Source organism: Nicotiana tomentosiformis, chromosome 6 (assembly GCF_000390325.3).
Source record: "Nicotiana tomentosiformis chromosome 6, ASM39032v3, whole genome shotgun sequence".
In the NCBI taxonomy this organism is placed as follows: Eukaryota; Viridiplantae; Streptophyta; class Magnoliopsida; order Solanales; family Solanaceae; genus Nicotiana; species Nicotiana tomentosiformis.
Genome location: NC_090817.1, coordinates 77,951,312 through 78,022,620, shown reverse-complemented (window position 1 = coordinate 78,022,620; position 71,309 = coordinate 77,951,312). Strand labels below are relative to the sequence as shown.

At 37.4% G+C, this 71,309-nt stretch overlaps 7 protein-coding genes across 8 annotated transcripts; 6 read left to right on the top strand and 1 right to left on the bottom strand.

The window, feature by feature from the left end:
* Window positions 1–6,119: 6,119 nt before the first annotated feature.
* Window positions 6,120–8,184, top strand: LOC104088869 (large ribosomal subunit protein eL34-like). The gene is made up of 4 exons (XM_009593614.4): window positions 6,120–6,280; window positions 6,496–6,575; window positions 7,718–7,827; window positions 7,921–8,184. Exons 1-4 carry the CDS (start codon window positions 6,202–6,204, stop codon window positions 8,012–8,014), a joined length of 363 nt encoding a protein of 120 aa, XP_009591909.1. The 5' UTR covers window positions 6,120–6,201; the 3' UTR covers window positions 8,015–8,184.
* A 661-nt stretch (window positions 8,185–8,845) lies between these two features.
* LOC104088870 (glutathione S-transferase U9-like) lies at window positions 8,846–9,432 on the bottom strand. The gene is made up of 2 exons (XM_070178937.1): window positions 9,160–9,432; window positions 8,846–9,088 (listed from the first exon to the last, which is right to left on the bottom strand). The coding sequence occupies exons 1-2, from the start codon at window positions 9,430–9,432 to the stop codon at window positions 8,846–8,848; spliced, it is 516 nt and encodes a 171-aa protein (XP_070035038.1).
* A 1,190-nt stretch (window positions 9,433–10,622) lies between these two features.
* On the top strand, window positions 10,623–17,033 carry LOC104088867 (probable methyltransferase PMT2). Its single transcript, XM_009593611.4, has 7 exons — window positions 10,623–10,834; window positions 11,740–12,397; window positions 12,704–12,914; window positions 13,507–13,795; window positions 14,395–14,784; window positions 15,842–15,919; window positions 16,405–17,033. The coding sequence occupies exons 2-7, from the start codon at window positions 11,747–11,749 to the stop codon at window positions 16,637–16,639; spliced, it is 1,854 nt and encodes a 617-aa protein (XP_009591906.1). The 5' UTR covers window positions 10,623–10,834; window positions 11,740–11,746; the 3' UTR covers window positions 16,640–17,033.
* An 852-nt stretch (window positions 17,034–17,885) lies between these two features.
* LOC104088866 (protein PHYTOCHROME KINASE SUBSTRATE 3-like) lies at window positions 17,886–19,881 on the top strand. The gene has a single exon (XM_009593610.4). It carries the CDS (start codon window positions 18,343–18,345, stop codon window positions 19,714–19,716), a length of 1,374 nt encoding a protein of 457 aa, XP_009591905.1. The 5' UTR covers window positions 17,886–18,342; the 3' UTR covers window positions 19,717–19,881.
* Window positions 19,882–26,796: 6,915 nt separating this feature from the next.
* LOC138894254 (tropomyosin-like) lies at window positions 26,797–27,489 on the top strand. The gene has a single exon (XM_070178936.1). The coding sequence runs from the start codon at window positions 26,797–26,799 to the stop codon at window positions 27,487–27,489; it is 693 nt and encodes a 230-aa protein (XP_070035037.1).
* Window positions 27,490–46,502: 19,013 nt separating this feature from the next.
* Window positions 46,503–52,296, top strand: LOC104091025 (NAP1-related protein 2-like). The gene is made up of 10 exons (XM_009596269.4): window positions 46,503–46,737; window positions 48,115–48,237; window positions 48,328–48,378; window positions 48,569–48,640; window positions 48,753–48,866; window positions 48,951–49,012; window positions 49,835–49,919; window positions 50,054–50,110; window positions 50,213–50,245; window positions 52,074–52,296. Exons 1-10 carry the CDS (start codon window positions 46,621–46,623, stop codon window positions 52,143–52,145), a joined length of 786 nt encoding a protein of 261 aa, XP_009594564.1. The 5' UTR covers window positions 46,503–46,620; the 3' UTR covers window positions 52,146–52,296.
* A 547-nt stretch (window positions 52,297–52,843) lies between these two features.
* LOC104091026 (protein DOWNY MILDEW RESISTANCE 6-like) lies at window positions 52,844–55,450 on the top strand. 2 transcript variants are annotated; one of them, XM_033654748.2, is made up of 3 exons: window positions 52,844–53,071; window positions 53,326–53,713; window positions 54,535–55,450. In XM_033654748.2, exons 2-3 carry the CDS (start codon window positions 53,355–53,357, stop codon window positions 54,692–54,694), a joined length of 519 nt encoding a protein of 172 aa, XP_033510639.1. In that variant the 5' UTR covers window positions 52,844–53,071; window positions 53,326–53,354; the 3' UTR covers window positions 54,695–55,450. The 2 variants fall into 2 exon arrangements, with proteins under 2 accessions (XP_033510639.1, XP_033510638.1); XM_033654747.2 differs by having other exon boundaries at window positions 52,848–53,713.
* The last annotated feature ends 15,859 nt before the right edge of the window (window positions 55,451–71,309 follow it).

Below are 71,309 nucleotides of genomic sequence, written 5' to 3'. Positions count from 1 at the left end.
TTTACTAGATTACGGAGGCTGCAACAACAAAATTTTCACAAGGCAAAAGCACAAAACACGTTTGAACATAAAATTGAGAAGACATTGAAAAGAAGTTTTTCTATTATATATTGATAAAAAAGGGTATGTACAAGAGATCGATCAAGGTCTTACAAAAAAAGAAACTAAGTCCTAACTACGGTCGGTTTTGACATCTTCTTCGGGAGCAACTTCTCCTTCAGGCCCCTCATCGGATCCACCTCGACTGCCTTCTTCATCATCGTCTTCGTCGTCAAAGGAGGCAAGCTGCCTGGCTTCAGCCTCAAGCACCTTGGCTTGGGCTATCTCCTCGGAAAGGTCAAAACCTTGAGTATGGATTTCCTCGAGGGTTTCCCTCCGGGATTGACACTTTGCCTTGTCAATGATCCATTGCTCTCGGTCAGAAGCCTCCCTTATCTGCATTTGAGTAGCCTCAACATCGGCCTGGTACATGGCAATGGACTTGTCCGCCATGACTTTTGTCTTCTCGATCTCTGCCTTGGCCTGAGCAAGCCCAGTTTCGAGCTCCTTGATCCTCTTGGCTTGGGCCGAACTTTTCTCTTTGACGCCCCGAAGTTGAACCCCTGCCGATGACAGTTTGGCCAAGGTAGTTTCTTTTTCTGCAGCCAGGCGGTCCATATTCTCCTTCCACCGATCACAATCGACCTTGACCTGATCGACTTCTCCCCGAAGTAACTCGATCCTTTCAACCTTTTGCTGCAACTGAGATAGTGAAGTATTAGCCTCCACAGTTGGGTCGAGTCCATACTTTATCAAAAGGATGCTCACCTGCTTATCTAGCTCGGCCTCTTCCTCACGAGCCTTGGCCAAATCCGATTGAAGATCCTTTATAGTTTCATCTTTTTGGCCGCAAAGAAGCTCCAGAACATTTCTCTCATCCGAGACCTTTTGGAGCTCAGTTTCACACTGGCTGAGGTCAGCTCGAAATTTGGCGGAGGCCTACACAAAAAGGGAAAACACAAGTCAGATTTAGAAAAGAAAAGAAAAAAAAGAGTAAAGAAAAGAAGTGCAGTAAACAGATTCTTACCCGAGATAAGAGACGTTGGGCCTCTTCTAAAAGAATAGAAGCGTCACTAATATCAGAGGCATCATCGACTCTGGTAAAGCAATCCCGAAAGGGATCCCCTACACTATAACCTCCACCTATATCAGGAGTTTTCAACTCTCTAGCTTCCCTTAGTGCCTCCTCAGAAAACGTCAGAAGAAAAGGCAAGTGGCCTGCTATCATGGTCCCAAGCAAGTCGCTCGGGATGCTCTGATCGATCTTCTGGGTCCCAGAATCGTCCCCGTCCGGTGTAGCTGCAGATGACCGAGAAACTATCTCAACCTCTAGTAATTCAGGACCCTAACCCGATTTCGTTTTGGTAGCCTCCTCAATAAGAGGCTTGATGTTAGCAGCTGCCGTCGGCTCAGAAGGTTTGGTGACCTTGACGACTTTCCTAGTTCGGACCGTTAGTGCCGAGGCATTTTCCTCTTCTTCGTCTCTCAAGTTTTGGACTGAGTCCATCGTGAGAGCGATTACTTTCCTCCTCACCCTTCGAAGTTTGGGCTTGGGATCCTCAAACTGCGAGGCAGTTTTCCTCTTCTTGTCTTCCCCAGGCTTCGGAATCGGGGACTTGGTTTCTTCCTCGTCACTTAGAGGCCTCAAAGTGGCATCCTTGGTCAGGCATGTATGAAAGAAAATTAGTGACGAATGAAGTATAAAAAGTGTTTCAGAACATGAAAAAGGAGATCTTTACCGTGGTTCTTGGCCTCCCATCTGCCCTTTGCCAAATCATGCCATGCGCGTTCAGCATAAGTGGAAGCTGAGGCTAACTTACGAACCCAATCTTCAAGGTCGGGTACTGCTTGAGGCATCCAAGGAATAACTGCATGTCGACAGGGGATATCAGGCGAAATTGAGGAAGGTACGAAGAACAAATTTTAGAAAATCACTTACGGTAAGTTCCATTCCTCAGGGAACAATATCTTCTCTTCCGGGATAATATCACGGACCTCACCCGTATAAAACGGCTCATCCAACCCCGATCCTTGTCCTCGTCGATGCTCGAGATCAAGGCTTTCGTTACCCGGCATTGGATCCTGATTAGTCCTCGATAGATTCGGGGCCGGTACAATCGCATTAGGTGATTTAGAGTAAACTCTAGCCCCTCAGCCTTGCTAGAGAAGAAGCGCAACATGATTACTATGCGCCATAGAGAGGGGTGGATTGGCCGAGGGTGACCTTTTATCTTTTATAGAGATCAATAATCACTGGGTTGAGGGGACCCAATATAAATGGGTAAGTGTAAACACTTAGGAACCCCTCCACATAAGCGGTGATGCTCTCTTCGCGAGCAGGAATTTGCACCACGACCTCGGGACCCCAGTTGCAGTCTATCTTCATGACCTCGAGGTGGCTCTTCGTTATCGAGCATATGTACATCGACACATGCTCACATCGGCTCGGGATCGATGAAGGGTTTTCGACCTTGAAGTTGGATTTTAGAGTACACGGGACGGGAACATACTCGTGGGGAAGCGGTTCCGCCGGCGTCTTGCCGCCGGACGGCCGGGAAGAGGAGCAAGAAACTTTCTCCTTCTGCAGTATGGTCTTTGAGGTTTTTGACATTTGTATAAGTAAACAAGAGCGAATGAAGATGAAAAACTGGTAGTTTCAGCGGTAACGGAGGTGGCTCTACAGACGGTGAAAAGGAGGAGACGAAAAGAGTGAGAAGACTTAGAGGTTTGATTAGAGCAAAAGTAAAGTTTGATTCAATGATGAAACGTGTATTTATAGGCTCACGACGATGGTTCGGTGGCGCTAGTGGTCGACCGCTAACTGACAGGCATTAAATATTTGGGGAACTGAACCGACGGGACATTTCGATCACATCCGTCACTTACGTCATGAGAACGACATCATGATCGAGGTTTTGAAAAATCAAGGTTCAAACCGTTTCTTATCATTTTATTCCAAGAAATGCGGGGATTATCTGTATACAGTCGAAATCTGGCATGTCAGATATCATAAGCACGAGGAGCTGCCCCGAGAGTAAGCTCGTAATAAACCAGGATCGAGCTCAATGGCAAAGTACGGAGCACGAAGATCGAAGTGCTCGCTGAAGATCGAGACCGAGCATGACCGACTTCGAGTAAGGTATAATAACGGAATGGCGAGATATTAGCAACCGACCGAAAAACTTGGCGGAAATCCCGGAACAGATCAAATCAAGTAGTTATTGACTTCAATCATGGGAATTATTTTCGTTATTAGAATTGTACCTTATTTAGGATTCTTCTACTATATAAAGAGGGACCCCATTCATTTGTAAGGGTATTGATTCACTGAAAAGATATACAAAAACGTTGCTCTCTATTTTACTTACTATCCATTACTGTTCATCATTGTTTATCTTCTGTTCTTTACTGTTCTTCTTACCCAACCTCGAGACCATCTCGAATCGAGGTCGAAAGCGCTGCTAGAATACTGGTTTGATTTATTTTACTATTCAGATTATCTATTTAATTTCTTGTTTGTCAATTGGTATTGGATTAAATCACGTATCCTTAAAACCACTAAATAAGTTTAATTGTTACTCGAATTTTAGGGTATACAAGGAGATTTTTACATTCTTATACACTATTTGAAACTTTATTACCATCCCTACTCAAGTTTCAATTTAATTACATCATATATATAAATTTACCAATTACATACACTTTAGGAATTAAATGAGTATCTCTTTATATTAGGAATCAATTATTTCTCATCCTTATTCTCTCTCTCTCTCTCTCTCTCTCTCTCTCTCTCTCTCTCTCTCTCTTTCGTTCTCTCTCTCTCTCTCTCTCTCTCTCTTTCTACGTCTCTCTCTATCTCTCAATCCCTAATTCGAGTAATATAGAGCAAAGGAAAAGAGAGTAGCAATTCCACCATTGACAACCAATAAAAACTTTTAAAGCTTTGAATTAGAATTTGAGTTTTCAGAAACCATTATTTGTTTGGGTTGGGTGTTGTTGCTAGGTAAAGAAGGATCATATAATGATACAAAAAAAAAGCAGATTAGGATCATACCATAACTCTAGTTGTCGTCTTTTCTTGAACACAGACAAGCAAATATAAAAATGTGTATTAGCACTTTAGTTAGATACTTATAAGGGGAAGCAGAAAGAATAACGGTAAATAATTACCATCGTGTTTATACCAATTTAATTCAATTTATTATAATTAATTTATATAATAAATTGAAGATATATATTATTTAATTATGATTAAGTGATAAATTGAAGGAAAAGAGAGCAACAATTCCACCATTGACAGCCGTTAAAAAGTTTTGAAGCTTTGAATTCGAATTTGGGTTTTCAAAAATCATTATTTGTTTGGATTGGGTGTTGTTGCAAATATTTGGGAATATTATTTGGAGTTTATATCTCAATTTCGAGGGTATTTTGGTGAAAATTAGACTTGATTTGGGCTGAATTTCAGATTAAAACTCGAAGAAGAAGAAGACATGACATATATTATACTTACGAAATTGTAGTAAAGTTATAGTAAAATTGTAGAAAAATTATATTCTATTGTTTATATATATATTTTTATTTAAATATTGTATGAAAGTTGAACAATATTTGTTTAAAAATTATATTTAATTTGTATGATATTGTAGTTGTATATAAATTGGTAGAAATAATGTATGAAAGTTGTAGATAAGTTATAGATAAGTTGTATAATATATAATTAGTTGTATAAAATTTATTTTTACTATGTATAAATCAGATACAAAATATACAAAAGACATATGTATAAAAATTGTATTTAAGTGGTATGATATTGTAGTTGTATATAAATGGGTAGAAATAATGTATGAAAGTTGTAGATAAGTTACAGATAAGTTGTATAATATATAATTAGTTGTATGAAATTTATTTTTACTATGTATAAATCAGATACAAAATATACAAAAGACATATTGTATAAAATTTGTATAAAAATTATATTTAAGCTGTATGATATTGTAGTTGTATATAACTGGTAGAAATAATGTATAAAAATTGTAGATAAGTTGTATAATATATAATTATTATGTATATATTATACTTTTATTTTTTTCATTAACTTCAACCAAATATTGTCCAAATGCCTAGTCAAATTACCTCATCTAAAGTGAAACAGAGGAGCAACTTTTAACACTTCCATAAAACAACAACACCTCTTTTCCACATTGTACATATAATTTTTAAGCGGTGTTTATATTCGCTACTACTTGTTGAAGCAGATCATTCTGTTAAAACTACACTGAAGAAATGACTCAAGATGAAGATTTTAAGCTCCTAAAAATCCAGGTATATTTCTCTATCTCAAGACCATGTTCTACTAGTGTACCATAAAGTTGACTTGTGATTTTTCTTCTGTAAATTATTATTTTGGTTCTATGTTTGCTTCCCTTGTCTCTTCTCCACCTTTTTAATGTTCATCTTTCGTTAATTCCCTTTTTGCAGACCTGTGCTTTTCGAGTGAACATACATTGTAATGGGTGCAAGCAGAAAGTGAAGAAGCTTCTTCAAAAAATTGAAGGTTGAAAGCTAAAAAAAACCTAGGCGGATCTCGTTCTTGTATGGCTTCTGAGCATGTGAAGGCGAGGGAATCAGCGGTGGAGAAAAAAGGAAAAGAGTGTAACTAAATCTCTTGATTGAAGGCACAAATAATGGATTTGGGAGCCTTTTAAGGTGTATTGTATATATTTTGTAACTAAAATATATTTAGGTCGGGTAAATACCAAAATATGAACATTTTTCGTAATAAGATTTCAAATAGTATATATGAATGAAAAAATCGCTAAAAAAAAAGAGTTCAGCCAGTTGCGCTTGGGCGCGGGCTTACCCCACTAGTAAACAAAAGAAAACCCAACAATGAAAAAAGCCCAAGCAGCCAGTGGGTTTTGGATTGGATTTGAAGCCCAAAAAAGCAAAGTTTGGATTGAAGACCCAACGAGCAAAGTTTGCCCAAATCACTGTCAATCTTAACCGTCCAAGCATATTTCTTAGTGGCCGTCAGATCTAGGGCAAATTCCCGACTAGGTTTTTGCCTTTTAACTTGTTATCTCAAAACCTTCTTCACTTCCTCTTCTGTTCGAGCCTCAAGAGAGAGAGAGAGAGAGAGAGAGAGAGAGAGGGGTTCCGAAGATGGTGCAGCGACTCACTTACCGGAAGCGCCACAGCTATGCCACCAAATCCAACCAGCACCGTGTCGTCAAAACCCCTGGTACAACAAAAACCATCATTAATATTAATGTCTTTAATTTGATTCTTGTTGATTCATTCAATTTTAAGTATGAATTAGTATTTCAATGAATTGAACCGATCAGGAAAAAAGAAATGGGCCGATTTGAGCGGAATGGATATAGACTTTATAAAGAGTCGATTATAACTAATTGGGGATTGGGACGTAGTTGATTGATTGATTGATTTATTGTACAGGTGGGAAGCTGATTTACCAGAGTACCAAGAAGCGGGCTAGTGGTCCTAAGTGTCCTGTAACTGGAAAGAGGATTCAGGGGGTAATGTCATCTTTTTTTTTGTCTCATACTCTTATTCTGCATTTCTATATGCGTTACCGGAGAGCTAAATCTGTGCTATTTATATCTAAATTCGTAAGATATATATTTTCCAGAGTTGTGCTTTGCATATATCATGTTTGTTTAAGTCGTTGATACCTCTAGGAATAGAATTGCCTTCTGCTACATATTGTTCACCATGTATTTCTTGTTCTGCAGCTCTACCATTATGTGCTTCACAGCAATCAATTTGGTCATGTTTCTGTGATTGGAGCTTCATTTACAATTTTGTTAGAAATTAGTGTTGGTTCTGATTTGTAGTGTACATGATCCACTTTGCATTATCTGATATCCTAGATGTTGATCTTAAACGTTTCTGAAATACCTGATTATGGCTAGTCTTTTTTCTTTTTGAGAAAAATTATGGTTAGCCATATTCAATATGGTCTTTTTTGTGTTTACCGTTTCTTACTCAGAGTGAAGCATCTCTTGGTATTGCATAAGCATATGCTGATTCATTTTTTCATTTTTACCATTATTAAAATAGTGGAGGTGAAGTTTTTAAAATAAGTAAATAATTTTATTACTGTTGGTAGTAAATCTTGTATACAAGGTGAACTCTAGATACTGATTCCACAGTCAGATTATCTTAGTTATGTTGTATATTGAGATAGCTATCTTTAAACTGTGCTATTGGAGTGAGTAGAGTCAGCTTGTATTATTTGAATTCTCCCATCTCTGACTAAAATCCTCTTCATTAAGCCATAGACAAGATTGCTTCTTCTAGTTTCTAGAATTAGGAAAGAAGAATCAGGCTTTGACATTTTAAATATATCTCTTATTTGAATTTTTATTATATTCTCCTTTACAGATCCCCTTTAGTAGAAACTGAAGCATCATAAGAATTGCTAATGCCAACTTTAGCTTTTCTGGTGCTTCTTTGAATGAATAATTGTAATGATGTTGGGTATTACCTAGATATTTTTTAGCCCTGCTGATGGTTATAATACTCTTTCCCTTTTATTTGGTGTGTAAACTCTTATTGTCATGTAATTCATTGGTCTCAGTGTTTTATTGATTTATCTTAGTTAATTAATTGAAGCATTTGGTGCAATCTAATAACCTCAAATCTTGCTGTCCTGCAGATTCCTCACTTGAGACCAGCCGAGTATAAGAGATCCAGATTATCTAGGAACAGGAGGACTGTGAACCGTCCCTATGGTGGAGTATTGTCTGGAAGTGCAGTAAGGGAGAGGTTTGTTCTCTTAGTGTTTGTTGGCTTGTCCCTTTCCATTATTTGTCTAATTCATGCTCCTTTGTCTTATAACTGTGTAATGCTGGTTTGCAGGATTATTCGAGCTTTCTTGGTGGAAGAGCAGAAAATTGTGAAGAAGGTTTTGAAGATCCAAAAAGCCAAAGAAAAGCTGGCGGCCAAGAGCTAAGCTGAGAGTTTAGAGGGACTTTATTTTAAGTTTTGGTGAAATTTTGACATTCAAGTGTTTACTAATTGTGCACTACAAATTGATCTGATTGCTGCAACTTTTGAGGAGCATTTTGCTTTAGTTGATTATATCCGACTTCATTCCCCATTCTATATAAATTGAGTTGTCAATCTTGTCTTAATTTACCTAATATATCACACAACGGTTTCATCTTGCTAGTTGAGTCATTGTTATGAGCAGCTCAGTTGATGGTGAAAGAAATGTGCCAAAAGCAAGTAGTAGTGTAAGCATTGTCTGAATATTGGGAGGTCATTGTGCTTGCTTCTCGGTTGATGGCGGTCTATCTCTTGTTTGATTGTTGTTATTCATGAAGCTGCAACTAGGGCCAGTATGTATGCATTGCTTTAGTGATCCTAGTTGCAAGTGAATCCAAAACTGGGTTTATTGATATTGTGAGGATAAACATTGCATGCTGTTGTAATACTCTGATTAAGTTAAAGGATTTAAGGTACAATGCTCTGATTCAGAAGGGTAAATTTGTAGAGGCCATGGATTAAATACAAAGGTGGCAACCATATGGTGATTTTGTGATTGACCTGATACACATTTATAATGGTCCATCCAAATATCTAGGTCCTGGACTTTTCTTCTAAAGTATACCATCTAGAGCAGTGAAATTAGAGACATTGATGTTTGTTCGGCAACTTAATTAATTGGCTTGCTGTATCTGAAAACTATACTGTGCTTAATTACTTGGCACTTCGACTATGCTTTCCCTAAAAAACTTGATAAATGAAAGCAAGTTATCATGGGGAGGGATAACTTGTTTCACTATAGTTTGTCACCCAGGTATATATGAGTAGGGACTCTTTTCTGGTGCAGAATCTTCAGGCCAAGGACCTTTTCTTGAGCCTTGAAAGCAAAGCATATAGTGTTGCAACCTACAACACCTCGATCTTCCCCATGGATTTCGTGAAGATAATTCCCATTCCTTCTTCCAGCACGACTAATCTTTCTCACACGCTTTCTCCTGGGTAACCATGATCTTGGATATGCTGTCAAACAACTGAAAATCTGGAGAGCACAAATGAACAAAATCTACAAGGGAAAGATCTTGTAAAACCACAACCAGTCAGGAAACGAACTCTGGCTCTTTCATTGGGATCTTCTGTCAAGAATTTTGGTTCTTGCTTCCAAGTTTGGTCAATATATTCAATGATGACAAGTGATTCCAGAGTAGCTCTACTGGGTTGTGAATCGCGGGTACTCTTTTGAGAACTGGGTTGTGTTGGAGAAGCAATGGACTCTTGTTGCTCAAGCTCGAAAGGTACGCCTTTGATCTTGAGAGCAAGTTCAACTCTCTTTGAATAGGGGATGCTATCATTTCCTAGAAGAATTAGCTTGTTCGCCTCTTGCATTTTCTCTTAATCTGAGTTGTGACGGTTGTTGCTCGGATGCTGGCAGTGACAGGGGAACCCCTATATAATATAGGTACTTATACTTTCAACCAATTCCGCGATTAACCTTTTCTAATAGCGAAGGCCTAATGAGCCACTCTAGTCATTAGTCAAACGTTTTACACATTATATATAGTCTATTGACGGGGAAAACTATCAAAGGCCAATGAAACTTGCAGGATTTTGGAGCAACTTTGTGTTTTCAAGCAATACTACTCCACTATTATAAGTATTTATAACTTATGTGGACTGTCAGCGCACTGTTATCCAAATGGTCTAATTTGTAGTTTTTTTTTTTTAAACCTCTCCCAAGTTAGGAGGATCGATAGTGTTTTCACACTTCACTTCCAGCGTGACTCGAACCCAGGACCTAACGGTCGTGGGTGGAAGTGCTTTTACCATCTGAGCAAGTCTCACTTGTCTAATTTGTAGTTTAATTTGCAATGTGAGAGTTTTTCTTATCTATACTTCATTTATCACTGCAAACACATGATATCAACACCTTAAGCAGGTTGTACTAGCTATTACAACGCCATGTTGTTACTCCTGTGTGTAACTAATAAAATGAAATACCTGTGTTTCTAAAAATAAAGACTTTGGGGAGGCGGGAGTGACACGAGGTAGAAGAAATGAGAAGAGAGGGACTTGAATTTTATAATAGTAATTAATAATAGAAGTTAGCATAAATTTTTCACTATAAAGGAGGTATAATTAAAATATACCCCACCTGATGCTACTTGAGAAGTCAAATAGTTTTTTTCTGTCGCAATTTCAAAAATATTTTCAAAAAGTTTTATTATAAGATATTATGATCTTGATTATTTTAATGCAGTTTCTAAAATATTTTTATTTTCAATAATTTAAAGAATTTGAATTCCGAATGAAAATTAGATTATTTAACATTCACCCTCTCATTTGGGGACACAAAGAAATTATATTAGTACCAAGGGTTATAAATTACCTAGATTTAATTAAGAAAAAAATAAGTCGAAGATATAATCGGTTGAGATGAAAACATGAATTCCCTGGTTCGCGGGAAATTTGTTTTTTTTTCCTTCTTTAATAATCGACACGACAATTAGTTTATGGACGACAAAAATCACTCCCCATCATTGGAAACATCGGATTTGGTTTTGTCCAATTGTCCAATTGTCCAAACTCCAATTGGTGACTCCTCAGAATCCGACGTAAAAGAACTAAGTGTTATCTTTCCCCTTCCTACCCCTCTCTGCCCTTAACCAAATTCAAAACAAAGAACAACCTTAACGTTATTCATTTTTTGACAAAGAGCTTGGTTTTTATATTCGTTGATACAATGATTTAATCAAATTGGAACTGCAACATTGCTGCTTTTTGGAGATTCGTAAGATATTTTTGTTATGCAAATGCATTTATATGCGGATTACGTGCACCTACGTATTTGCATAGGAAATTTAAAGTTTTTTTTTCTTTTTTAAAAGTATATTAAAGGTGCAACATTATAATGATTTGTGCTTCCTACTAACTTTCTTCTCCTTGGATTACTTTCTTTTTTGTGTGTGTGTTATCTATTGGTGACAATAGGAGATATAGTGCTTATTTGTGAAGTTTGATGGGTATGTACTGAGTGAATATTTGTTGGTTCCTGTATTCAGATTCGTGTATTATTAATTCAATTAGCCTCCGATTTTATGCCTTTGTTTGATGTGATTCAATTTCTTTGTCTTGTTGAGATCTTGAAGTTGAGAAGTCAAAACAACAATTCCAATTTTGTCTGGATTCATCTACTATGTTGCCCCAAAGGAAAATAGCCAGAAGAAGAACGTGGTAGCAATTAATATACTACTGGGGATGGAAAGCATGTGCTTTTCTCCTTTTATCCATTGGAAAGTCACTTTTAAATGAACTTACTTGGATAATTTTCTGTTTCGACACAACATAGCATCTAGATTTTGGCATTATATCCCCATTTAGGATGACCTACAAAAATTATTGAGGGTAGATGAGAAATTTAATTATGTATAATGTCCTACCATCATAGAGATGGGTATACGCAAGCTTCTCTGTGCCATTGTACACAATAAGTGTGAGCAGGAAACTTTTAATTGCCTGATCATATTTGTCATGGAAAAATATTTTCATTAATAGTAGGGAATAGTCAACTTTATGCCTCTTGCTTCTTCTATATCATTAATGATTTTTTTCCATTTAAGTATACTTCATTGAGCATCATTTGATATGCTTCAGTGTTACTTCCAAATTAGTCTGAAATCTGAATATCAATCCCAGGTGGACCATGGCAACAAAAGGAAATCCAGGGGATAACAGAAGTAGAAGCCCTTTATCATCATTATTTATTGTAGCTGGACTTTGTTGTTTTTTCTATCTTCTAGGAGTGTGGCAAAGAAGCGGTTTCGGGAAGGGAGATAGCATAGCTCTTGAGATAACAAAGAAGGCAGAGGACTGCGGCATCCTCCCCAATTTGGAGTATGAAACACACCATGGGAATCAAAGCAGCTCATTCGATGATCCTAACCAAGAAATCAAGCAGATTGAGCCATGTGCTGAGCAATATGTTGATTACACACCATGTCACGATCAAATGCGAGCAATGACATTTCCTCGAGAAAATATGAACTATAGGGAGAGACACTGTCCTCCGGAGGAAGAGAAGCTGCATTGTCTCATTCCAGCCCCAAAAGGATATGTGACTCCTTTTCAGTGGCCAAAGAGTCGTGACTATGTACCTTTTGCAAATGCACCATATAAAAGCTTAACAGTTGAGAAAGCAGTGCAAAATTGGGTCCAATATGAAGGCAATGTATTTAGATTTCCAGGTGGTGGTACACAGTTCCCTAATGGAGCAGATGCATATATTGATCAACTTGCTTCTGTGATCCCAATAGACAATGGTACAGTACGAACTGCATTGGATACCGGATGTGGGGTGAGTCAAAGCTTTCCACAATATTCTGCATTAACTTTTATCATGCTTTAATGTTTTGAAGTTCCAGATATCATTCATTACGGATAGTAATTTGCTTCATATATTCCATTGCTTTATCTAGTTTCACTCCATGAATTCCTTACTTTTTTATACAAGTTAAAGTTCATGACTACGAGTGGTACTTTGTATAGTTTAATTTTTTTTTCTTTTTCTTTTTAACGTTGTTGCTGTTTTCCATCAAGCTGGTGTTTGATTGTATACCAGTTTGAAATTTGTAATGTTTGTAAATGGTACATGGCATCATAGGTTGCAAGTTGGGGTGCATACCTTTTCAAGAAGAATGTTCTAACCATGTCGTTCGCACCAAGAGACTCACATGAATCTCAAGTTCAATTTGCTTTGGAAAGAGGTGTTCCAGCAGTTATTGGTGTGCTTGGAACCATAAAATTGCCATATCCATCTAGAGCTTTTGATATGGCTCACTGCTCACGTTGTTTGATTCCGTGGGGTGCAAATGGTAAGGATCAGTACCTCTGCAGACTTTCCTTATTGTGCCTTGTACTGCTTGTATTAATGTATGGCTCCTTCTCTTGCACTAGTCACCAAAATGCAGGATAACATCACCGGCTCACTGTTCATTACATCCTGTATTGAATATCATCTTTTTCAAAAGTTTCGCTAATCTTGAAAAACCAAAGTTACCTTGTGTCCATAATATTCTTCCTTTTAATCAATATTTAATTCTCATTTTGGTAATGGTAACTCTAACAAGCAAATTGAACGTGGAGTATCTGTACCGGTGTTCATATCGATGTGATGTTTTGTTTGGGGTTCTTTTGGGTGGAGAAAGGACTTCATTAATAAGAAAGAGTTAGTACACAAGCTATGATTCAGGATTTAATTTAAAAGGTTAAAGGTTTTAAGTTCTTTGAAAATATGGGTCAAGAACTGGACAATTGACATGTGCAAGGAATCTTGGGGCAGCTATCTTCTCAGGAAGGAGTCAAGGACATATGACTGGGTGCTTGTATTTTGGGGATTTCTTATAGTGATAAAGTTTCGCTTCAGTTTGTTTCTTTGTTTCCTAACAAAATTCCACTTTTTTGCAGATGGACAGTACATGATGGAAGTCGACCGAGTGCTCAGACCAGGGGGCTACTGGGTACTTTCAGGTCCTCCAATTAACTGGCGGAATAATTATCAAGCGTGGCAGCGTCCCAAAGAGGAGTTGGAGGAGGAACAGAGAAAGATTGAAGAAATAGCTGAACTTCTCTGCTGGGAAAAGAAGCATGAGAAAGGTGAGATTGCCATATGGAGAAAAAGAGTAAACAATGAGTACTGCAGGGAACGAGATTCTCGTGTAACTCTATGTGAATCCTCGAATGCAGAAAATGTCTGGTAAATTCTTGCACCTTATAATATATTATTCTATAAATATCTCCGATTTTCAAATAGCCAAAGTGATGGAGATTGTCTTCTTTCTTCCTCCTTGTTCAGTCAATGCATATTAGATAAAGTCTCAAGTACTTGCTTTAAGATTCTAGTCACTTTCTTTAAGTCACAATTGACTTTGAGTTGTACAGCAATGTGATTACATTGTGGTAGATTTAGTTTTCAGTAATATATGTATGTGAATGTTGCTTCTCGTTGCCATGTTCTATGTCTTGTAATCGTTATGTCCAAGCAAGTTGAATACCTGCAAGGACTTGCTAATTTTGGTCTGAATTTTCCATGTCAAAAAATGGTTTTATGTTCCGCTTCAGTAATTGTAGAGTAATTAATTAAATGAAGGATTTTGAAACCACAAAGATATCCGGTGAATGATTGTTCTATGGAAAACAGAAACTTTTTATAACACTGAAGTGCGTAACATTTTGGATATCCACCAACAATTTGAGGTTTATGTTTGAATAAGTTGATTTAGTGATACATTTGATCGTTTGGTTGTTGATTGCCTTCTAAATACTCGATATTAAACCAATATTCGGGGGCTTTAGGTATAAGAAGATGGAGGCATGTGTAACTCCTTATCCTCAGACAACTAATTCAGACGAAGTTGCTGGTGGGGAACTTAAGCCGTTCCCACAGAGACTTAATACTGTTCCTCCGAGAATAGCAAGTGGATCTGTCCCTGGATTATCTGTTGAGTCATTCCAGGAGGACAACAAGTTATGGAAAAAGCATGTGAATTCTTATAAGAGAGTTAATAAAATCCTCGACAGTGGGAGGTATCGAAATATACTGGATATGAATGCTGGCCTAGGAAGTTTTGCTGCAGCACTTGAATCACCCAAGTTATGGGTCATGAATGTTGTTCCAAATATAGCTGAACAAGACACTCTTGGAGTTATATATGAACAAGGCTTGATTGGAATATATCATGATTGGTAAACTTTCTGAAGCTCTCTTTTTTCTCATTGAACTCTAGCATCATTGCCACCTTTTTTTTATTTGTCTTTTTTATGGTGGATTGTGGAAAGCGAACATGTGAAAAGTTTGATAATTCATTCTGGCTGTTAGCTATATTTCATACGAAAGATTGTTTCCTTTACTTCTTCATTTTGCTTGGATTGCATTAGAACACTCAGCATGGAACTTTTAGAAATTATTGTCCAATTAAGCAGCTACCACATCATCATCTATATCTGTGATTATCCCAAGGTTAAAGTTTTTAATTCAATCAGTCAAAGAATTCCTCACTACCAAACTAGTTGGGTCGGCTGTTTGAATCTTCTATTCCGTTTCTCTCTTCGAATCTTCCACTCCGATACTGATAAATAAATTGCCTTCGGATCTTTCTCATTACATTCTTTCCCACCAGTTAATTGTCATGCCATCAGATTTCCACTATTTTGTCACTAAGGAGTTGCTGCTTCCCTGGTCCTATATGACTGCTTCCCTACAATGATTATTGAAAGTCCTCAGCCAGCATAAGGTTGAACATGTTACTGATAACAGCATTCTGTGTATACCTTCATACAGAAGTGGAATTTCGATTTCCCTGCGAAGGAAAGACTTGCACCAACCATTCTGTCATCTACTTGTGGAGTTAGCTTTTACGACTCTCGCAATAACTAGGTCCTTTAGTGTGCTTTTGACCTTTAATGCTGCTGGATACAATTATAATACCCTTTCGTATAAACATCGAAGATAGTATTCCCAGTCACCAGCTTGCATGTATCAGCATTCTCTTTTGTCTTTTAGAACATGACTGGCCTACATCTTCTCTTGAACTCTATATAGTAGCTTAAGTTTTGACTTCTAACATATGGAGATTTTGCATCACATCTTGAGTTTGTGATTGCTAAAACTGCAAATTTATAAACTAAACCTTCTCTCCCCCCTTCTAGTATCTGAGTTTACTTTTCTCTTTTCTGACATTGCCTTCCCCTAGAAGTATCTATTATATATCTTAGTTAACCTTCTTTCCAACCTTGGATTCAGGTGTGAAGCCTTCTCTACATATCCTCGGACATATGACCTTATTCATGCAAATGGAGTTTTCAGCTTATACAAGGACAAGTAAGTTCCTTATACTAATTCATATATGAACAAGGTATAACTTATGAATAGGTCAGTTTTGCCAATCCGGCAAGACTAGTATACCAACATTATGCCCCGAAGCTATTTGTTCTTAAATTTCTTAAATGGGAATAAAATTTAAACAGTGGTGCGAAATGATTCTATTTGTGCAGATCACCTTAGTGTAACGTAACGTGAAGCTAGATCTTTTTCATTTAATTTCTGGAGAAAATAGTCTTCAGGGGAGCCAACTTCCTGCGATAATGGGGTGAGGAGGAACATCTATATAGAAAGGAGATGTTTGCCATATTTTTATGTTTCATCTGAAAATTTGAAAGCAAGGGGGAAAACAATTAGTCAATGTCCACCCATACCTGTCACTGCGAATAGTTTCAGCGATGATAATTCAATAAAGAACACCCAACCAATAAGTGCTTCAAGTTAGATCTTCTTAAACTTTCTAATTATGCCACATGTCAATGCAGATGTAATGCTGAAGACATTTTACTAGAGATGGATAGGATTCTTAGACCAGAAGGTGCAGTCATATTGCGAGACCATGTAGATGTCCTCACTCAAGTGAAAAGAATTGCGTCCGGTATGAGGTGGAACATAAAAATGGTGGATCACGAGGATGGTCCTCTGATCCCTGAAAAGGTGCTATTTGGTGTTAAAAAATACTGGGTTGCAGGGGATAACAACTCAACTGTCTCAGAGTGAATAGCATTGGCTTAGCAGCATTTTTGGCAGATAATAGCAGAGCAGCTAATGCTGCAGTATTTGGTTCATTGCCAGAGTTAATATTATTCTTTTACCACTGGAGTTCAGATTGATGAATGAAGCAGAGAACTCTGATAATTGTCATGGTAACCATTTCTCATTTTCCATTTTGACAGTTGCAGAATAGAAAATGAGTAGGTTACTCATGGCTAGTTTTATTTTCTTACAAGGCTTCCTTTTTATTGTTGCTTATTATCATTAACATTATTGTTATTAATTCTTTAGTTCATTCATGGGTTGTATCATATCTTTTCAGCAATTTTCCTGTGATTCCAGCCAAGTAAATTGAACTTTTATGGTAAAAGATCAAGTTCTCTCTTTTGATGTTATGAAATTTTTAGATATTCTCAAATTCATCTTTTCTTTATCGGATACTATGATGCCAAGACGCGCTTTGGGATAACAAAATATAAAAGCGCATGAGATTTAGTCAATCGAATCCTTACTGTCGCTGCCTAGAGGGAGAGCCTTGACGCAACGGTAAGATTTACTACCATGTCACCAGTAAGTCACGGGATCAAGCCATTGCAAGGTAAGACTGCGTACAATAGTTTCAATATAGTCTAGCCTTTTCCGACGGAATTTAGTGGCTCGGCTTCTCTTTATTAAACATTGGTGCAGATAATTTAATGGCGTATTGAGTGTTCAAAATCAATTCAACTCAGTAAAGGAATACAGATGCAAGCACTTGCTCCAATATTTTCTTCCATTGTTTGTTGCTGTACTTTCTTAGCCAACTTGGCATAAATCTAACAGAACAGACAAGAAAACATTAATGTACAATCAACCTGTAATCTTGATACAGCCAAAGAGCAACCAAATGATTGAACTACCTAAATCATGAAGGTAGTAGATATAGTATTAGGAAATAGAATTTCAAGGTATCAGAATTTATTATGATGCTAATGCTGGTGTCCTACTTTGGGGCTCACTTGAGTGAGTGGTGGAATTTTATTTTTGTTTTTCTGAGTTTTCTTTGGAGCCACTTCTTTATCTGCAGCCAATTTCTAGACCCCATTAACATTTATTACATATTTTACTTGGATCCATATCCATACTTTCTTGTTGATATACTGACCATTTAAACTGCAATTTGTTAATGTCAATAGATGGAAGATCTTATCATTAGTCAAAAACATCAGAGGTACTGTAAAATCAGATATTATATGTCGTGTGAGAATTTCGAATGAAGTGACAAGACTCTCAATATTATGCTTCTCCAAACATGTAGGATCCACCATCTTAAAGCTATACAACCCCATAGGCTCCAAGAAAGAGCCAAGTTATATAGGGCTACTTGTAAAGAAACCAAGTGAAAAACAAAAGCTTCTCTCAAATCACTGAATCAGGATTTTGATCTATAGCATTCACAACCTTTTTCCTTTTGCTATTTGATGCAAGTCTATGATCTCCTTTCGATTTTACATTAGCTTATGATCTTTCCAATCTTTGCTGTCTTTCATCGTTTGTTTGTCGGTAAGCTACTTTTTTTGTGAGTCAAATTTGTTGTGTTGCTTCCTGTCTCAAAGCTTGTCATAAAACTCTTTCCACACTTATAAGAGCAATTGTTGCTTCTGGTCTGGCTCTCGAACTCTCTTTAAAATTTTCATCAGACAAAAAGAAACCTGAAGCATTTTGTTTCCATGGAAACCAATGATAATTCAACCAGCCTTCGTGTAGAATCATTTTCTTGTTACCTCAGCAACCCTGAAGATCAGAGCTTTATACACAAACTAGGGGGCGCTTATGAAGATCCTTATCCCGAGACCGCCTTTTCTGTGAGTTCAGAAAGAGCTACTATTAAACCACCCTCAAATAACAGTACTCGAGATAACCTTGCCAATCTTCGCGTTGATTCTTTTTCTTCTTATCTCAAAGCTGAAGAAGATAATAACTTTGCGTTTAAGACCATAGGCCCCCCTGTTCAAGATGCTACTATTGCATTTGTTTTTCCTCAACAGGCTTCTGTGACTGTGGGTACTCCAAAATACCAAGAAAGGACCAAGTCCAAAGATGGGGAACTTAACATATTCGGAGCTGATAAGTACTTCAACATGAAACTGGATTATGGAGCTGTCCCTACAACTGTGGTGAAGTATGGGGGGCAGATGAACAAAGGGATGGTTGATCTGCCCTACCTGAAACCCAGTTGCCGGACAGGAACTCAAAGTATTTGTTCTGAAGCAAGTAGTTTTAATAGCCAAAGTGCACTGTTACAAAATCTTCAGACAAGTAAATCTCAAACAAAGCAGAAAAAGATGACAGGAAGGAGATTTTTATCTAGCTTCGGTTGCCAAGGACCTTGTTTGGACAAAAAAGCAGTCTATGTGGATGAAACCATAGGACATGGAAAAGTAAGTAAGTTGGCATTAAGTTCTGGCCCTTCCATGAGAGACAAGTTGAGCATAGTCAAAAATCAAGATCCAAGCATCGAAGAGCAAAGAAAATCACTTGAAGTGTTTGGCTCTGATAAAATGCGAAAAGGAGAGATAGCAGGGAATTTAGAAAGGAAACTCTCCATGTTAACTTGGGATGCCATTCCTAAAGTTCAAGACATCCCTATTACAACCATTGGAAGCGGCACAGTTGGCGATGACATGGCTAGCGATGCTAGTTCTGATTTATTCGAGATTGAGAATATATCCAGTAGTGGATATGGCCACATGAATTCACAAACTAGGGGTGATAATTATGTGCCAACTGGCTGCATCTCACCAATTACAACTCAGTATGCACCAAGTGAGGCCAGTATTGAGTGGAGTGTTATCACATCAAGTGCTGCTGATTACTCATCAGTTATCTCTGATTATGGTGAAAAGTGGATTAGCATTGCTGCTAATACTACTTCAAGGATTAATGCAGCCAATAAAAACACCAATACCAAGTATGCAGTTGGGAAAGAAGGTCAAAAAACCCGTCCAGGTGGGCTTTTAGGTTGCAAGAGCAACAAAGCAGTTAGTGTGGTTGAAACTGTATACAAAACTGGTGAGAAGGCTAAGCATCACCAGCGCGGTTAATGGTTAATTCCACCCTAATAAATGTTAAGGCTAAGCAGTTAGTGGTAATTCACTTGCCAGTGTAGTACTTTCATGTTAAATAAGAGAATTGAAATAAATGGTAAGCTTTAGAAGTTTGTACTATGTAATATCTTAGTAATGAATTGCTATTTTCTTCTTTCTCTAGTGAAGGAATTATTTTGATTATTTTAACTGCTACTCAGCTCCTACTTATCTTGTTATACTTTATATAAGTATCTATTTTGCCAAGAAAAGACACAGCAGCCACAATACATGAAAGCCCCAGTTTAGATTATAGAATTTTAAAAACTGTGACCTGAGGCCATCCTTGTCTAAAAGGAAAAGGTATTTTGGTTGTTTTATGTTTTTCTTTCCTTTGTGTCACCTGATACTGTAGTTGGTGTTCATCCTATTTGACCATCAAATGGAAATAAAGCTACTTTTTTCCAGACAGGTTTGCCTTGTTTAAAAGTCAGTAAATCCAAATCCTTTAGTTGGCATGCACCCATGTCAAACACTAGGAGGCCATAGGCCCTACCTAAACAGAATCTTGCTTCAAAATGAGATACACCTCTGGACTTTTAACTGATGATGCTTTCTCTTTTTTCCATAACCAACTTTTAGGTTTGAGACTTTGCAATTCTGTACTTTGTCTCAATGACCAATGTCAAATAATTGACAAAGTTGGTTGGGCACGTGCAGTACCATGCAACTCGAAGAATCCCATAGTGTCTACGTAGAATATGTAGCAGGTGAGAGGTAGTAGGTATACACAGCAGAAAAATCGAGTGAGCGATTGGTTCGGACAGTAACGGTATAAAAGAAAACAGGCTTATACAGGGCACTCCCATTTTGCTCTCAGCTAAACAATGGTTCTACCGTTTGGATACTGGATTTACTAAAGAAGATTGACTCAACCAACATATTAGACAAAACAAATAGAATAAGGTAAGAGTTGACAAAGCATCTTGAGACATTAAACTTGTTTTAGAGTTTCAATTGTCCTATTTGAAAGCACATCCATAGAAAATTCCATAGGTTCTCGACAGGGTTGGTAAGGAATAAAGTTAGAACGTGTTCGTCTGTTAACGAATCCAAACTGTAGAAGCAGGTGAGATTTGATGTAAGGGGTGCGAGGCGGAGGCAGGATTTTCACAAGGAGAATTTAAAAAATAAAAAATGATAAAACTGGGGATTCAATATCTCATATATAAAAAAATTGATCTTATACACACAATGTAATTAATAGCTCCGCACTTGGTGGGAAGGGAAGCTTTTAAGTAGAGTTGTATATATTATAGAAGAAAGAGTTTTATAAATAATTGGAAGATGAAAAGGTAATGCCTCCGAGTGACAAAACCACATGACAGTCATGCGGCCTAAATGTGCTTGGATAAGTTAGATACCAACATTCAATTTTGTAGCAATCTAACAACTAAGACAGGGTTGTCTAAGTCCTCTTCTCTCGTTTTCACCAAACAGTCGTCTATGCTGAAAATATGGTTGCAATAAATCAAGCAAACCAAGAGATCCTTGTGTTTCGTGTGCAAACAAAAAGTAAGTAAAAAAAAAAAAAAAAGTTACATGTGACATGTTAGAGATACTTTTAATTGTGTGAAACTTTTTGAAAAATCTTGTGTATTCTTGATCTAAAAAAAAAACAGATCACACAATGTTGAGAGTGCCTTTGGACTGACTGAATCTAATAACTGATATTAAAGCTAATGATTCGACTTAACAAATATAGAGATGGTGAAAAATAACTTTTTATGCTACGGTCTTTGCCTTTAGTTTGGAAACGTAGACGTAAGAAGAAGCCTATGGCCGGTTGTAGGCCATAAATACTCATATGATAATGGTGACACATAGTGAATTTTCTGATAAGTCCATAAATCTTTATGACAGACAATATAATACTTAGTTTGAGATGAAGATTGTTGAGTCATGAAAAAAGTATCACACCCAAGGGTGTGACCTAGTGGTCAATGAAGTAGGTGAGAACCTTAAGGTCTTAGGTTCAAATCTCAGCGGAGGCAAATACTAGGTGATTTCTTCCCATCTATCCAAGCCTTGGTGGATAGAGTTACCTGGTACATGTTGCTGGTAGGAGGTGGCAGGTATCCCGTGGAATTAGTCGAGGTGCGCGCAAGCTGGCCCGAACACCACGGTTATCAAAAAAAAAAAGGTATAACAATTCGACCTTAATAAGGTAAATAAGCTACATATAGAGGGTAAAGATAAGGAGGAAAACTGTGCGAAATTTAATTTGGCTAAAAACGGCCAATATCATGTAAATGTTATGGTGGTTAATTCCTGGGTGACTTACCCTTTCAACTTGTGCTTTCCTGGTAACATAATCTATAAACACTTACCTAATCTGGAGGTTTGGACGTTCTCAGTTTCCAATATGAATTACGCTAAAGAAAGAAACTACAGGTCAAGTAAATATCAGTCGCAGCCATGAGGGTTATTGTCAACAAAGTTATAAAGAAGATAGTGAAAGTGCTAGGGCCTTAATTGCAGGAAGAAGACATGAAACTAAATATTTAATCACAAAAGAGTCAGTGGATTTTTCTTGTGCAAGTGCGACTAGGGCTGTGCATAGTTTGGTAAATACCGAATTACCATATCGAAACCGAAAATTTTGGTATTCGGTATGGTATTTGGTTTAAGTTTTAAAAAAGAATTGGTACTAGGTATGGTATTTGATATTTTAAAATGAAATACCGAAATACCGATATCGTACCGAAATATATATTATATTACACAATACATATTTTATTAATTATAATTTAAATATAAGAAATCTAAAATTTTACTTTCCTTTATTCTCTAGATTCATCAATTAACCCTAAGCAAGTAACAAGATATTTCTCTAAGTTTTCTCTTGCTAGGTTGGTATTTGCTGGGTTTGGACAAAACTTTGTCAACAAACATTTTTAGTTTTGTACTTTTGAGTATATTACCGTTTATGACTCTATGCACTAGTTAGTATTCAAACCGAATAAACCAAAGTTACCGAACCGAATAAATCGAAACCGAAAGGAGAAAAACCGAACCATACCAAATTTTATTAGGTACGGTATTGGTATAGTATTTTACGAAATCGAATACCGAAAATATCGAACCGAAATATCTAAATATCATATTATACCGACCGACGAACACCCCTAAATGAATCTACTGAATGTATGTGGAATTTGCTCAAGGTGTCAATTAGTGTTGAGCATTGAAAATCTGGCCAAGAGTACTACACCTGTGACTGTAAAATAGTGTCGATTGTATCTGGCACTGAAGTTGAGTGTAGAGGTAGCATTAATGAAGTTGTAGGCCTAGCTATGGGAATGTTTTGTACAAAGGACCAGTAGGAGTTGGATATCAATGTCGTAGTTAAAGGTTTGAGGACGACTCAAGTACTAGTTCATTCGGACAATCTTTTAATCCCTGGTTCCCTTGCTTTAAATGAATGTCTTATCAGTTCACTGTTTTACTTTTTAAACTTAGATTGACTTATATATATTGACATCTAATCGGGTCAAATTGGACTACATGAATTACATGCAACTGTCTATAGTTAGTTCACTATGGTAACTTAAAACATTAGGGGTCATTTAATCCGGAACAAGTTATCTCGGGATTATAATGGCGTGGTTATAATTTAGCAATGAAATAATAACATGATACTTAGAGGATATACTTTTATTGGCAAATATTTGGTTTATTGACTAAAATAGAATATACAAGGTAAAATATAAAATATATATTTGATTTAAATTAGATAAATTGAGATAACTTTCATTTTTAATTTTAACCTTGTCTTTCTTAGAAAACTTTGAAAGAAAAGCTATCTATATAGAAGGGAAAATATGTTATTTTGTTATTTTTATTCGGGAACTAGTGATCTCGAAATTGTTATCCCACATTATTTACCCTTAAAAATGGATAGTAATTGAATTTATATGTGGGTTTAAGGATATGTGGATTAATTCAATACAAGTGATTAATAGCGTTAGATTAAACAAATAAAAAATATAATAGATGACCAAACCAATGATAACGGTGATTCCGGGCTCGGTTGATGGCTCGATGAAGAACCTGCCCTCCATTCCAAACTTAAACTTATGAAGAATTTAAGAACAAGAATAAGAATTTTGAACAACAAAGAGAATTGAAATAAATTGCCTTGATATGCGTGTTACAATGTGTGTTCTGAATAATAAGCTTTCCCATTTATATAGTAGGAGAGTTTTACCCTAAGTACAATTCTAAAAAGGGTAAAAATCTTCTGTTTCGTTAATCATTGATTTTCAGCCGATATGGGCTAAGATTCATGTCGTGATATCCGGCTAGGCACGGACATCACGGCCCTTTGTTAGTCGTGCGCAGCTGTTTGGTAATACTCTTCGAAGTCTCAATCCTCAAATCGGACCCGGAGGATATGGTCCTGATATCCCCGAGGGCAGGTGTTTTGACCGAGCCCCGATACGAGGGGCTCCTCGCTCTAACTCTGATCCATTACGGTCACGTTCCTGCTCTGTTTAGCTCACCGGGAAGTCGAGTCATGCAGTGGGCTCGGTTTTACCCGTATATAGATAGTCCCCTCGTTTCTCAGAGAGTAGGCTTGCCGAAATGATGGAATACGACAAATGACTCCGGTTCCTTCCTTCGTACGTTACGACGGGGAGCCAAAACGTCCCATAAATCGCGTTGTTCTGACTGTCACCGGCAGGTTGCCTCCGAATGAGAAGCGTCGGTTGTTTCCCAATAAAAGCCTCATTCCTTTGTTTTTTTTCTTCTTTCCGATCAAACCGCTATCTTCGAGCTTTCCAACCATTATCAAAACCTTCTTCAAATCTTCATATCTTCATCCTTGTTCTTCAATCTCTATAGCAATCTCCAGGTTTCTATCCTAAATTTCTTCAAATCTTCATACTCTGTTCTTCATCTTCCAGACCTGTTTTTCTGAAACTTTGCATTTTTTTCTCAAATTTTCAAACACTACCTCAGATGACAATGGCCAAAACATCGAAAACCGTTCCTTAACAAGTTGCCTCTTCATTACCGCTGGTACTGAAGCGGTCACACCTGAGGTGGTTGCCCTCGAAACGGCCTACCCCGTTGTGGCTGCTAATGAACCGGTCGCCAAGCCCCCCTTATCGGCGTTTATTCCCGAGGGATGTTCTATTGTAGATGACTTCAAGGTTGATAAGCCTTCACGCTTACAGGATCGGGGCGAAGGAGTCTCGAGATATATATGTTCTGTGACCGAAGACGTTATTCCCATAGTTCGTAAGGACTGCAATTGTGAAGGCAAGAACATAGTAGTTCCTGGGCCCGAGGACGCCGTTACTACCCATGTGGAGGGGTAATTAAGTGTTTACACTTATCCCTTCACGTTGGGCCCGATGGATTCGATCGTTCTAGATTTTTGCAAGAGGTACTAGGTGTGCCTAGGGCAAATCCACCCATCATTGTGGAGGATCGTGACCCTTCTCCGTTACTTCGTGAACAAGACCGAATCTCGTCGGTTCACGATCGACCACCTGCTTCGATTATACAGTCCCTGGATATTACGAGAGGGACTGATCAAGCTTACACGCCAGGCCAGTAAGGCCCATCAATGAAGATCGAGACCGGGGCTGGCAGGGACGCTTTGTTCAAGTGAAGACCGAGAATTTGATCCCCCCGGAATACATGTCATTCTCTGAGAAATGGAATGCGTCTCGTAAGTGCAACTCCTTCTTTCAACATCAAAATTTCCTCTTCTTTCATTTCCATCTTCTCAAACATGTTTGTGGTTGTACAGCTATTGCACGGGTTCCGAATATGGTCCCCCGGTTAAAGGAGTGGATCAAATGCATCTGTACTCAGATGTCCTACTTCGAGCGCACATGGCGCGGACTCTCGAAGGGCCGATGGGAGGCCCATTCTCATGGTAAGGTCTCTTTCCGAGTAGCCAACACTATATCTACACCTTTCATTTTGCTAACTCCTATTCCTTCTTTGTTGTTGCAGGTTTGCCTAAGACCACTGAACTTAGGCCTTCGAAAGGGGATGAAGATGTGCCCCTGTCCATTGATCCCTCTATTTCTGCCACGGAGGGAAAAAAGAAGAGGAAAAGAAAGCCCCCGGGCTCCCCGAGCTCTGAGATGAAGAAAATGAAGAAGCGGGTGCTCCGCAAGCCTATGAGGGGCTCCGGTTCTCGAGCGTCGGCCTCCAACTCCCTCTTCTGGCTTAGGGACGAGCCGGAAGATGAATCTATCTTCGTAACCTACGGGATGACCTATCCTGGGGTTTGGGATGCATCCGAGGGGGAGACTCATTAGATTGACCCCCCTCAAACTCAAAAACCCGACGTGGATACCCGGGGGTGAAACTTCCCAGGATGCCGGTTCTGCTCCAAAGGAAGTGCCCGGTGTAATTGAGATCTCGGGGACGCCCTCCTACACGGAGTCTATGCTCGAGGAGGCCCAAGCGAGGAAGGAGAAATCCAACGAGGGAGGCCAGTGTGCGGAAGATCCCATTTATGCTTTTTTTGACGGTGTGGACTCGTCTGCTTTGGAAGACTTCTCCAGGCTGGGTGACTTGGAAGTTCCAAAGAAATACACTTCCTCGGAGGCTGGCGGGCCAAGCTCGAGCCCGAAATAAGTCAATCAGTTCCCCGCCCCGAGCGTGGACCCTGGCTACAAGAGGTCGATTATACTCACCGTACTAGAGGATGCTCGGGTTTTGTCCATTCCTGTGGGGGTAGCTAGCTATCTCGGATGCTTGGTGACCGAGGAGGACCAGACGAAAATGAATGCAGCGAACGTGCCATGCCTTTTAAATAAGGCGCAACAAGCGCTGAACCGGGTAAGGGCATCATTCCCTTTTATCTATCCATAGTTATTTGTGTTTGTCGTTTCTTACATTTTCTTTGCCTTTTTGCAGGCCTCGATTCTTCACCACGAGAGTTTCCTCCGATATCGGGTTAAAGTCAATCAACTCGAGCTCGAGATCAAGGAGCTTTCCCAGAAAAGGGACATGTACAAGCTCCTTAGCGAGCAGCAGAAGGGGGTCACCAAGAACCTCTAGGCCGAGATGGATGCGACTCAGAAGGAGCATGCTGACTTGGTGGAAAAGCTAAAGGTTTTCGAAGTTAGAAACGAAGGTCCGGTCGCAGAGGCTAACATCAATACTTCACAGGTCCAGCAGAAGATCGACCAGATCGACCAACTCTACAAGGAGATAAATGAGATCCAAGTGATGGACGACGGGTGGAAAAACAAGATGGACCTGCTGGCCTCAGAGAAAGAAACTGCCCAGGCCAAGCTGCCTTCGGTGGAAGTTCAGCTTCGAGTGGCGAAGGAGAAGGTTGATGCACGGGCTCGACAAAATGAGGACCTCCAAGCTCAACTGGGCTCGGCCATTGCTGAATGGGATGCCCTTGGTAAGGAGCTCGAAATAATGAGGTCCAAGTTAGAAGCAACCTCGGTTGATGCTGACGAGATGGTGGCCCAGTACAGGGCCGATGTTGAAGCAGTTGAGTCCCGCATGAAGACTACCACTGAGTATGTGAGACGGCTTTCCCGATGGGAGACCCTCGAGGAAATACATGCCCGAGACTTCGACCTATCTGCCGAGATCAAAGAGGCAAAAAGACTTGAGGTCGAGGCCAAGGGGCTAGCCGAACCCCTAGGTAAAGAAGGCTCCGAGGGCTTTGAAGAATCCGAAGGCCCCGATGATTCTGGTGATGAGTCGGGTTCCGGTGAAGACCATACGGAGATGCCTTAGGACTTTTTATTTTTTTGTATCTTGTACATTTATTTTGTTGAGGCCGTTTTTATTGGCCTTTGTAAAGATATTACGAAAAGTATAAAGTTTTTTCTTTCTTTCGAAAATTTTCAAGTCTATTATCTTCAGCATCTTTTTGCAATTGTAAACATTTCTAATGCCTTAGCATAGAATCAAACATAGTAATAAGTCATTTTTCGGAGGTCCGAACAAGACTTGTCCTCGATACAACTTTTGCTCAAACTTATTGAAGCTTGGAGTGACCGGGAGCTTTCCCCAAGATGCTTATTTAAATGTTTTTAGACTATATCTTTGCCGAGGGTAACCTTTGAACAGGTTTGAAATTTTATTAAAGGCCTTATGTTTTGATTACGGGCTTCGGACGTCTCCGTACCATTTTTAGGGTGGCCGTAGCTTTTTAAGTTTGGGAACTACCTAATAGGTTTTGTGCCTCTGGGTTTCGATAACCCGAGCCGCCCAAAGTTTTCTCAGACGACAGTCCCCGAGAGGGGGTAGCACTTTAGGCTTGGATAAGGGTGGCCCTTGGGCTCGATAGTTCCTGGGTAGGAATAGCCCTTAGGCTCGATACTTTGAAGGAACAAAAAAAAAATGTTTGTTAGCAAAGTAGAAACTTTCTTTCATTTATGTGTGTAACGTACAAGATTGTAAGCGTGTAAAAGCTCGTATTATGGTTGAGGTAGCCTATGAGGGCACGGTTCATTTGACCGTTTGGCCCTTACAATAAATCCTATCCACCGAGTCTAGTCTATTCAAGTACAAAGTTTCTTCCCTTGCTAAAAATCTTGACTCGAGGGTGACGGCCCCCAATATTCTAGGTCGATCTTCGAGAGGGCTCGGATACTATTGGTGTGACCATTGGCTCCGATTTAAAACTAGTCTTCGATTCTAAGTTAGCACGATTTACTGTTGCCTCGTTAAAAACCTTGCCGGAAAACCCATTTGGGACAAAACCTGTTCAAGGGAAAAAGAGTGCACCGTGTACTTTCAGACCTAACATCTACATTCTCCTTTGGCTGTTGCCTGCAAGTGTTAGCCCAATTCATAATGAAAAAAAATAAAAATAAAAAGTGAATGAGGTCGTACCTTAGCAGTAGTATCGTTTTAAGTGGGTCACATTCTAGTTGTTTGGTAGTTGTACGCCGTTTCCTACTTCAAGTTTATACGAACCTTTACCGGTAATCTCGATGATTCGATTTGGACCTTCCCAATTCTGTCCTAGCTTCCCTTCATTCGGGTTCCGGGTGTTCTGTGTTACTCTTCTTAACACCAAGTACCCGATATTGAAGTGTCGGAGGTTGGATCTTTGGTTGTAATATCTTTCTATCCGTGGCTTTTGGGCGGCCAGAGCAACCTCGTACCTCTCATCCAGTAGTTTTAGGCTCATACTCATGGCCTTATCGTTTGATTCTTCGATTGCATATCGGAACTTGAAGCTCGGTTCTCCCCCCTCAAACGGTATTAGTGCTTCGGCACCGAAGAACAACGAAAACGGAGTGGCCCCGATACTGGATTTTGAGGTTGTGCGGTATGCCCACAAGACTTTGGGCATGATTTCCTTCCATTTTCCTTTGGCACCGGTCAACATTTTCTTAAGGTTTTGAAGGACGATTTTTTTGTCGACTCCGCATGTCCGTTACCGCTAGGGTGATAGGTTGTTGACAGGATCTTTTTAATCTTATAGTCTTTGAAATATTTGCTTACCTTACTGCCGATGAACTACTTCCCCTTATCACACAATATCTCGGCCAGTATACCGAACTGGTATATTATGTGGTCCCAAATAAAGTCGATGACTTCTTTTTCGCGGACCTTCTCAAACGCTTGAGATTCGACCCATTTAGAGAAATAATCAGTCATAAATATTATAAATTGAGCTTTACCGGGTGCCCATGGTAGGGGGACCGACGATGTCCATTCCCCATTTCATGAACCGCTAAGGCGACATGACCGAATGTAGTAGCTCCCCGGGTTGATGGATCATTGGTGCATGCTTCTGACAGTCGTCGCATCTCCGCACAAAGTCCTTCGCATCTTTCTACATGTCGATCCAGTAATAGCCGGCTCTAATTATCTTACGAACCAAAGATTCTGCCCCCGAATGGTTTTCGCATGTGCCTTCATGAACTTCCCTTAAAACATATCCGGTGTCCCCTGGCCCCAAGCATATAGCGAGTGGACCATCGATCGTTATTCTGAACAGAGTACCTTCGGACAGGCTAAACTTGGCTACGTTCGTGCGCAGAGCTCTTGATTCTTTAGGATCCGAGGGCAACTTCCCAGTCTTCAAGTAATATATAAACTTGTTTCTCTAGTCCCAAGTTAAACTCGTTGAGTTTATCTCGACATGGCCTTCTTCCACTACTGATTTCATGAGTTGCACGACTGTTTCCGAGCTGAATTCATCATCATCAACTGATGACCCCAAGTTGTCCAGAGCATCGGCTTCGCTATTTTGATCTCGGGACACGTGTTGTAGGGTCTATTCCTTGAATAGATGTAGCGTTACCTGTAGTTTATCCAAGTATCTTTGCATTCGTTCCTCTTTCACTTCGAATGTCCCGCTGAATTGATTTACCACAAAGAATCGCATTTAGCTTCGATCACTTCGTCCCCCAGGCTTTTAGCCAATTCGAGACCTGTAATCATGGCCTCATACTCAGTCTCATTCTTAGTCAATTTCACAGTTCTAATATATTTCCTTACTACGTTGCCCGTAGGCATCTTCAACACGTCTTCAACATATTTTTGCATCAAGTCTTTCGATACCTTGTTTAGCAAGTATGGTGTTACTCACAAAGTCACGACTCCTTATCACCCACAAGCTAGTAGGCAAGTGGAAGTTTCCAACCGAGAGATAAAGAGTATCTTGTCCAAAATGGTGAATGTTAATCGGGCGGATTGGTCCAAGAAGCTTGATGATACATTATGGACTTATCATATGGCTTACAAAACATTTATCAGAATGTCGCCATACCGGTTGATGTTCGGAAAAGTTTGTCATCTTCCGATAGAACTAGAGCACAAGGCCATGTTGGCTCTAAAGAAGTTAAATCTTGATTAGGATGTAGCCGCTAACTTGAGGGTTGCACATTTAAATGAATTGGATGAGTTCCGGTACCATGCTTATGCAAGTTCGTCCTTGTACAAAGAGAAGATGAAATATCTTCATGACAAATACATTTGGAACAAAGAGTTCAAGGTGGGAGATCTTGTATTATTGTTTAACTCGAGGTTGAGGATGTTTCCCGGGAAGCTAAAGTCTAAATGGAATGGTCCTTTTGAAATTGTGGGTGTGACACCTTTTGATGCATTAGACATGAAGAACAAAAACAATAAAATATTTCGAGTGAATGGTCACCGGGTGAAGCACTATTTGGGAAAGGTTGGAGATATCCATGTCATGGCGGTCATTCACTTCAATTGATGGTATTCTGCGTCGTGCCGCGACGTTAAATCAGGCGCTTCTTGGGAGGCAGCCCATGTTTCTTTCTTTTTTTCTTTGGTATTAAGTGTTATTTTTGTGCTAACTTGATTTTAAATGTGTTACAAGGATGAGTGTGACTTACAGTAATTGTGAACAGAAATCTGGCTAAGTGTTGCAAGAATTACGGACCGCAGTTGATTTGTGCGGACCGCTATGGTTGTTGCAGCAAAAGTGCAATGCGGTCGCACAATTATCTTGTGAACCGCACAAATAAAAGGTTGAAAATATCAACTCTCTGAAGTTTAGTCTGTCAGAGAAAAGCTCGATGTGCGATCGCAAAAGGAAATCTGCGGCCGCAACATGAAATGTACAGCCGCACACAAAATTGTGCGAACCGCAGATGAGATGCTGAGTTAAGGTCACCAGGTAATAGAGTGCAGACCGCACATGAAATTGTGCGACCGCACTTGCTCCTCTTTTCCTTAGCCAACCAACTAGTATAAATAGAGGAACATGGGCATTTGTTACGTTTTTCACTCTTTGAGCATAGAAATAGTTCCCACTTGAATATTGCTTGGTGATTTCATTTGTCCACACACACAACATCCTTGATCAGTCACTCATTACACTCATTCATCTGATATGCTTCAATTTCTTATTAATCTTTTTCTTTTAATTTGTAGATTTTTAGTTATTTTTAGACCTTTTGTCATTAGAACTCAATTGTGTATCCATGTGGGGGTAAATCTGTAATGGGTTAAATAATACATGCTCTATGGGGACTGGGTTAACATATTTTCATGCTTCTATGATGTTGCCATGTCAAATTGTGCACGAAATTGAAAAACCTAGAATGAAACAACTGAACTATTCGTAATTTTTGAATTCTGCGACCGCACCTGAATTTGTGCGGTCCGCAGAAATTGAATTTAGGGCAGTATTAGTGAAGAAGGGATCTGCAGCCACAAGGTAAAATGTGTGGACCGCAGAATTCCCATTGCAGCCGTAGAAATGCACTTTTACTGTCATCAGAGAGTCCCTACTTTGAGACTCCAATGTGCGACTTCAAGTTTAATTATGTGGACCGCAGAAATCGTGTTGCAGCCGCACATCAGCTAATTCTTTGTCATCATAGAGTTGGAATTTGTAGGGTCTCAAAGGTGCAGCCGCAAGTGGAATTATGCAGACCACACTCGACTTTTGCGGCCACAAAATAAAATTATGCGGTCCGTAAGTCATTATCTGTGGTCGTAAGAAAATTGTGTGGACCGCAGATCTGGTTTCCTGCTAGCATGCGTTGACTGTGTACCCTCACTATGTTTTCTGGTTTATATCTTACTTGCATGTCTCCTGGGTATGTTTGAACATTGATGTGCAACTAACAATTGCCTTTGCTTGATACAGATAATGGTTCGATCTAGGGGACGAGGCGACACATCTAAAAGGAGAGTTGAACCTTCTTGGGGCCGAGGCAAGAGTGCCTTGCCTCTTGGCCAACAAAAGACAATTACAAAGAAAGCTACAGCCGGCAGGGGGAGAGGTGCAGATCTCTCCGACACAAGCTCATATGTCCCGTCTAGAGAAGCATCACAGGGAAACTCAGCCTCTGTTCAGGAGCAGTCGACCGTACAGTCAATGCCACCAGGGAGATACCAACTCAGGAACGAGCCGTCCTCATCTCGTAGCACTTTCGAGGAATCGGAGAGTACTATTTAAGCTTCTGAGCCATCGGCTACACCTGTCCCTAAGGCACATGATACACCAGTTTAGAATACCTCCGATGATGGCAGAGGGGGAGATTCTACAGCATGTTGTCTTGAAAGATCAGCCTGGCTGCTTTCACCAGCTCTCGTACATGGTGGCAAGTGAGGTCGCTAACTCTTGAGCGACAGTTTCAGTTGAAAGATCTGGAGAGGTACAACCCAGTAATATTGAGACAGTTCAAGGAACGCAAGGGGTGGATATGGTTCACTCAAAGTGGTAAACGCCAAAGAGTACACGGTCCGTGAATTCTATGCCAATGTGGCTCACATAAAAAAAATGGACAAAAGTGACTAAAATACGTAACCTAAAAGTGAGATTTGATCAGCATACACTCAACACGTACTTAGGCTTTGAAGATGTTGAGCCAAAGGAATATTTGGAGAAGTATGCATTGGGAGACACAACCCAACCTTGATTAGCGGAGATTCTAGAAGCACCAAGGCCACCACAACCATGGATTGCCGATGGAATTCCTACCACTAGAGCACTATGAGTTTCGAGGAGAAGGGGTGGAAAACCTTTGTCTGCAGCAGACTAGACCCGAGCCAGAATGAGACTTACCTTCCGATTCCTCGGGCAGTTTTGTTGCTTCTATTATGGTCGGGTACCCTATCAATGTGGGTGTTGTGATGTCGGCCAATATCTCAGTGATTGCTCGGCAAGATGACTCGTCCTACCCGTATCCCAACACTATTATAAAATATCTCACGGATGCAAGGGTAGAGCCGAGGGATTATGAAACAATGGCGAAGCCGAAGAAGCCTTTTACTTGGTATTCACTGATGGATGCAAACAATCTCAAGAATAAAGTTCAGCTTCTTACCACCGCGAGCCAGTCTGATGAGCCAACTATGGTGGCTGCTGAGAAAGTTGATGTTCCATCCACTTTGGTTGAACCTTCCTCCAGTGCCGTAGCTATGCCTCCGCCATCATCCACAACCCCTACTGCAGTTCCTGCCACAGGTCCTCGACTTTGAAGCCAGTGCCTATCCCTGTTGTCCCACTTTCTGCACTGCGAACTTCCCAGACATTGGCGAGCCTCAACAACTGGATGCAGACTGCCAATGCAAAACTGTCTAACTTATTCATTACTGTTGCAGCATAGTCTTCTGTTCAGGCACCTCAGTTTCCCCCGACAGCTGAAGAGACATTGAAGAAGCTCCTAGAGAACCAGAACACTATTGTGGCTACCTTGGTACAATATGGGTCAGTGATCGAAGAGCTGAGAAAAGAAGTATAGAAGATTAGAAAGTCCCAGGCCAGCAAGAAGTCAGTGGACAAGCTCCGGAGATATGTGACCAGGCTTGCTACAGTCGGAGATCTCCCCTTTGACATGTTGTTTGAACCAGACCATTCTGTCCCAGATCCTACAACATCATTTGCACCGGTGGCACCAGCTGGCCAGTCTGAAGAGCCAGACCTTGCTGTCGATACTGCTGAGGTAGTGCATCAGATGTTTACCAACCCAACCACACCCAGAGTTGAGGATGATGAGATTCAGTTGTCTCAGCCTGAGGGCAATGACATTGTTGGGGACACAGAGATGTCCAAGGAGCCATAGAGAGTTTTCTTCACCGTTTTCTCTCTTTTACTCTTATTTTGTTAAGCATTGGGGACAATGCTTATCTTTATTCGAGGGTGGAGTTTATTTATTATATTTGATACATTCTGAGATATTTGGCCTGTAATAACTTGATATCATTCTCTCTTTTCTTATTATGTATATATATTCTCTCTCTTTCTCTCATTATGTATATTGATTCTATCTTCAGTAGTTTTTGCTTATTAGCTTTTTTATTTTTGTTTCTTTATTAGTTCTTTATTTGATTTAGTAGCTTCTTTTTATGTTTTAGTAGATAAAAGAACTGTGTGACCGCAGTCCAGAAATGTGTGGCCGCAGAACTCACCTTCCTGCCAACTGAAGAAATCTGCGGACCGCACATAGAATTGTGCGGTCGTAGAACCTCCCGAGGGGCATTTTTATCTGCGATTTTTTGGCCCTGTCTAAATTGACGAGTTTCACAAAATTAGGTCAAGTTTGAACATAAAAAGTTGCTGCAACCGTTTCTCTTTGCTATTTTAGGAAGTTTTAGCTTATTTGAGTATTTTAACATTAGATTTCATCATTTTAATCTTCAATTATGAGTTTAATTAGCTTTTCATCTTTATTTTCTTCAAATCCCATTATGAGTAGCTAGATTTTTACTAGGGTTGTGACCCAACCCTAGTGTGTAAATCTTATGGGTGATTAATTTTATGATTGTTTATGATTGGGTGTTGATTATTTAGCTTAGTTCATGCTTCAATTTTAGAATTAATGGCTGCAAACATTGATTCATGCCTATTTGACTTAGTCTCTACTTGAGAAAGAGGGACCTAGTCTAGGATAACTTAGCTAACAAGGAATTGGGTTAATTGAGAGAATGTTTAACCTGATTAAACGGTTCAAACTAGAGATAGTAAGAATCCGACTTGAGCTTTTATCAACTGTTTTGGTTGATACCCATTTGGACTTGAGAAAGCCAAATTGGGCAAAATCACTCTCTGACCGAGAGGTTTGAGTGGGTAACGTGGAGTTGAGAGCTATAATATACCACAATCAACAAAATAAGTATAAACATCTTTATCCCATTAGGCAAACACCTAGGTTATGGTCACAGCCCTAAGTCTTTAATCCAATAGGAAAAACCTCAAAAATATTTATCTATAATCTATTTTCTTTAGCTTACATTCATTAGAGTTGTCACACCTCCTTTTTTCCGAGGGATAGAGGATATGGAGTTTTTCCAATTAAAGTGACATTATCCGAAATGAGATTATTTATTTATTCAAAGTCACCACTTGGAATATGGTGTCCCAAGTCACCGGTTTATTATAAAATTCCAAATCGAGAAAATTGACTCTATTCATGGTCTGCGAACACAGAAGACCGGGTAAGAAATTTTGTTAACCCAGGAGAAGATGTGGGGCACTCCTGTGTTCTGTGGTTTTAGCACGGTCGCTCAACTATTAATAATTGGCCTAGTTATCTGATTTAATACATGTTTTAGACCTATTGTGCATTTTACTTTCTAACCGCTTTTAATTATTTGATCGCTTTTAGTATTTATGGGATTTGTTTGAACAAGTCGCGATGTCCCGCACTCGTTTGTTTTTGTACACATTACGAATCGTGCCACGTGAAACACACCCGCGATTTACAACATGTTAATTTTTATTATTATTTGAAGTTCTGGTCGAGTCACGTGAAACGCACACTCGAATTGGGATTTACGTATCGTGATCATGCCGCGGGAACCGTACCCATAGCCACGATGATTATTATTAATCGCACCTAAAGCACACTACGAGTGTTTATAAGTTAATTAATTTTCCCTAAAGTTTGAGATTGAGTATGAAAGGTCCATGGAGTTACTTGTGGATAAGGTGAATACAAAATTGCCGGTTTAAATACATGGGCTTTGACAGGCAGATTTGGAATTTGCTTAAAAGACTAGCTATTGAGATGCATGAGCATGGAAATAAAACTGATGAAACAGTAGTGAACAAACAAATTTTTCTCAAACTCATTTTATCAATACTTATCTAAAACTCAAAAATACTACAAACTAAAAGTGAAGAGAAACCAATTCATTCGTTAAAGGAAGTAACGAAGCACGTTCAAGAATTTTACACGATCTTCTATTAACATTCAAACACAAAGTAATATATTAATGAATAATAGCTATTTATTTCATAACAATATCTAGGGAAACACATAGCAAAACACTGATGAAATAAAAAGAGAACTGAAAATAAACCTTCAAAATAGCTTTCCTCATTAAATGCTCCTTTGGCAAAACTTTTACAGCAGCAGTTATTTGATGCGAACAGAGACCGGAATCGACGCCGGAAAACTCGAAGACAACCTCGACTATTTAGGAGATGAAGATCGGAAGTGGCTACCGTTTTTCTTCTCAAAAATCGGAGTGAGTGAGTGATGAGAGCCCCTGTTTTTCCCTTCACCTGCTTTCCCGTTCTTTTCCTCTCTCTTTCAGGTGAGGTCGGTCATGGTTAGAGAGTGAGGGGATTCTGCCATTCTTCTAAGGAAATGAGGGTGAGAGGGCTGGAGTTCAAGTCTTAAAATGAGGGTCAGAGTTTTAGCTTGTTCTCTTTCAATCTTGCTTTAGCTTGTTCTCTTTCAATATTTAAAGATGGAGTCCAAAAATGGAGGAATTAGTTAGGGTTATCGGCTGAGACTGAAAAAAATAATTCAGAGAGCAAGTGCGTCTGACTCTTTTCTCATCGTGAGTGTTGGGTGGTAGGTATAGGGATTAATTGGTGGCCAAGAAAAAAGAGTGTGTATGGACATGTGAGTTTGTTACGAAAGATAAGGAAGAATCTTGCCACATGAAAATGACTCATTAGCTCTTGCCTTAATTAATATTTTTTCTTTTGTAAAATAAAAATACTAGCTAAATATTTTAAAATTAATTTTTTTTTGTGATTTTTAATTTTCTTAAATAAAACCTACTAAAAATGAAGTAAAGGTTAAAATATGTAGATTAAACTTAAAATTATTTACATACTAAAAAGTGTTGAAAAATCCCAAGTATGGTAAAAAATTAGGTGCTCATAAGAGTAACAGTAGAAATAAAAAACAAAACCTTGTTATGGCAATGTAATTTTAGATAACTCATTTGCTTGCTTCAAATATATACTTCTAACACCCCTCATAACTCCTAGTGGATTCGATCCCGACTCATAGTTGGGTAATTATTATTACATACGACTGTATCATATCTCCTATAGAGGTGTGTTGTGGACGTCATCAGCAAGTGTTCGATCAATATGACTTGTTCTAGCTCCTCGACCATTGACTTGGTGGCATCAAAATCGTTAGGGGCGATGAACGACCTAGGAAATCCGTAATCATCATCGTTGCCTGCCTTTTGCTTATCCTTTTCAATCGGGGCTGGTGTCTGTGATTGCTATTTAGTTTCTTCCTTCCCAATAGACTTCGGGTACTTTGATGTCGATAGGGCGGATATCAGGATCACCTCATCGACCGTGATCATTTCTTTTGCGGCCGGCTATTCTCTGTAAACTGTTTTGATCCCTCCCGGTGTGGGAAACTTCAATGCCTGGTGCAGTTTCGAGGGTATTGCCCTCATGTTATGAATCCATGGTCTTCCGAATAGAGCGTTGTACCTTATATCCCCCTTGATGACGTAGAAATTTGTTTCCTGAATGGTTCCGACGGTGTTCACTGGCTGGGTTATCTCCCCTTTAGTAGTTTCACATGCCATGTTGAATTCGTTTAATACCCGGACCGCAGGCACTATTTGGTCTTGTAGACCTAGTTGCTCTACGACTCTCGATCTGATGATATTGGCTGAGCTACCTGGATCAATCAACACCCGCTTAACTCGAGATTTATTTATGAGTATAAAAATTACCAGGGCATCGTTATGCGATTGCACGATGCCTTCAGCGTTTTCATCATTGAAAGAGATGGTCCCCTCCGGCACGTAATCTCGGGTTCACTTTTCTCTTGTAATGGACACCTTAATGCGCTTCATCATTAGCCCCTGGGGAATGTCGACTCCACCTATGATCATATTGATGATGTGCTGAGGTTCCTTTTGCTCGGTTTGCTTGTTGGAGTCCCTATTCCTGAAGTAATTTCTGGCTCGATCACTCAAAAACTTGCGGAGGTGTCTGTTATTGAATAACCGAGCCATTTCTTCTCTTAGTTGTCGGCAGTCTTCGGTCTTGTGACCGTGGGTGCCATGATACTTACACATCAGGCTGGGGTCTCTTTGGGCAGGATCAGACTGCAATGGCCGATGCCACTTGGTATCTTTGATGCGTTCGATGGTTAATACTATACCGACATCATCGACGTTGAAGTTATACTCCGATAACCTCGGTGCCTCTTTGGCCCTGATTGGCCTGTCAAAATCGTTTTTGCTCACGAGTCCCCGATTATTATGGCCTCGATCGCTTCTTTTTTCATTCTTTGCCGGGTTGCGTCCGGATCCAATGCCCCTTCGATCTCCGTTATACGGTTGGTATCGATATCTGCTCGATCTTGGTTCACGATCAACGTCTCTTTTAGACATGTCATTAGTTCTGATTGGATACATGGACCCAGAGGGGGTCCCGAGCTGATCATCTTCCACTCTGATTTTCTATTGGTACCTATTATGGACGTCAACCCAAGTTACCGTCGGGTACTCTATCTAATTCTATTTAAGTTGTTGTGAAGCCAAAGAGCTTTGTGGGTTGAGTCCATGAGTGAATGCTTGAACAACCCAATCATCTGCAACCAGGGGCAAATCCATCCTTTCCATTTGAAACCTCAACACGAACTCCCTGAGCATTTCGTTATCTCTTTGCTGGACTTTAAAGAGGTCTAATTTTCTGGTCTCGACTTTGATGGCCCTGTCATGAGCTTTTACGAAGGCATCTGCAAGCATGGCAAATGAATCAATGGAATTAGGGGGCATGTTGTGATACTATATCATTCCTCCTTTAGACAGGATTTTCCCGAACTTTTTCAGGAGAAGCGACTCAATTTCGTCATCTTCCAAGTCATTTCCCTTGATGGCACACGTGTAGGAGGTCATGTGTTCATTCGGATCTATGGTCCCATTATACTTTAGAATTTCGGGCATACGGAACTTCTTTGGGATCGGTTTTAGAGCTGCGCTTGGAGGGAAAGGTTTTTGGACGAACTTCTTGGAATCCAAGCCTTTCAATATCGGGGGTGCTCCTGGGATTTGATCAACTCTGTAGTTGTAGGTCTCCACCTTTTGTCGTTGGCTTCGATTTTCTTTTCTCCTGATTTCACCCGTTTTGTCAGTTTCTTAAGCATTTTTATTATCTCGGGGTTGGTCCCCAGGTTCAACTTCACCCAGCCTTTCTGTGGCCAGTTCATTTCTATGAGTGTTTTCCCGGGATGGTTCGGGCTCAACTCTGCTGGGAGTGCGGCTTTCATTCTGCAACCGGGCTATCGCTGTCTGTTGAGCCTATAACAATTCGAAGATCACCCGCAAATTGATCCTATCATATTCTCCTTCATGTGTACTCCGGGCCATCGATTGGGCTCTCCCGCGAACGCTGTTTTTGGGGTCGGTAGGAAAGTTTGCTTCGATAGCTACATGTGAGTTAGCATCGATCGGGTCCGCAACTGGAACTCCGTTGGGGTCAATAGGGGGCACCTCGTTGCTAGGCACTACATTGTTGTTCTCGCCATGGTGGCCAGACTCAGCATCAATGCTCAAATGAGTAGATTTAGAGTTCGGAATTTTTAATTTGACCTGAGATTAAGATCTCAAAGAACAAGTGTAAAATAGAGTGCGTTATGAAAATTCGTATCAAATTACCACTATTATCCCTAGCCCCACGGTGGGCACCAAACTGTTTACCCTTAAAAACGGATAACAATTGAATTTATATGTGTTTTTAAGAATATGTTGATTAATTCAATACAAGTGATTAATAGCGTTAGATTAAACAAATGAAAAATATAATAGATGACCAAACCAATGATAACGGTAATTCCGGGCTCGGTTGATGGCTCGATGAAGAACCTGCCCTCGATTCCAAGCTTATACTTATGAAGAACTTAAGAACAAGAATAAGAACTTTGAACAACAAAGAGAATTGAAATAAATTGCCTTGATATGCGTGTTACAATATATGTTCTGAATAATAAGCTTTCCTCTTTATATAGTAGGGGAGTTTTACCCTAAGTACAATTCTAAAAAGGATAAAAATCTTTCGTTTCGCTAATCACTGATTTTCTGCCGATATGGGCCGAGATTCATGCCGTGATATCCGGTTAGGCACGGGCATCACGACCCTTTGTTAGTCGTGTGCAGCTGTTTGGTAATGCTTTCCGAAGTCTCAATCCTCAAATCGAACCCGGAGGATATGGCCCTGATATCCGTGAGGGCACCTGTTTTGACCGAACCCCGATACGAGGAGTTCCTCGCTCTGACTCCAATCCATTACGGTCACGTTCCTGCTCCGTTTAGCTCACCGAGAAGTCGAGTCATACAGTGAGCTCGGTTTTACCAGTATACACATATAAAATGTGGTTTAAAAATAATATTACAATTATAGTATAAACAATGTCGGAAATTAAAATTATACCAAACATGAGATATAATCGTTCCATAATTTATTCCGGAATAATAAACTCTTATTCCAGTAACCAAATGACCCTTTAAGTAACTAACTTGTCATAATCAGTTAATGTAAACAAAAGAGTAAAAGATATCAAGTTAAACAAAGAAGTTACGGATATCTGAACTCATGAGTCATGATATTGTAGGAAAAATTACGCGACACATTAAATATTTACACTATATTTATTATTTGTAACTATACTTTCAACAAATTTACCATTCATAGCTATATTTGAATCTTATAGCAAATCCATGAAATAAGAGATTAATTGTTTTGAATTGAAACAAAACAACAATAAGCTCTTGAGTTTAGTTGGTTAGAGCGCTTGTTTAGTTAGCAAAGGTCTTGAGTTCTACTCTCAACAAGAATATTTTATTTTTTTGTATTTCTGCATTTCGCCTTAGTTGTATTCGTTGCGCGAAGAAATACAATCGATATATATTATATCCATTGTATACACCCATGTATTTCACATTGGTTTATATATTATATCCATTGTATACACCCATGTATTTCACATTGGTTATAGTTGATAGATATTGTATTCGTTGCACAGATGAATACAATTGTGCGAATGAATACAGTTGATATTGTATTTGTTCCGCAAACGAATACATTTGACACAAACTATATTTGATCCACGTTTGAATACAAGTGAACAATTAAATAATAGTTACAAATAGTAATTAAATAAATTATAGTCACTAGACTCTAAATTACAGTAGTTTATAAAAAATTCTCTAAAATTAGTTATGACATCTTGACTATCACGCAATAAATGTTAGACTCAATTCATCTCCGTGAATAATGATCAGCCTCCTTGTCATGAAAGGACAAAAAGAGAAGGATCTTAATTGGTCTCTCTCCCATCAAAGTTAAAAAAACTGCAATTTTCAGTCGACAAAATTTTAAACTTATTTACTTAATTTATTTATATTTTTTTATTTAGAAAAATAACTACTCTCTCCGTTTCAATTTATGTGAATCTATTCTCTTTTTAGTTCGTGCAAAAAAGATTGACTCATTTCCCTATTTAGAAATAATTTACCTTTATGCATTGATTTATAGCCACACAAAATATATGTGCCTTATTTTATACCACAAGTTTAAAATTCTTCTCTCTTTTCTTAAACTCTATTTATAAAAAAAAAGATTAAAAAAAAACTTTTTTTTTGTGCGGGGTGGGGGCAGTGGGGTGGGTGGTGCAGAAAAACGAAAAAACAGAAATTTAAAATTACAAAAAAAAAAAGTAGGGTGGGGGCAGTGGGGGTGGGTGGTGCAGGAAAACAAAAAAGGTGACGAAAAAAACCTTTTTGGAGAGAGGGGGTGGGGTTAGGTGGGTGGGTGTGAGGGTGTGGGGTGGGTGGGTGAGGGTGGGGAAGGTTGAGAAGGAGTTTTGGAAAATGTTTTCCCTTCTCTTGATAAGGAAAATATTTTTCTCCAATTGGAGTAAAATGAGTTCATAAAAAAAATATTTTTCAAAACATTTAAGCCAACCAAACATAGAAAAATTAAAAAATATTTTTCGAAAAATATTTTCCTACATACCAAACACACCCCTAGTTCAAACAAATAACAAATTTGCAAAACCTGATTTCAAATTCAAAACATCAAAGCTTTTTAATGGCAGACGATAAATAGGTTTATTTAACCGTGCTACAAGCTTTTACACCTTTTAGGACTTGGTGGAGAAAAAAGTTTCTTGGCACATATGATGACTGATTTTGGACGGAATAATACTGTTATATTCAGTTGGGTGGAATTGGAAAATAGAAAAGCGACATAAAATGGGTAAGATTAGAGTCTAATATATTATTTTATATATAAATGATAAATTATATATGTTAATATAATTAAGTGATAGTTCCTCTAGAAAGGATAAATAAATTTATAATGTAGTGTAGATAGGTAAAAATTCTTTTTCAGTCCTAAGATTGGATCATGGATATATTTAATGTTTTGATAATTCTTGAGCTAAATTCACATTTAGCCGACCGGTGAAAACAAACAACATTCGGTAGCTATAAATTAAATCATACAATTCATAGCCTCAAATAAATTATAACGGGTAACCTAAATTGGTCTTTTGTATGCCGGCAAAACATTAGCTCTTGCAAAATTTAGATAAGCATGTGCCTATTTATGTGACTCGGGTTCATCTTCTTTGTACTACTATATCCTATTTGTTTTATTTTTTATTTGGGTTGTTCTTTTATTTCTTGTTCCAAGCTACAAGGATAACGTGTTTCATAGCTTTCCCTCTTATTTGAAAGTCTATAACCTCATAAATAGTAGGTGACTTCGCCATGATTAAACTTTGTCCTAACTTCATGTTTATCAATTTCTGGCGAAGAACCGTCCATATTGAATTCTAATCGTGTAACTCTTGACACCGTTTATTGTGTATGGTAATTAGTCTTTTCTAACTTTGTTCTCTGTTCCTTTTATTTCTGTAATAATATCATCATGTTTTTACGAAAATATTAGGATTATATGTTTGCTTCTATTCCACCCACAAAATTAAACACACAAAATAATAAGGCAAAACAGTACAACTATTTTCTTTCAATATAATTCCCTTTTTATCTTTTACAGAAACCTAAAAATTTTATTGATCTAATTTGAAAAAAAAAAAGATATTCCATAAGCAAAAATATATATGATATAAAAAGAAGAAGAAGGTAATGTATACGTATATATGCAGTACACACATTATACATTAGTGTATATATAATTTTTATATATCATAGTACAGTCTATACACCTAAGATAAGAGGTTTTACAGTTGGAAATATAGATTAATGAAAAGAAGAAAAAAATATGATTTATTTCAAGCATACGATAACAGGTTTTACAGTTGACAACATATGAAAAGCCACTTGGTATATATTGTCTCTTACATCCTTCTTTTAATAATATACTATTCTGTTTATATTAAATTGCATCATTAGTTTAAGAAAGTAGTGAAAATAGCACGGGCTAGCTAATTTTCGGATTGATAATTAAAAAATAGCCAACGTTTGCAAAGTCATTAAAAAAATAGCCACTATTTTGCTGAAACACGGAAAGTTTCGGCATAATATGTTGGATTATGGAGCTTCTGCGTATAAACTTCCAGCATATTATGTTGGAACTACAACACATTATGAAATTCCGGCACATATGCTGGAATCTCATATGTAAAAAATTCTAACTCCAGTACATTGTGCTGGATTTTTTTCGGATTTTTAATTGTATTTTTGTTTAGATTTAATATTTACATGAAAAAATAACTAAAATTCGATTACTTTTGAACCTGTAACTATTTTTTAATTATCGTTTTAAATCTGGCTATTTCTAACTTCCCCCTGAAAGTAAGGATGTAATATGCTAAAGATGCTTTGCCAACATAGAAACGTAAATCTAATGGACTGCTGGCGGCCCAAGAGGTGGAAAATGAGCTATTATCATTTCTAGTCATCCGGAAAAAACTAATGACAATCGGTAGCCACAAATTATAATATATATTTTATAGTCTAAAATTAATTCTAGCGACTAGCCACTGAAATTGATAAACCTAATTACCACAGAAACACAATGGGAGATGGCTTCTAAGATGACTTTTAATTTATTCTATTCATTATTTTTTTGGGTTTTATGCTATTTAGATATTAATATTTTATAGATACTTGTGAAAAATATTAAAATAAAACTTTTGTCATAAATGTTACTTTTTGCCTTTTCCTGTATGAGTTCAATATGTGCCCATACTGTAAGCGAGATAAATAATTAAAATTTTAAAAAGCAAAATACTCCAAAAATAGAAGTTACGTGTATTTTGAGGGAAGGATTTAATTTTAGTATTATTTTTGGAGTATTTTGTTTTTTGTTTTTAATTTTAATTATTTATCTCATGTATAGTCTTCACTATACAAAATATATTTTCACTATACAAAAAATATTCTAAATAGATTGTCACTATACAATTTATATACAATAGACTGTTATTATACAAAATAAATTATCACTATACAAAAAATATATAAAATAGACTGTCACTGTACAATTTATATACAATAGACTGTCACCATACAAAAAATATTCTAAATAGATTGTCACTATACAATTTATATACAATAGACTGTCACTATTGAAAATAGATTGTCACTATAAAAAAAAAATACAAAATAGACTGTCACTGTATAATTTATATACAATAGACTGTCACTATACAAAATATATATATAATAAACTGTTATTATACAAAAAATATACTAAATAGACTATTATTGTACAAAATATATACAAAATGGACTGTCACTATGCAATTTATATACAATAGCCTGTCACTATATAAAATAGACTGTTACTATATAAAAATTATATAAAATAGACATTTCGGACTATTAGATGTAATATGTTTGAGCCGGAGGGACATTTCGGGTCAATGGAGAAAAACATGGGCTATTAAAATTTTGAAGGGGTATAAAGGATAGTTTTCTCGAGGAAAATCTGTAATGACTACAACTTGTCAATAAATTGAACCTAAACACCATTTCGGATCAACGAAAAAAATATGGGCTAATAAAATATTTACGAGGCCATAGAATGTCGCTTTCTCAAAATTCTTCGTCATCAAAAGGGACCCTAATTGAAAGCATTTGGTTTGGGCCATAATTTCCGTAGTTTCATTACAGATAGCACTCAAGTAACGAGCTACAAAAGCCCATTTGGAAAGATATTTGGTCCAAATGCTTCTGCTTACCTGAAATGATCTTGGTTGTTTCCTTTATAACCTCATTATATTTAAAATAATATTACAGATAAATATTACTTTTTATATCAAATATGATATGATAGATGATATGTCGAAACTGAAATCAACATAGTTGATAGGCAATGTTCAACAGTGACAAGTTACTCTATTTTATATTTCTCTTTTCTTTATTTATATGCGTGCTTAAAGAAATATAAATTCTCTAACGGAAGTGCATGATTTAGAAGGTGAAAAGAGCTTTTTACTTAGTGGAGCAAGGAAATACGAGTTTGATGTGACGTATTCCTATTCTTTCTTAATGCATTCCACAACTAAACTTGTTTAACTAATTCAACTTTCGTGTTGCGTAAGACTCACTAAAGAGGAATTAGCTCCCTATCAAACCTTTTGTTTAGGTGCATAGATTTCATCCGTCTTAATAGATTCCTGATAGAAGTGAATGTAGTTCAGTTTATATACTCCGGACCTCTTGTATTTTGTTTAGGTGGATCTTCTGTCCTTTTAAGTAAATATCGTTTTATTTAAAAAGATATTTCAAAAAAATTATCGATTTAGAAAAAGATACGATTAATGATTTTTTCCTGTTCATCCTTGCTATTAGGGAGTAAAAGTAAGTAATAATACTCACTTTCAAATAGGATGAGCAATAATAACTTGAGATGAAATAAAAAATAAACAAGGTTAGTTTAATAAATTATAATACTACTTTATAATTAGTGGACGTTCTAAAGTTTTAAACGATACATAAATGGGTCGGAGGAGTAATTTAATAATCTATACACGTGTCAAAGTCACAGTAGAAGTACAGAAGAAAACGTGTCAATCTCTTATTGGTTCTCCTAAAACCCTAAAACCTTAACATGTCTTGTCTCAAACAGACAGGTTAAAGCCGTTTAGGGTTTAAGCAGAATCTAGAAATTAGCAGTTAGAGACACTGAGAAGCAGCAGCTCTCTTCCTCAGCTGCTGTGTGCTTAGGCAAAGAATAAAATGGGGGCAGACAAAGGGAAGAAGCAGAAAGTGGATGAGGAAAACAACAATGTTATTGATGAAAAGCTCATTTTTTCCATTGAAAAATTGCAAGAGATACAAGACGAGCTCGAGAAGGTAAATTCTTTTTTTTTTAAAACCGTTAAAAATGGGTAATAATTGTAGAGAATTACTTAAAGAAAAGATTAAATTTTTATTATAGAGAATTAGATAGTGGCTAAAACTCCAAAATTTTAAAGATTCAATCTTTATTCATTTTTTAGAACTTGTCTAGATTATCTATGACCGTGACATGAGAAGTTTGGAAGACCATGATATGGTTCCTTGTTCTTTGTGAATATAAAGATCATTAGTTTATTTCTAAATTTAGTAAATGTTCAAAGTCTGGCATTAAACTTTGATGAAAATTGGAACTTTGAGATGTGTTAATTCCTCTTAATTTCTTATCCTTACACAAGTTGTGAAGTTTCAGTCGAGTTGAAAATGTTAAAAGAATAATATATAGTTAATCTGAGCCTCCAATTTTACCTATTCAAAAGTCAAAAAATAAAAATATGAAAAGAGTATAAAGAGACCTGTCTTCATTGAGGATCTATGGAAGTCCAACTGCCAAACCTCATCAAAGCATATTTCTATGAATATATTCAGATAAATTCGTCAACATATTTTGACTTTCAGCATGTTCTGTGTTTCTTTCAGATGGAAACAAAAATTTGAGAGATCTCCTCTGGTCATGTACTACCTTAGCTTTCTTGTAAAAGAACTAAATGTAGTTAAGAATTTACAGCATGCTACTTTTCGGAGGACCTCTGTTCTGGAACTATTAGCTGTTTGACTTAATGCTTATTCTTTGTTCAATTGCATATTCAAGTCTCTTTCCTTCTTTTAATAAATGCATACTCCAAAAACTTGTCTAAAATTTCTGTCTGATTAGGTTATACCCAATATGGTCATAGTTCAGTTCTAAGGACCTCCTCTCTGGAGGAACTGCTAGGTTCCTTTCTTACTTAATGATCATAATGTGAATACATGGAATCCAACAAGATTAATAGATGGCGATATTCTCATTATGGATTCAGCAGGCTAGTGTGATGGCGATATTCTCATTATGGATTCAGCAGGCTAGTGTCTATGCCCCCCCCCCCCCCTTCTTCCTCTTCATATCTTTCTCTGCTCCCTTCACAATAAATTGAAATTCATGTTCACTTGTATGAAGAGTACAAGATACAAATCTATGCACGTATAGGAGTTTTGGATTTGTATGCTATATGCATACATGATATCACTATGTGTCCAAGCTTTTTCTGAATGCACACTAAAAGCTTAATCATTCAGGGTACAATCTAATCAGAAGAGATGCAAATCAACTTCGACAGTTTCTCAATAATTAACTTGGATCAATTGCTAGAAGCTTTTCTTCTGTTGTTTAACTGTAAGATAACATGTGTAGCTCTTGGTTTTACATGTTGAATGATATATCAATTTTGCTACTAGATCAATGAAAAAGCAAGCGACGAAGTGTTGGAAGTAGAACAGAAGTACAACGAGATCCGCAAGCCTGTCTACGATAAGCGAAATGATGTCATTAGCTCTATTTCTGACTTCTGGTTGACTGCTGTTAGTGATCCCATCCTATCCTTTTTCCTCGCAATCGCTTGACTTCCAAAGTATTTTTCACACAGTATAACTTATCTCATCTGCTTGCAGTTTTTGAGTCATCCTGTTCTTGGTAACCTTCTCACTGAAGAGGACCAAAAGGTTTGATCCTAATTTGTTTCATTTAAACTTCGAAACAACCCACTACAACTTGTTATGTTACTTTTTCTCCAATATTAACCATCTGCTTAAATTAGCAAAATCTCATCTAAATAAACTGTCAAAGTACAGTTTGAATGGATTCTTTCCTTCTGATCTGAATCTCATAATGTTACTGCCCCTTTTCATGTAGATTTTCAAATTTGTAAGTTCTATTGAAGTGGAAGACTCAAAGGATGTGAAATCGGGTCATTCAATCACGTTTGTGAGTTCACCACTCTCTCTCGCTCTCTCAACAATGAAATTAATTAGTACATTAAACATCTTATGTTTTCTGGGACTGCAGAATGCTGATGACCTTCTCTTCTTTCTCACAGAACTTTAAGCCCAATCCTTATTTTGAAAATTCAAAGCTCTCAAAGACGTATACCTTCCTTGAAGATGGACCTACAAAAATTACAGCTACAACAATAAAATGGAAAGAAGGCATGGTAAGTTCTTTTTGCTGTTTGAGAGACGTTACACATCTTTATCTTATCCGTTTCCTCTCACTATTTATGTTTTGACTTATGAAGGGCATTCCTAATGGAGTTGCTGACAAGAAGAAAGGAAACAAGCGGTCCCACGCTGAAGAAAGGTCTGCTTACTTTTATATAGCATTTCTAAGGGTTTTGATTTTTTAAAGCTACTAGCTGTTTGTATCAAGTCTGTCAACTTGAAACTGATATAATGTTGGGAACTTGGTTTGTCTTACTTGAGAAAATAGACTTGCTCACCACATTAAACCAGGTTATGGTCTCTACCTTAGGAATACGAATTTGTCAATTATCACATTTTCTTAATAAAACTCAACTATAACTGGTGTGATCTTTCAAATAACATATGCCGACCTAATCTTATGTTCTTGTAGTGGGCAAAATTTGCCCCCTGCAATTGCTTACTTCACTATGGAGTTAGAAGTCAGCCACCTCTGTTGGGAACAGAAGCGCAAAATATATTGCTCTGTTCGTCCCAAAAATAAATGATGGGTTCAAAATTTCAGAGTCAAATCATCTATTTCGTTTTGAATTAGGACACCCATTTCTTGAACTTTTGAAATAAAAGTTACATATTCATAAGCTATATAAGAGTATTGCTAATTAACTATATTAATGATTTTTTTGGGCAAAGTGTTTCTCTCGAGAGAAAGCTGTTTATGAGTTTGCAAATAGTAATAGTGTAAATATGGCAAATATAGTGGTTAATGTAGCTGTGTCGAAACTATTTGCACTCACTGAGTTTTTCTGCTGCAACAGTCTGACTATCCTCTTAATCACTTGATAAGTTGGTGCACCGACTGGACACATGCTCACTGCTCTGTCTTCTGTACTCTCAATTCTAGCTGTCTTGTAAATAAAAACTGAATGTCATATTCATGGTCATCCTTGCTCAGTTGCTTTTCCCTTGTTATTCCATACAGTTTCTTTACATGGTTCAGTGAAGTCAATCAAAAAGGTGATGTGGATGATGACGAAAATGAGATTCTGGACATTCAGGATGATGAGGTAACATCTAAATCTTCGGCAGAACATTATGATTTTCTTGCTCACTTTTTTTTTTTTTGGGGGGGGGGGGGGGTCAGGTGTTTGGTGCATAGAGTTTCATTTTCAAATTTATTCTTTTGTTTTCTGATTTTCAGGTTGCTGAAATAATCAAGGATGACTTGTGGCCTAACCCTCTCAATTATTTTGACCATGTTAGTTTCATACTATGTCCCTTGTTTTCCTTGATCTATTAGTCATGATTTAGTCATGCATTTTTAACTCAATAACATTATACAAAATTTGCTTTACCACAGGAGCCTGATGAAGAAGATATTGAGGGCGATGAGGTAAAGCAACATTCTTGCTAAGTTTTCATAACTTATACCGTGTGCACATCAATTGACATATAAAGTCGTACTTATTCATCTGTGGCTGTAATATGTCTTCCTTTTGGGCTTACATTTATTTCTTTCCTTGGCCACAATGGTATGAGGGTGAAGGAGGACTACGGCAAAAGTTTCTAAGTGGGGCTCGACTAATAGGATTTACTAAAATCATAAGGGCTGCAACTATATATGATAAAGCCTTTAAAACATAGAGCTACTGCCAAACCTCTAAAATAACTTTCTGCAAGCAATATAGTTTTTTATGGTGCTTCTGATTTTTAGAAATTTATATTTTCATCTTTGCTTTCGTGGAAACTATTTGCTGCTTAAATTGTGGGGTCAAATCAGAACTTTGTCTAAGACGTGAAGACATGTGAGGGAGAGAAGGGAAGGGTCTGTTGAAGGAAGTCTTTGATCAAAGTCTCAAAAGATGCAATCTAGAAGCATCATAAAGAGAGTAGGATTCTTCTGCACTTGTAAATATTTTTGTTCCAACCCCATCCTGGTGCTATTAATTAAATGAAAATACCAACTTTGTAAAAAACAAATGCATCAGATAGAAAACTGTGAAACCGTAACTTTTGGTTTTACCTGCCGGGAGGGTATTGGTTGGGGACTCTTCCATTCATAAGATCAAAGTGTCTTCTGGTCTGAATATATCTTTGTTTTTCAGAACAAGAAAGTATCTATTCTGACAAAGTATTTGTTCCTTCTCTTCCTTTCCCCCTTGGGCCGAGGAAGAGAAGGTCACCTGTTGGAAGCTTACACTGTTTGTTTAGGATGAGAGATGGAGCAGGTTTGTGAATGTTCTTTCCCTTTTCCTAGCCGAAAGGAGGTAAAAGTGGAGCATATATAATTCCTCCAAGAGTTGGCATTTTCACTCCAGGAAAGAGGAAAGACTTCTTTTGTTTTAAACTTTGATTCCCAATTCTACCGATGAACATGAGGGGGAAGATACGCAATTATGTGCTAGTCCCCCTCTCTCTTACCTTTTCTCTGCAGTTTCTTAAAACATTGTGTTGCATGGTGGAAGCTTGACAAGGATCTAAAAGAGCATTGGCTTCCTTTTTAAGTCAAAAACACCCATTTTTGATTTTTTTAGGGGTGGTGGTGGTGGTGGTGGTTAGGCAATGACCGCTGACCATATATTAATACTCAGTACGAAAATACATGAAGAAGGGGGGAATATAATGCCTAACCTTCACAAAACAACTACGGGGACTAGACACGCCTAATCCTGTACAAAAGGTGACAGCATTACCAATATGAGTTGGAATTGTGTCAAAAAAAGAAACTTCAGATTTCGCATGAGAAGATTCCTCGCTTTTACATCATGATGCTTAGTAATCTGTAAGCTTACAAAAGATACACAAAAGTTTCATGTACATCATGTTAAACAAAGTCATTTTTATCTTTCTAACTCCGCATGATGATATCAGTGATCTGACTTCTCCCGGCAGCTTGGAAAGTTAATGATACCAAATTACTTGATACTTTGACTTAGCTTGGCTTGACATATAGTCTGGATGAATGTATCATTCAGATAGTAAACCTTGATTAGTTAGTGGATATTTAGTAACAGTCATAAAGTTCTTCTGTTATATATATATATATTAATTATATTTGGTGAAAACAAATTGTGAATATGGTGCCAGGGGATCTTGTTGCTGGGAGCTGCCAGTGATTTTAGCATAAAATCACATACCATTTTATGTGTGTCGGCAGCTTATTGAAGATTGTTCTTTTATATCTTGGGTAATGAATTGGTTGATTTGCTATGAATTGCCAGGGAAAGGACAGCGGAGGATCTGAAGAGGAAGAGGAAGAAGAGGAAGATGATGAAGATGAAGACGACGAATGAACTGTTGGTAGACCTTGTGTTTGATTTGAGTTCTCATCAGTGTTTCAATCATCAGAGTTGGTCTCTGTAAAGAGGTTTCGGATATTGCAGAAAAATTGAATGACATATAGTGGTGACTCTAATTTTTAGTTTCAGTGAACTTTTTCTTTCATTTCTCCTTTAACCTTTTCTTTTTAATTTTGTAAGTACTTATTTTTTACTTCATATTTCCCATGCAAAAAAGAAATGAAAAGAAGAGGTTAGATAGGGGAAGCTATTTTGGGCAAAGTTTAGGATTATACTTATTGAGGTAACAATATAGCATATTTAATTGAGATATCCACCATATTTCAAATCCATAGCAGGTAGAAACACTCTGTATTGTTGTGAAGATGACAACCTAACACTGTTAGTAGTACCTTGCAATAATTTTTATATTAGGGTGTCTGCATATAATTTGAAGTGATCTTTGGCACTTGATAATATCAACATAACATCATCTACCATAGTAAGATCGGAGACATGATAATAATTTATCCGCATCTAGTATTACAAATGTAAGTAATACCTATTTTCTCATTACTATTATCGTTGATCTCTCTAAGATTTTAGTCATACAGCAAATTAATACTATATTTACTGTGATATTTTCACTTTAGTACTAGTCACACGTGCTGATGAGAGTGCGATTACCTGATAAGCCAGAGACTCTTATAATATGGAATTATTTTGGTAAGGTACTGTGAGTCCTGACAATGAACAAATTGGAGTGTGGGGTCGGCTGAAGTAATTAATCGTATTAACTAATATCCAATGGCATGCATAAGAACAGAATAGAAAAGAAAGATCTAAAATCTTATCAATAATTTATTTGGGAACATAGGTAAGAAAATTGACCAAAAGACAGTGTATCGAGATTCCAAAATCCTACAAGTGAAAGCAGTAGTGTTGTAACCAAAACAATTTTTTTTTTGGTAAGAGAGAAATCCGCAGCCGCTACAATCTTTGCCACAGCCTCTGACTTTGTGCGCCCTGGGTAAACCTCCCTCTGTGTAATAGCCTGCAAACTACACAGATGATGTAAACCGCACTAGGCAGGCCCTGTGCGACAGACTCAACCCTAGAAGGCATTGAGGGGGGAATCGATCCTAGGTCATCCGTATGAATAACCGCCCTCCAAACCAACTGGGTAATCCCGAAGGGTTTAACCAAAACAAGTTGACACTGAGAATGGCTATGAAAAATATACCCACTGTTGATTTGATTCCATTCTTCAGACAAGGAAGTGAAGATGAAAGGTTAAAAGTTGTAGACTCCATTACTAAAGCCTGTGTTGAGTATGGCTTCTTTCAAATTGTGAATCATGGGGTACCCTTTGATCTGACCAGTGAAGCTCTGAAGCTGGCAAAAGCTTTCTTTGAGTCTCCAAATGAATTAGCTAAACTCAAATGCTGTCCACTGCCTAATGCACCTGTTCCCGCAGGCTATAACAAGAAGCCTAATCCTTCTTATGAGTTCAATGAATTCCTCATCATGCTTCCACCTGGTTCCCATTTTAACATCTTCCTTCCCAATCCTCCTCAATTTCGGTATGACATTTTTAACCTAGAGTTGATTCAATGTTTTCAACTCCGAACTATTTCTACATATGAATTTTCTTTTAAAAATGTGTACATATAATAAAATCATACTCATTGACTTTAGATACTAAATTAGTCTCTTTGTTTAAGGGTGTGTAGCTCAAGGTGCAATCTTAGATGGGAAAAGCACTCTCTCCCAATTTGACTTGGCATGAATCATATTTCCTAGAACATAACTTTATTGGGGGAGGGGGTTGGAATTGAAACGAGTGCCTTCTATCTGGTCGCCTCAAAGAGAAAACTCCATCATCTGAGAAGATCCAAGAACCTTTTCTTGCTTTTGTTTAAATTTAATGGTGTTAATCAGAAAATACCATATGTCTCCAATGATGGTTATTGCTCTTTCCTTACTTATTTTAGCCTTTTCTTGTTTAACCTGTGGATAAAAAGGCCAACTCCAACTCCAGGCTTCTCTTCTTGATGTTTAGTCAATGATATTCTTTACGTTTTCTACTAGTTGGATCTAGACTGTTATGGTAATGCATGCGATCAATCTCAGCTCCATGTTCAAGAATTGAGAGCTTTGTCAAATTGGATAAATTTTTCATATTGTTTAAGCATCTCTAATCAGATAGTTTGGCTATACAATTTCATGTCATTTATCCTACATATCTAAAGCTTCTTTACCCAGATGCAGTTAGCCCTTTAATTGCCCTGCAGAAGGGGCTGCTGGGGCCTTGGGAAATAACTTTTGGTGTTACCTTTCTTGGACTAGATTTGCTAGTGGAAAACTTTAGCTATTACGATAATGAATTCCTTTCACATTTCAGAGAGGTGATGGAAGAGTTATTCTGCCAATTCTTGAAGATAGGGATAGTTGTTGAGAGCATCCTGAGCGAGTGCCTGGGGCTTCCTCCCTCCGCGATGACAGAAACTGGGATTTCCTCATTGCTTTATTTTACTTGCCAGCAACAGAGACAGAAAGGATAGGGACAAATTCACATAAAGATGTCAGTTGCTTCACAATTGTGTTACATGATGAAGTTGAAGGCCTCGAGGTTCAAAAGGATGGCGAATGGATCCTAATACCCCCACAACCAGGTGCCCTTGTTGTCAATATTGGCGATGCTCTTCAGGTAAATCTCTCAAAGTGCAGTCAGTTAGAGAGTTGATTATTAGCTAGTTGGTAGAGTTGTAATTACCTTATATTTTACTGGTCCTTTCGAACGACAAATTCAAAAGCCCAAGTCATAGGGTGGTGCTAAGACCTAATGGAAGATCAAGGAATTCATTTGCATTCTTCTACAGTTTGTCAGGAGAAAAGTGGATTGAACCACTTCCCCAGTTTACAAAGGAGATTGTAGAAAAACCAAAATACAGTCCCTTCTTGTACAAAGAGTATCTACAGATAAGAAAAGAAAACAAGTCTAAGCATGTCTCCCGGGTTGAAGATGAGATTACCATATCACATTATGCAATCCCTGAGGAGTAATGTTAGATAAAAAAGGTAATGGCTTGTAATTTGTAAGACATATATATGCTCATGATCTCGGCCTTTTCACAATATCTGATACAGACTTCTATATACTTAATTATATACATGTGGATCGGAGAAGAGGTTGATGAGATAATATATGGTATCAGTGAGTAGAACTTTCATAATCCATATTATGATTTCATCTAAGAATGCTCCAAAGAATGATGTGCTGCATTGCGTTCCCTGTTAAAAACCAATTAGCTTCGTTTCATCTACTTTGTTCTATCACATTCATCAATCTTTTCTGCTTAGTTTGTCTCCCCTGATTAATCTTGGAAACTCTTTTCCTAATTTGGGGGAAAGAAAAAAGGTACTACTTCTTTATGTGAACCTATTTTCTTTTTGGTTTGTTCCAAAAAGAATGTTCCCTTTCTAATTTTGGTAATAATTTAGCTTAAACTTACAATTGTACTCTTAATGAGAAACTTTTATAACCACACAAATACTCTGGGCCCATTTTTGACTTGTTTAGGATCACAAATTCCAAAAGTTTTTATTTTTTCTTAAACTCCGTGCCCAGTCAAACATGTTCACATAAATCGGAATAGAGGTAGTACTTAATATGCTTATGTGATCTTTTCTGGATTACTTTTTGTCCATAACATGCAGTTTAGTCGTAGGAGGAGTTTTTGATTAAATTTAAATTTAATTGGATAAGTTTGTTGAGATAGTTTAAGTTTTTTAATTTGAATATTTATCCTGCAGATTTTCTGCAAATTATATTTTTAAGTTGGCTATTTAAAGGCCTCTTGGTTAATAAAATTTATGAGAGACACTTTCAACAAATATTTTTAATCTTCTTGTTGCTCCATATTTAAAAAAAAAATAAATTAACAAGGATATCATACGAACTCGAAATATACAAGAAGGATATCATACAAACTCGAAATATTCTTGGTGGAGCACTATTTTCTTTTTACTACAGCATAGCACTCAGTGACGAACCAAGAATTTTACACAAGCGGGTTCAATTTAAAATAACGCAAATCGATAGTATAAGCAGCATCGAACATGGCGAACAAAATTTGGTCGAATTTTTGTTAATTCTTTTCCTTTTTGGTCTCCTTTGTTTATAGCGTGATGTTAAAATCAAGTCATTTAAAAGTGAGTGCACTATATTTTACAAATTTTGGCATTTTAATAGTACATAAACTATTTCCTCCTAATTATTTGAATAATTTATCTTTTTTTAACCAAATACTCTTATCTATTTAATTTAACAAATTTTAATGTTTCAAAATTTTGTTAAAATTTAACAAGAAAATTATTTAACCAATAATTTTTTTTATTAACTGCAAGAAATTAGACAGATTATTAAATCCTTTTGTGTTTATAACTAAGAAGGTATTATCTACAAATAGAGGATAATAAAAAATAGTTACAATATCAACTGGATTAATACCTAATTAAAGAAAGAGGGCTAATACATTAAACCAGAAATTATAAAAAAAATAAAAAATTTCAACATAAACTAACAAATTATAAATAATTTCATTAGATATACTTGCATAATTTAGCAAAATTTATGAAATAGAGAATTAAAGATCACTTTGTAGAAAGGTTTAATTTTTTGAAGTAAAATAAAGTTGATTTCTATTGAATTAAGTTAAAAATATGAAGTAAAATAGAGAAAAGAAGAAGTAGAAGACAGTGGAATAATAATTTTACAAGGTAAATGGTGGTTACTCATTGCACATTCTCTGTAGCAATAAAAATAGAAAAGAAAAAATTACAAAAATCAATAAAAGGGAAAAGGGGACTCGAACACATGAACTCATGTCTAGTCCGGGTCGTGCTTCCCTTGCGGGGCCAGGTTGGGGACATGATTTTTTGGATGGTAACTCTGTTCGACATAAATTCTATGGGTTACTCGGGCTATGCTGGGTTGTGCTGACAATTTTTAATGTATCACTAGCCATTTATGGGTTACCGGGCTGGGCAGACAAGAACAATAAGCTAATGTAAACACCATTTTCACAAACTAAATTAGTAAACTATCCATTTGGGTTATGGGTCAAATCGAGTGTAAAAAGAAAATGGGTCTAAAGTGTACTATGCTTCATTCTAAATTGACGTGACATTTAATTTTAGATTTTTAATTAACTTTGATGCCATGTCAGATTTCTTGTATAGAAGAATTTTGTAGGATTTGAGCCCAAATAACTTTTTTAAATGATAAACGGTAAAATTTAGTGACTTAAGTGATAAAAAATAAGTAAATGGCTTTTGTAAAATTGCGTTAGTTGAATGACCTTTAATGAATTAACCTTGATTTGAGTGATTAGTTGCATTTTCAGTTAATCACGAGGTATCTCTATTGTACTTTCATCCATAGAGAGAAAGTGTGCCTTTTTTTTCCTCTACCTTCTCTCTAGCCAATAGAGAGAAACTTCCGATGTGAACAACAACAAGAACCCAAATCAATCACCACCATATGATCGGCGAGACAACATTGATGGACACGACACAATCATCATCACTAATAACTGAAGAAGCAGATCTGCTCCAACGTAGTACACAAAAGCCAAAAATGGAAGGAAGAAAATTTGACCCTAAGGTAAGCTTCAAAGACAGAGTAATTGAAAATCAAATTTTTGAGTCCATGGAGTTTGACTGTGACACGTTTACTAATCTGTCACTTGAAGATGAGAATGATAACCCAATAAATCACCCAAATTTTATACCCATCTCCTCGGCCGAAAAATAAAGACTTTACAAACCTTGGACCCAAGCACTAATTATCAAACTCATAGGTAAATGAATGGGTTACACCCTTCTACGTACAAAAATATAAAAACTTTGGAACACAACAGAGCCCCTAAGTCTCATAGACATTGGAAGTGATTTTTACCTTATAATATTCTCATCGGAAAACCTGTACACCACAGTCCTGAATAATGGACCATGGTTCATTGGATCCCAGTTTCTCTCAATTAGTAAATGGACACCAAAATTTAATCCCAACAATGTCCAAATTACCTTTTCTACCATATGGGTGCGCCTACAAGAATTACCTATAGAATACTATGATCTAAATATACTTTAGAAAATTGGAGGCACAATCGGTATGGTTCTCAAAATCGACAGTTGTACGACACACACAACACGGGGAAGATATGCCAGACTCTATATTTTAGCACCACTGGGCAAGCCTTTACCTATAAATGTTATGATTGGCAAGCATCTACAGGAAGTACACTATGAGGACAAAACTCACTTTGCACAACTTGCGGATGCTTAGGCCACAATTACTATCAATGTTTACAAAGTAGGTCTGCCCAACATACGGAGCATAAAATATTAGAAGAGCAATCAACTCAAGGTCAGTGAAAAACAGTCACATACAAAAGCAAGAGGTACGCTACTAACAAAGACTCAAAGTTAGATGTAGATGGAAAACAGAGAGAAAAGGGGAAAACACCTACTGAAAATTTCTAAGAAAATGGAAAAGGAAAAGAAAAAGAAAAAGAAAAGGAAAAAAAGGAAAAAAAAGGAAATTAGAATAGAGGAAGAAAAAGAAGAAAAAAAAAGAAAAAAGAGAGACAATAATTACATCAGGAAGTGATGTTACTACTCATACCAACATTACGTTGGGAACAAGAAATGGGATTGACTTTGGCCCCAAGAAAGAGGTAACTGAAAATAATCCTTCAAATATCAAAGAGACATTTACAGTTATACAAGAAAACTGATTTTCCATCTTAAACGACAACGGATGAGAACTTCAAAACAAAAATCCAAAAAATAATTCAACCCAGTCCAAAACATCACTAAATTTATCAGCTACGCATACAAAATTCCGGTTCACATCAAATGACTCCATAGTACCCACGGAATAAAAGTTTCCTAAGATCAGAACTATAAATAGAAAATACCTGAACACACAAAAACTACAAAAACTACCTTTTTACAGACCCCACACAACATCAACCCCAAAGAACAGGGCCCATAACTTCATCCGACCGATCTGTTTCCTCTTTTGCCCAATACATACAAAATCACTCACATCACATTTAATTCACTGACCACTACTACCCTTCCGTGTACCCCTACACATGCCAATACCACTCATTCCTCCTCTATCACCCCTAATCCAACCCTATGGCACAAAAACCAGACCTCCCGTCATGCCCCCATTATAACCCCTCTAAACAACTACCCATCTGAAATGTCTCCTACACCCAACCAACTATCTCACTCCCCATAAATTACCACCACAACTAGAAATGCGGAGACACTACAAAAACTATCGCCAGAATTAGCAGCACGACTGCTATCAAAACCACTATTACGAACGCCACCACGGGGAAGACGACTACCAACCCCAACCACAAATAACAAACTACTACTTCCAAGCGATGATTATCCCGGTCCCAATAGTCATCAACCACCAAATCTACTACAACCAGATGAGCAATTACATGTACGGGCTAATGAATCAGCAGTGGGCTACACTCCACCATCTTCCACAAGATCCAACCAATCACCATACACATGCAAACCAGGAACCGATGACTCCCACCCAACAACAGGCGGCCCTGATCTTGGAGACAACATAAGAACTAATACAAATGATAGGCTATAATTACATATTTTAGTCTCTTATTACACTCTAATTTACTGTACTTTAATTGAGTTTAAGCTTTAATCGCTAGTATTTTGTACTAATTATGTGTTTTATGCCTTGTAGGAGTAATTTCGAGCTATGTAGATGTTATGGAATGAATTAAAGTTATTTGGAGTTTTGAAGTCTGAGTAAAAGCCCAAGAAATTAACCCGGGATCGTGTTCGGGGATCAACGGATGATAGTTAAGAACGAACGAAGAATCAAGTAGGTATATTGCGCACTGTCTAGTAAAATGCACATAACCTTTCTCTCAGAACTGCATTGTAGCTCCACAATATATGGTTAGAAAGCTAATTCAAAGGGATACAACTTTCATGTTTTATGTTTTTCCAAATTCTAAACAGAACAGGGTGAAAAATGCGGTCTAATCCGTGGCTACGGATGTGAGGCAGAACACTGGGTAAAATCTGCGATTGAATCCGCGGCCGCGGACGTCCTGACCTGAAAAAGTGTCCTTTTTCGTGTAGGAGAAGGTATAATTATTTGGGCCCGACCCTACTTGGTATATATACATGAAAAAAAATGATATTTTGAAGACTTTTGACGTAATTTAGACCTAAGGAGGCTAAGGAGACTGGGGATTCGACCTAAGGAGGCAAGAATACGCGAGAAGCAAGGAGGAAGATTCAACCACGAGTTTTTCCCTTCTTCTTCCTACTTTTCATGATTGGTTATGACTTTTAGTATTGTAGTTTTTACATGCTATTATGAGTAGCTAATTTGTTATCTAGGGTTTTGATGGAACCTTTTGTAGGATGAATTTTTGTTATGTTTTAATATAATTTAGCCTTTAAATTTATCTATTTGTTCAACTATGTGTTTATTTCAGTTAATTGAATGACCATCGGTTGACTGTGCCTATTTATTATGTGTTTCTTGAGAAAGGATACATATTTAGATTGTTGTTGAACAACGTCACTCCTAATGTATGCGAGAAATCAATACAGTGAGTTTAAAGGTAGGTTTAGAAATAACAAAGCCTTGACGTGGTCATAGTGAGCGATTCGATGAAGCCAACTAGCGTAGTTCGAGAGAATATGTCTAGTAAATTATTGTAGTTGCTCGAGAGAGAATTACGGCACCTAAAGTGCTCTCGATCAGTAGAGAATACATTGGCAAAATTGTTGGGAACATAGCTGGAAGGATTCCGACAATTAGGGAAATCATAACTCTAGACCTCCTTAATTTAGTCTCCACCCCTTTATCTCGTTAGTTGATAATTTTACCACTTTCTAATATTTTCAAGTTAATTAGTTAGAAATATAAATCTCAATCTTTATAATTTAGAAAATTGTTCAAACTTGTCTTCTTAGTGATATTAAATAGCTATAGCTAAGCCTTAGTTCTCTGTGGGATTCGACTCCGGACTTTTAGACCGGATTATATTTACAGCGATCGCTTATCCTTTTTAGGATTAGAGTTGGGCGTGATCATAGATCAAGGCCTATACACTAACGAACAGGAAACAATGGCACTACAGTCACTCTACACCCAGTAGATAGCTGCCATGAATCTTATTCAACAGCTAAGCAACCACAACACACACCAACAACATGAGTTCCCGCTTTCTCTACAGAACCAGGAGGAGATTGCATCCCTACAAGCCAACAGGTTGCTCTTGTCACCAAAACAGGTACTGCCGGAGAATCTGGACATCGAGGATCAACTAACACCACTAGAGTCATTATCCCTGTTGAACATGGAAGAGGCAGTGGCTATGGTGCTTGAGCTCGAACAACAGGGGCCAAACATCCTTGATCAAATTCTCCGGAACATCACCATGCAGGAATCATTGTCAATGACACTTCACGAAAACAGAGAAAAAAGGTGCTTCATAACTGTCCACAAACGTCGTGAGTGCGTTGAACATACGCTCCTACCCACTTTCAATCCTCCACAAATATGTTGTTCTGATAATTCCAACACTGACGGATGAGGACATGCTGATGGACAATGGGGTGGACCACCCACTCACCACCTACTTGCGCATGTCACTAGCTCCGTGAGGGAGTTCGAGGATCGTTAATGAGTCCCAGATAAAGATACTTCTTTGGAACTGCAAAGGATGTAACAACCCCAAGGCTGACAAGTAAGCCGGTCCAGGCCCAGGACCGGCCCGGGACCGCGGGCCAAACGGGCTAAATGGGCCAGGATCGTTTGGATCGATTTTAGTGGGCCTGGGCCGGTCTCGTGGCCGGTCCTATGCTTTGGGCCCGCCAGGCCCTGGACCATTTGGCCCGCCAGGGACGGGGACCGGACCGATCCCTTAGCGGGCCAAACGGTCCCAACGACTATTTATAAAATAGCCATTTAACTCCCCAACTTTGTTTTAATCCCAAACTTTTTATAATTATACTTTTTCCCGATTTTTAACTATAAATACCCCCTTATTCTTTCATTTTTTCTTACAAAATCATTAATCTATCACAATCTCTCTCTAATTTTCTTCTATAATTGCTACTATTGCTTACTTTATTGTTATAATTTGTGAAACAATTGTGAAGTTGGTGAATTGAAGTTTTCAACGATAATCAATTTTTAACAAGTTGTTCGTCAATTCGGTAAACTCGTTCCAACTCTTAAGTTTTAATATTATAATTTTGTTTGTTTTATTTATTTTCTATTACTTTTTTAATTAAGTTGGCTTCCTTAAAAAAACTTTTTGGTAAAAATAAGGAAAAATCCAAGAGTGACGAATCTAGTGCTCAATCTGTTCCTCCTTCACTACCCCGGGCTCCCCGAACCAAACTCCATATCCGTCCTACACCTGCTATTCTTGATAGCAATAATAGTTTATTATAATTTATGAAAGTCAATTTTTCCATAATATTAAAGCTGGTGAACAATTAGACCATGAATTAATGAATGCTCTTTATTCTAATCCAACTATTGATGAAAATGATGACGAGGAAATAGATTTTGATGAAACTCAACCGGATGATGATACACCAGCTAGTCCAGCTCCTGATGTTAACCCAACTAGTGATAACCCTACTAATCCAAATGATGCCCCATCTGATACACCTGCTACTACCCCTACTTTTTCTAGACAACCTAGCAAACGGACGGAAACATCTCCCGTTTGGCCATTTTTTACTCAACTAATTCCAGAAAATAAGGCTAAGTATAAAACTTGTGGCACGAAGTTAGTTTTTAAATATTTTGGATCGCGGGGGGGAAGGGGGAGGGGAGGGAACTTTGGCTAGACACATAATGAAACACCCTCAAGATAGAGTGAGATATCTTCGTCTGAAAGCTTTGGCCGAGGGGAAAAGTCTACCTACTCCTAGTCAGGTTGACCCTAGTACCGGTTCAAATCAATTTCAACCGGGAATTAACACAGTTACCGGTAGTATTTTATATTATGATCCAAAAAAGGATCGGGAAAAATTGGCAAAAATGGTAACTGTTATGTGTTTACCCTATAATTTTCCTTCTGACCCTAACTTTGTGCATTATATTAGAATTTTTTTAATCCTACTTATAAATGTTTTCCTCGCACAACCGTAAAGAGCGGTATTTATAAATATAAACATTAATATGAACAATATTTGCGCTATTTATTTACTCATATAAATTATCGTATTGCTATTACAACTGATATTGGTAAAAGTGGTAACGACTGTGATTACCTTACTGTTACCAGTCATTGGATTGATGAGGATTGGATAATGCAAAAGTGCATTATTTCTTATAGAATAATTAATTTACGTCACAGAGGGCAGTTTATTGCTAGCATAGTTACTAATATTTGTAGATATTTTTGCATTAGTGATAAAATAATATCAATTTCAATGGATAATGCTACTAGTAACACAAATACTATAGCCTTACTTACCACTACGCTAAATACTGCATTTAGTGATATTTTTCATGTTAGATGTATTTGTCATATTTACTATTTAATTGTGGGTGATGGTATGAGAATTTTAAATATTAAACTTGAAAAGGTTAAAATGGCTCTTAACTGGCTTTTTTTATTCAAACCGTAGAAGTAGACTTAGAGAATATTTTAAAAGTTGCGATGAATTTGGCCTAAGAGAAAGAAAGGTTCCTAAATCTTGTCCAACTAGATGGAATTACATGTATGAAAGTTTGGTTGTTGCATATGAATATAGAAACCCCATAAACTCAACATTTAATGCATATGTAAGTGATGATGATGAGCACCTTACAAATGGGGATTGAGTTAATATTAAAATACTTGTAGATTTTTTAGAAAAATTTCATATTGCTACAAATGAATTTTCTGGGCAATATTATCCTACTATTTCTAACTGTTTAGTTTATATTGCAGAACTTGCAAATTTGTTTGCTCATTTTTCAGAGGGTGGAGAAATTTATAAACTTTCTATTGATTCTATGAGAAAAAAGTTTAAAAAATATTTTTTCCCTATTCCCCCTATTTATGGTATTTCTGTTTTATTAAATCCTTGTATGAAATTAGGAGGTCCTCATTTTTGGTATGAAACTGTTTATAATGGTTTAGCGCTTGAAGATGAGGAATTGTCTCTACTTCCGGAAGCAATAGCCTCAATTAGAATAAATGCTCAAACTATTTTTAATACTTAATAAGTTGCATTAAATCATGCTAGACCAAATGTTCCAACTCCTTCTTCTTCTGATTCTCAATCATCTAAAAGAACTGCGGGAGTAAGAGCACTTAGTGCTTGGGCGAGGTTTAGGGGTTCTCAAGGTTTTAGTAGTAGTGATTTTTCACAACTAAATGAGCTTGAAGTTTATTTGTCACAGGGAATTGAGGAAGTGAATCCCAACGGTTCCTTTAATCTTTTGGAATGGTGGAAGGACAAAGAAAAACACTTTCTGGTTCTTTCAAGGATGGCCCGAGATATTTTAACTTTTCAAGCTTCAAAAGTGGCATCAGAGAGCGCTTTCAGTCAAGCAAGACTTCAACTCGGTGATTATAGAGAGTCTATGAGGGAGAGCTTGGAAAAATCAGTGCCTTTTAGAGATTGGATCCGGTCAGAAATAAAAAATTTTGGACTTGCTGAATCACATCCAGATGAAGACGAAGCTTACGAAGAAATGCTAGCTGAACTAGCGGAGGATGTTGCTCCGCCCAGAAGTGGCGATGACCAAGCTACTTTTCCGCCACCACCAACGGAAATTCCTTCGGACCTTGATAGATTTATAAAGTTTATAAGAGATACCATGTAACTTGTATGAACAAAAATTAATATGTATTATGTAACTTGTATTTTGGCACATCTTGATTAGTTTTTTTTTCTTCTCAATGGTGGTATTAACACCTTGTTGTGCTCATTTCATAGGGGGATGAAGACTAAGAAAGATATTGCCATATTTTTTAATGCTATAATAAAATTACAAGGCATTGCTTTAAATATCTCTTTACAATATTTTCGTCTTTAGATTTTAAATTTGAATTAAAAAATACTTAAAAATTTAGATCATAATTTTATAATAAATTTTACAAGGCATTGCCTTAGATATTATTTTTAACATCCTTTTGTCTCTAATTTCTATTTAATATTTTTTTTAAAAATCCGTTGGGCCCACTTAGCCCATTTAGCCCGCGGGCCGGGACCGTTTAGCCCGAGACCAAATGGTCCCGGTCCTTACAAAAATACCGTTTAGCCCAGGACCATTTTGCCCGTTTAATTTGGGATCGGGACCATTTGGACCGGCCCACTTAGCCATTTAGGCCCGGGACCGGCCCACTTGCCACCCTTAAACAACCCTGAATTCAGGCGGAGCTTCAAAGACCTCGTGGTCTAGAGCAACCCTTCCATAATCTATCTTATAGAGACACGCATGCAGAGTCACTACGACCTCATGGAGTTTGTTAACTTCACTGACCTATTCGAGCTTAGTGCAGATGGATACTCTGGAGGTGCTGCCCTAATGTGGAAGCAGGAAGAGCTTGAGGCCGACCCAATCGCCACTACTGATCAGGAGATCCATGTCAATATCCAGGTTAGAGGAACATCACACCGTTGACTTTTATCCTTATTTTATGCAAGTACGAACCTAGCTAATAGAAATCTTTTATGGAATAACCTAGAAACTGTAGATAAAAATCATACTATGCCATGGCTTCTCTGTAGGGATTTTAATGAAGTAACATTGGCTTCTGAATAGTTTGGTGGAAGACTAATAAATAATACTAGGACTGCTGCCTTTCTACAGTGCCTAGACAATCTCAATATGATTGACCTCGGGTTCACGGGACACAGGTTCACATGGATAAATAAAAGGAAAAAAGGGGACACCAAATCTTGAAACGGCTAGACCGCTTCCTTGCCAACTCGGACTGGGTAGGGACATACCCAGATGCGACTATGGCTCATCATCTTGAATTTAACAAAACCTATGAATAAACCCACCCATATTTTTCGCTTTGAAACAATGTGGCTAAACTATCCCGATTTTAACAATATAGTTAACTATCATTGGTGTCGCGCCCCGACCTCGGGGAGCGCGATTGGTGCTCAACCGAGTAACCCGTTCAAGCAAGCATGCGTTACATCAACCTCTCATCATTACTCATGCATGATTTCTCATAACATAATTAGATCTTGACTTTCAAATTGGTTCCATTTGGCTTAATGGCCTAAAATTCTCTTCATGATGGATATATAGCTTTATAAATAACTGTGAACACAAATACATGACAAAACTCAAAACTTTAAGTACATGACCCACAGTGTACTTGAAGCTTCTATGATAATAGATACCTAAATACATAAAATGAACTAGACCCAAACACTGACTAGAACTGTAGCAGGCTCACCATAAGCTGAGTAGTGAAGAAGATCCCTATCAAAGATCCATATCATCATGTAGAAGTATACTTGCATCCATTAAAAGAAGCAGTATCCCCAACCAAAGGGATGTGAACATGTGGAATAGTACTTGTATGTAAGGCAGACAAAACAGCATATGAAAATACGGTAACTCAAATAAGAGGCAAATAAAGTACATCAAGAAACTATGAAACATCGGATGGAATAAAATTTCAAGTCTTATTATACTTACACCATTCTGAACTTCATTTGGGACCAATTGATCCATATGAATTGTATGTGGGATACAAAATATAATGTAAATATAACAACATGTGCAAACAAGGGCAACGAAAGTGGCACCTTTTGTCTGCATTAATAATGCGTATCACTAGACCTTCCATATCCCTCTCTTATTTTACACATATATATTTCATAGACCGTCCTTAGTGTTCACATATTATATTATACAACTATACGTCTCATAGACCGTCCATAGTGTTCACATATCATATTATACACCTATGCATCTCATAGACCTTCCATAGTGTTTATTCACCGTACACCTATACATTTCATACACAATACACCTATGCGTTTCATAGACCGTACATAGGATTCCATACACAATATACCTATGCATTTCATAGACCGTCCATAGGATTCCATACACAATACACCTATGCATCTCATAGACCATCCATAGGATTCCATATACAATACACCTATGCGTCTCATAGACCGTCCATAGGATTCCATACACAACACACCTATATGTTTCATAGACCGTCCATAGGATTCCATACACAATACACCTATGCATTTCATAGCCCGTCCATAGGATCACATATACAATACATCTATGTGTTTCATATCCCGTCCATAGGATCACATATACAATACACCTATGCGTTTCATAGACCGCCCATATGATTCATTCATATTATATACCTATGAGTTTCATAGACCGTCCATAGGGTTCCTAACACATAATTATGCACATAACCATATATAAACTCAAAGCGACATGATTAACATTACATTTAAGGTCGTAATTTCCCGTATCAATGGAATACTTCATGTTCATGCTCATCATGGAGAAAACAGCTCATTACATTAGCACATGCATGGTGAATAAATAAGTCAATTTCAATGGCACATGAACCCAATTACTTTTCTTAAGGTTCATCATCATTCAGCATAAGACATCTCCATTTCATCTCGTTATTCACTCACTTGTTATCTTGAGGTCATTAGCTAAGTTCATAATTCTTGGGGACTTAACATCGAAGTCATTTACATTTATTATTTTAGAAGCATACGTATAATAATTGAAACCATTGAAACATACAACGCCTCATAATTCTCATTTTGGCAAACTGCCGCATTTCATGTTCATACTATCACTTACTTCTACCTGCCATGGGTGATCACAGGACATTAAAAACATTTAAAACATTTAGGAACACCATAGCCCCTCCTCATGAGGGCGTAGGAACTTATAGAACATTGGAAACATAAGTACGAATACGTTCATCTCATAACTTTTCACACCATATATCATTTCATTAGTACTTTCAACTACTTACAACATTATTATTTCATTGGCTCTCTTGGCCATACATATGATTCTTCTTTTATGGCACAAAGACCGTATTTCATATTCCACACTTTTATATCTTTCCTTTCATGGATCATCATCATAAATATCAACATATAGTATATTCCAGAAATCACAACTTTAGGTTCATTAGTAATGAAGGCTTTAAACACAATAGATTTCTTTCCAAAAAGTGGAGTAAACCGATTGGCAATCGAATCGCAAGTTAAAATCATAAACGAGTAACACACCATTTATTCTTGAAATACTTTTCCCCAAAAGGGCAATACACAATTTCAACTCATGATTATGTAAGAGCTCAAACCACATTGAAAAATACTTAGAAAGCAAATATTAGTTAAAACAACCACATTTGGGCATGACTTGAGCACATAAGCTTTTAGGAAAATCTATTTTCGAAGTCAATTTGGAGCAGTTGAATCGAGGCTCATTTCATAACCTTTCTCGCATTATTTTATTTCATTGGCACCACACTTTCATTATTGGTACGGTAGCCACACTTGACATCTCCAACCCACTTCTTTCACTTTTCATCATTTTTATGGGTTATTAATAATAAAGTATTTCTAATCAAGACCTTAGGTACAAATATGAACAATTAAGAGTCTTAAGCACATCGCGTTTTTCTCACACAATTTGGCATCATAACTTTGATTTGAAACACGACTCAAAGCCATAGCATTTTAATACACATATCATTCTTGGACATATTCCTAAAGCATAACATAATGTGATAAGAGTAATTAGAACACATTTTGAATACATACATCTTTCGACACTTTGCTTACTCGGGTTAATCGAATTTATTAGGAACAACTCGAAATATGGGAATTAGGAACTTGGGCCAACCATACTTGAAACGTACAGGAACATTACAGAATTCGATTCTAAGAGAGTAGTTTAACCAACATACCTTGTGATAACGACTAGGTCGGAAATCCAAACTAGAGTAAAAATTTGAAGAAGTAAATGCGGAAGCAATAACAATAAGAAATTGAATAACTAGAACTAAAAGGTAGAAAATAAAGTATATAGGAAAATTCAAGGAAAGAATTCTAAAAACTCGAAATAGTTTAGTCGTATGAGGAGTCTTTGTTTAAATTTAAATTTAATTGAATAAGTTTGTTGAGATAGTTTAGGTTTTTTAATTTGAATATTTATCCTTCAAATTTTCTGCAAATAATGTTTTTAAGTTGGCTATTTAAAGGCCTCTAGGTTAATAAAATTTATGAAAGATATTTTCAACAAATATTTTTAATCTTCTTGTTGCTCCATAATTGTTTCAAAAACAATCAACAAGGATATCATATGAACTCGAAATATACAAGAAGGATATCATACAAACTCAAAATATTCATGGTGGAGCACTATTTTCTTTTTACTACAACATAGCACTCAGTGGCGGACCCATAATTTTATACAAGTGGGTTCAATTTAAAATGACGCAAATCGATAGTATAAGCGGCATCGAACATGGCGAAGAAAATTTGGTCAAATTTTTGTTAATTATTTCCCTTTTTGGTCTCCTTTGTTTATAGCGTGATGTTAAAATCAAGTTATTTAAAAGTGAGTGCACTATATTTTATAAATTTTGGCATTTTAATAGTACAAAAACTATTTCCTCCTAATTATTTGAATAATTTATCTTTTTTTTAACCAAACACTATTATTTTTTGAAGTATAATAAAGTTGATTTCTATTGAATTAAGTTAAAAATATGAAGTAAAATAGAGAAAAGAAGAAGTAGAAGACATTGGAATAATAATTTTACAAGGTAAATGGTGGTTACTCATTGCACATTCTCTATAGCAATAGAAATAGAAAAGGAAAAATTACAAAAATCAATAAAAGGGAAAAGGGGACTAGAACACATAAAGTCATGTCTAGTCCGGGTCGTGCTTCCCTTGCGGGGCCAGGTTGGGGACATGATTTTTTGGGTAGTAACTCTGTTCGGCATAAACTCCACGGGTTACTCGGGCTATGCTGGGTTGTGCTGACAGTTTATAATGTATCACTAGCCATTTATGGGTTACCGAGCTGGGCAGACAAGAACAATAAGCGAATGTAAACACCATTTTCACAAACTAAATTAGTAGACTATCCATTTGGGTTATGGGTCAAATCGAGTTTAAAAAGAAAATGGGTCTAAAGTGTACTATGCTTCATTCTAAATTGACGTGACATGTATTTTTAGATTTTTAATTAAATTTGGTGCCATGTCAGATTTCTTGTATAGAAGAATTTTGTAGGGTTTGAGCCCAAATAACTTTTTTAAATGATAAATGGTAAAATTTAGTGACTTAAGTGACAAAAAATAAGTAAATGGCTTTTGTAAAATTGCGTTAGTTGAATGACTTTCAATGAATTAACCTTGATTCGAGAGTTTAGTTACATTTTTAGTTAATCACGAGGTTATCTCTATTGTACTTTCATCCATAGAGAGAAAGTATGCCTTTTTTTCCCTCTGTCTTCTCTCTAGCCAATAGAGAGAGAAACTTCCGATGTGAACAACAACAAGAACCCAAATCAATCACCACCATATGATCGACGAGACAACATTGATGGACACGATACAGTCATCATCACTAACAACTGAAGAAGCAGATCTGCTCCACCGCAATACACAAAAGCTAAAAATGGAAGGAAGCAAATCTGACCCCAAGATAAGCTTCAAAGACAGAGTAATTGAAAATTAAATTTTTGAGTCCATGGAGTTTGACTATGACACGTTTACTAATCTGTCACTTGAAGATGAGAATGATAACCCCATAAATCACCCGAATTTTATACCCATCTCCTCGGCCGAAAAATAAAGACTCTACAAACCTTGGACCAAAGCACTAATTATCAAACTCATAGGTAAATGAATGAGTTACACCCTTCTACGCACAAAAATACAAAAACTTTGGAACACAACAGAGCCCCTAAGTCTCATTGACATTGGCAATGATTTTTACCTTATAAGATTCTCGTCGGAAAACCTGTACACCACAGTCCTGAATAATGGACTATGGTTCATTGGATCCCAGTTTCTCTCAATTAGGAAATGGACACCA

Bases quoted from the DNA above. Each gene is read 5' to 3' on its own strand.
- LOC104088869 (XM_009593614.4), top strand. From the start codon at position 6,202: ATGGTGCAGCGACTCACTTACCGGAAGCGCCACAGCTATGCCACCAAA. The intron at 6,281-6,495 runs GTACAACAAAAA...TTTATTGTACAG, and splicing joins CCGTGTCGTCAAAACCCCTG to GTGGGAAGCTGATTTACCAG. The intron at 7,828-7,920 runs GTTTGTTCTCTT...GCTGGTTTGCAG, and splicing joins GGAAGTGCAGTAAGGGAGAG to GATTATTCGAGCTTTCTTGG.
- LOC104088870 (XM_070178937.1), bottom strand. From the start codon at position 9,432: ATGCAAGAGGCGAACAAGCTAATTCTTCTAGGAAATGATAGCATCCCC. The intron at 9,089-9,159 runs GTTCGTTTCCTG...TGTGCTCTCCAG, and splicing joins ATCCCAATGAAAGAGCCAGA to ATTTTCAGTTGTTTGACAGC.
- LOC104088866 (XM_009593610.4), top strand. From the start codon at position 18,343: ATGGAAACCAATGATAATTCAACCAGCCTTCGTGTAGAATCATTTTCT.
- LOC138894254 (XM_070178936.1), top strand. From the start codon at position 26,797: ATGGATGCGACTCAGAAGGAGCATGCTGACTTGGTGGAAAAGCTAAAG.
- LOC104088867 (XM_009593611.4), top strand. From the start codon at position 11,747: ATGGCAACAAAAGGAAATCCAGGGGATAACAGAAGTAGAAGCCCTTTA. The intron at 12,398-12,703 runs GTGAGTCAAAGC...ATGGCATCATAG, and splicing joins CATTGGATACCGGATGTGGG to GTTGCAAGTTGGGGTGCATA. The intron at 14,785-15,841 runs GTAAACTTTCTG...CCTTGGATTCAG, and splicing joins ATTGGAATATATCATGATTG to GTGTGAAGCCTTCTCTACAT.
- LOC104091026 (XM_033654747.2), top strand. From the start codon at position 53,286: ATGAATAACCGCCCTCCAAACCAACTGGGTAATCCCGAAGGGTTTAAC. The intron at 53,714-54,534 runs GTATGACATTTT...TTCACATTTCAG, and splicing joins CCCAATCCTCCTCAATTTCG to AGAGGTGATGGAAGAGTTAT.
- LOC104091025 (XM_009596269.4), top strand. From the start codon at position 46,621: ATGGGGGCAGACAAAGGGAAGAAGCAGAAAGTGGATGAGGAAAACAAC. The intron at 46,738-48,114 runs GTAAATTCTTTT...TTTTGCTACTAG, and splicing joins TACAAGACGAGCTCGAGAAG to ATCAATGAAAAAGCAAGCGA. The intron at 48,641-48,752 runs GTGAGTTCACCA...TCTTTCTCACAG, and splicing joins CGGGTCATTCAATCACGTTT to AACTTTAAGCCCAATCCTTA.